Source organism: Tyto alba, unplaced genomic scaffold (assembly GCF_018691265.1).
Source record: "Tyto alba isolate M040663 unplaced genomic scaffold, T.alba_DEE_v4.0 Super-Scaffold_2, whole genome shotgun sequence".
NCBI lineage: Eukaryota > Metazoa > Chordata > Aves > Strigiformes > Tytonidae > Tyto > Tyto alba.
In genome coordinates this window covers 69632897-69704985 of record NW_024881282.1, presented here as the reverse complement: position 1 = coordinate 69704985, position 72089 = coordinate 69632897, and the positions used below count along the sequence as shown (strand labels likewise).

At 37.0% G+C, this 72089-nt stretch overlaps 1 protein-coding gene across 1 annotated transcript in view; it reads right to left on the bottom strand.

Annotated features, from left to right (window-relative positions):
- Positions 1-71957: 71957 nt before the first annotated feature.
- PIM3 (Pim-3 proto-oncogene, serine/threonine kinase) overlaps positions 71958-72089 on the bottom strand; it is a 5250-nt gene continuing 5118 nt past the window's right edge. The window contains exon 6 of the mRNA XM_042793198.1: positions 71958-72089. This exon is cut by the window's right edge and continues 1456 nt beyond it. The gene's annotated coding sequence lies outside the window, so the exon portion shown is untranslated.

Sequence of the window (72089 nt, the reverse complement as noted above, 5' to 3'; positions counted from 1 at the left end):
TTTAACAACGCAGGGTTCATACACCAAAGTCACAGAGCTATGTGTACGTATAACAAGCTCATTGTATTTTACTGTAAATGTATGTACTCAATTCCTACTTGATATCAAGTCAAGGAGAGACTTTACTGACCTTGAAACTTGAAGTGATGAGATCCAATACTGTGGCAGTTCGGAAGTGACTAAAAAAAAAGAAACAGCTACTCTAGCAGAGTCAGTTAGCAAATACTGGTATAAAAGGCTGAAGCCAAGACAGACCATTTCTGGAAAAGCAGATTTAGCAGTAGAGTAGGAAAAGCTTCATAGGGAGCTGAAAACTTTATAGCTAAGAAAGGGATTCTAAATAGAGAGCAGCCCAAAGAGGCATGTAGGATTTCTGCAGCTGCCTAATTCAGGGTCTCGGGGGTAGGAGAAGAGGAAATTTTGGGCCTGAATGCCTGGATGTAAATCTCCTCTATACTTTCATTTTTTTTGAAATCTTTGAGAGAGGAAAATGCCAAATGGGTCATAGAGAATGGACATTAGGTGACAGAGACAATTTCTAAACTGCACTATTAGCTGGACTTGAGTTTGACTCATTTTCTGAGCTGAGATGCTTGACTGTCTGTTCATAAGACATTTTAGCACCTAAGCTTCCCTGATTGGAGATTTAACGGCTAGTACCTGTCAGCAGAGGAATTCTCCTTTCTTTTCTCACCTTGAAGTCTACCTTAAATATGGTGGCTTATAATTGTGTAGGAAACAACACATATTCCCCGGGAGTATCTAATAATTTTTCAGACTTTGAAAAAAGTAGAAATTCATGTGTATCTTTTTTTTTTTTTTTTTTTCAAAGAAGGTTGAAGGCTAATATATGCACAGACTATGAAATGACAATCTAATTTTGCTGTAGTATCAAAGGCACATATCCAACAAACAAAGCTAAATGTTCACAGGCTTTATTTCTTAATGTTTTATCTATACAGGCCCTGAAGGACCCTTTGGAGAGGAAAACTGCTGCTAGTGAGAAATTTTTATCTGGGGAAAGTGGTGTCATTTCTTGGAGATGTAGACACCTAATCAAGGTTAAGAGTTCATGTGAATTCTGGGATATTTATTTAGAGTAGGATTAACTAAATGTCTGGCATAACAGTTTATCATACTGTGAGGCTAGTCCATTATTTGGCATTCAGTAGAAATATTTCAGAGTGTAAAACCAAAACTTACTCTGACTTTGCAGGAAATTCTTGGGCAAAACATGTTCAGAAGGAGATCTTTGTGTTGTGCTTGGGAAGGTCCCACAGTAACAAAGGAGTGGAAAGCCCTGAGGTGACAGATGAACATTAGTGGTTTGATACAGGACTTACCAATGCAGGAGACAGGAGTCCATATCTTCTTCCCTGTAACCCTTCAACAACACAAGTATGCAAATAGAAGAAATTATATTAAATTATTCTAACTGAAAGGTAAAGAATAGAAAGGCTAACTCCACCTGATTAGCATATGAAGTTGTCCCATTAGGTACTCTTCAGAGTTATAGACCACAATAATCCATGTGTGAAAGAGTATTGGGGACAAAAACATATACCAGGTATGACCATAAGTGAACAAACCACTGACAAACATTTTGTCAGATACCCCAGTTAGAGTGGGTTGTGTGCAAATTTATTCTAATTTTGCAAAAACAGTGACTTGAAGAATGGATCTTACATTTCTGTAAGGAGGTACCTGTAAATGTTAACAGATAAAAGAACCATTCTACATGTTGTTAGAATGTGGAAAAAAAATATTAAAATGCTCCACTAACCTTTGGTAAGCAAAAAAAAATGATAAATTAAATACGTGAGTTGAAGAGCTCTCCTTTGGGCTTCTAATAGAACTAAAAGGGATGGCTTTCAAGGGCTTGTGTCAAGAGGCTCCCTCACAATAATCACTTATATATGTATAGCAACTTTAAGTGAAATATATTTAATTGGGTGAAAAAATGAAAAAAAAAAATCAATAGTGTGAACAAGGTTAGGTCAATGGTAGTAACTCCTTTAAGCTTCCTAATCTCTTCTTCTTGAGAAGTTGTCAATATGAGCATCACAGTAAAGAAATTTTGTCAGTATAATCTTCAGCTGACACTGGGAAACATATCCTTACCAAGTTTAACGGGATCATCTTTTCACAAGTTTAAGAAGTGATGAAAATTTTGAGTTACTTGAGCAGCACTTACAAATTTTCAATTGTAATAAAAAATAACTGAGAAGAATACAAAGGTTGGAGCTGTTTTGCATGTGTAGATGAGACAATTACCTTCTACTTATGTTTTAACACTGAAATCACAAAAACAACTATGTCAAGTTTGATATTTTTAAACTTCCTTTTGAGTTTTAGTTATTTTTCTTATTGACCTTATATTTTTATATATGTTTGCTTAAACAAAATTTTAATACTTGTTTAATTAAGCTTTCATCCAGTTTAATTTTCTGTTTTCTGGAAATCTCATGGTATCTATCTGGATGACATATTTAAATACAGATATTAAAGCAAAAAATGAAAATAGTGTATCACTGTGATGTAGGAAGAAATGTTGAGGTTTAGCATAGTTTTGAATACCAGAGTGGCTGGGGATTAGTTAAGCCATAGTTCTAATGGACTTTGATTATTTCATGAGCAATTTATGTGCTCATATAACTTCTCTGAAAGAGATGCTTCCTGAACTGAGAACCAAGGAACAAATGAATGAGACGGGAAACAAATAAATAGATATTAAGAAACAAACTCTTATATGCGTTTAACAGAAATAAACTGCCAAAATACTGCATTAGTCAGTGAGGAAGAAGAATAAAGCAAGATGGAAAATAAATTACCTTTTTGTGGCAGTTTTTTTCTTCCACATATTCTGATGACAATTCAAAGCCAATGACAGATGCAATTCTAATTTGTCTCATGTTGTGCGTGAAAAGATTTTAATACCTCACTTCTGAAACCTATACTCTTATCTCAGCCTCTGGAGGGATTATAAACAAGAGGAATAAGGAAAGTTTTGGAAAGGATGCTCAAGGTTTAAGGGCTATGAGGATAATTAAGAGATCTTAATAGGTATCTTTTACCTCATGCAGAGGATGTTAACTTGTGGAATTGTATTACAGAAGTTAAAATATTTTCTTCACATAGAAATGAAATTTAGAAGCATTATGAAATACAGTAATGAAGTAAAAATGTCTTCATCATTTACTTAAGTTTAGATCAGTTACAAGCTTTCATTTTTAAGGGGTTGTCTCATAAGAGATCACACCCTGATTGAAATCTAAAAAGGGAAAGAAAAAGCTCAGTTAGACTACCAGAAGATCCCAAATTAATCTCTAACAAAGCAAGTGGTTCACCAAAGTCCAATCTGTACATCGGTTTGTTTTCAACTTAGAGTTCAAAAGAAATAGCAGCTCTGTGGTTAAGCAATGATTGAAGAGGTTAGTAATAGATCAAAGCAAAGGATAAGAGAGAGTTCGTGAGCATCTGGGAGGAAAAATGGATAACATTTTCCTTGGTCTGGTCTGAGAAAAAATGAGAATGTGGGGGAGAGAAGGGGGAGGAAAAATAAGATCAGACTTCTCAGGAGAAATATTTTTGCTCAGAATGAATGGTGAAAATTTCCAGAGAAAAACTTGAAAGATGTTGTTACTGTACATTATTCCTTCAAAATTCTTTCTGTAACTAATTCCTTATTTGAAACCTGTTACTTTGTTTCAAAATACATTACACAATTAAAATGCCCCAAAACTCCAAAACTACAAGCCAGACTTCCTCCTTAGTGCTCTGTTGTGTTGCACTATATTACAAAGAGATTTTTCCTCTGGGAATGAAAGCTTCTTCTGTATTATCCTTATAAAATTAGGTCTCTATTTATGTAACTTTCCTATGATTCAGGAATATATATTTCCCTTTTTTGTTAACAGTTGAAAGTATTTTTGCTCCTATTTTCAACATTTAAAGTCAAAAGACAAAATGTTCCTTGTAGTTTACCTTATAAATGGGTCTACAGTCTTATAATATTATTCACTATTAAACAATTTGTGCAAAGTATATTTCTTAAATTAGTTAAGTTGAATTTCAACAAGCAACTAATTGCTATATGTATCCCAAATCTTTACAAAACATCTTTAATTTGGGGATTAAGGAATATATTTATTTTTTGTACTACAGTAAACACTTCTGAAATATTAAAGTCTTAGCCTAATTCCATCATTCTGTTTTATCTAGCTGACTTTTATTTACATCCCCAGTTCTTTTGTTGATGGTGCTCCTGACCTGCACATGCTAATCATGTGCAACTTTCTTTGGAAGAAATTTGCCACCTCTGCTGTGTCTGCCAGTAGGACTGTTTGTGACTTCACAGGTGGAAAATACTGTTTCTCAAATTATTTACCTGTATATTACAAATTAAAATCAGACTTAAAGGCAATATTACATGTATGACTCCCAAAACATGAAGGAAAGTATTGTGTGTATCCTGTCAACAGGATACAGGCTCTTTAAAAAGGCAGATTCTATGGATAGAAGAGGGAATATAATGTAGATGCATAATTAATGAGAAGTCAACATTTTTCTCCCTATGGTCCAAAGGAATTTCTCAGGACATTTGATAAGGGTAATGGACAAGATGCCCACCATTTTTGTAGGAATATTATAATTTAGCATTTTCAGGGAATGAAGTACTTCTTTATAGGATGAGAGCTCTTAATCACTGAGCCACTGAATAAATTAAATCTTTTAATTTGTATCAGGTTTTTTTTTTTAAAAAAAAAAAAACAATATGTTCCTTCTATCATATTTTGTACGGAGCCCTGTTGCATGGTTACGAGTTAGGTCTTGGGACATAATCACTCACTGTGAACATATGCCCCCAGGATTGGCAGCAGTTGATCAGTGGATTTTCAAGGACACAATTTTGGATTTGGGCAGAATTTAAGTACTAATTTGAGGGATTTGGAAGCTTTCCCAAGATCAGAAACTGTGGTGTAGCAGCAAACAAAATCCAGTTGTCTTTTGTTGCAACCAATAAACACTAGGCTCTAAAAAAAACTATTAAATAATTTGGATGTTAAATCACTGTTTTCATGGAAAAAAAAAAAAAAAAAAAGGTTAAAGGGTGGGTTTTTCAAGCATTCAAGGATCTAGTCACCAAGTGGGTTTTTTGTATACTGATAAAATAGATGATATTCTGATTAAATATTTTAAGCTATTGAGGAAACTACTGTAAGGGGGAGGGTTACTACAGTCTCTGTAACAGGCTTATCAATGGCCTTTCATGGTTATAACTTAAAATTGCATTTTTCAACTAAATAGGTGAGGGGAGGGAATTCAGAAGAACAATTTCTTAAAGCCAGATTTGTGGTACAGAGTGACGAGAGTTATTATGCTTTTAGAATTCTATTTTCTGTCTATTTGCTAAGATAACAAAAAGCAAGAATTTAGTAAGTTTGGGAAGGTGGAAAGATTCTACTGAATGGATATTTGCAAAAATTGTGTTCAGTGAAAAGAAAGAGCTAGAGCAGGAGGTCCCTCTGACTTAGATTTCCTAAATCTTCATTCAAGTGCATGGTTATTGCAGAACAAACACAAATCCTACTGTGCCTTGTTATTTAGTCACATTTTAACCCAAGATTAAAAATGTGTATATTAGACATTACTTTGAAAATATTTTTTGAGAATGAAGACATGGCTTAAAAATATATGTAAATGTAAATGTTCTTCTGAAGGGCTGCAGTGATTGCTTTTCTTTTGATTTCAGGCTCAGATTCACTTTTCTTAGTAAATCACATTTCAATTACTTTTAAATTAATAAGAGAAAAGACCCTTATATTGAATTCAGTAAGGGGAAAGATAGATTGTTAGATTTTTAATAACAGGCAGTTATTCAGCAAAGCAGTTATACATGTGTAGATTGGAGTCATACTACTGTAAACTCTTTTCTAGAATACCTTTTATTATCTGTAAGGCTGTATAATCAGGCAGCTTGTCAGTCTGTCTAAAGGAGAGAATAATTGCATCTTCAGAAGTCTCATAGTGGAGACATTACATTTTGATTAAGAACAAATGTTCACTTTTCCCCCAGTGAAGGATCTTCAGATGTGAAAATGCTCAACTAACCTTAAAACATATTCCACAATTAAAGCAAATTTGAAGAAACTAAATAATCAAGCAGAGGCAGATTTGAAGTGTGCCTGATACTGTATGAGAGAGCAATACTACAGCTGTATTTAACAAAGTCTAGTTTAATGACAATTAGGGGACGAGCAGATTATTATACCTCCTTTTTCCTGTCATTTCTATATAACGGTTAGTCCTGTGATGATTTTATATTTTTAAAACAAATTCCTCATTGTGATAAGCACTGGAAAATATATTTTTAATGCTAACTGTCTGGAGTTTCAGTTTATCTGGAAGAACAAAGGGTTGACAAAATTTTCTCTACCCTTAAAGCGCTAAAAGCCAAGAGTTTTCACTGCTTTCATTTGTAAGAAGAGCTTGATTGAATTTACTTCTGTTTCACTTTTAAAACTTCCTGGCTTTTCATTCACAAATCACACATTTGTCTTCTCCCGGAAAAGCTTTGCTTTTGTTTTTGTGACCTACATTTGTAGGGCTCCTAATTAGCAGGCAGCACTGGGATCTGCTGCCCCTCAATAGCTCTACTGCTTTGGGATCCTTAGATAAACAGAAAACATGTTGTTGAAATCTCAGTGAAAGTTACTACTTACTATTGGCTGGCACCTTTTCATGAAGTGTGTAAAACAATAATGAATTATAACTGCAGATTTTCACATATATTGCATTCATGTCCTGGTCTGGCAGCTATTGAAGTTAATAAGAGAAGGATCAAGCATAGAGGTGAGGTGAGGCAAGGTAAGTTTTCATTGTCCTTAAAATAAAAATGTACCATCATTATGTTTGTCAAAACATTCTTCTCTGCGTTAGTGTTTGCAATCACTTCCTAAATGTTCTCTTTTTTTTTTTTTTTCCAGAATCTTTCCTTAGCCTCGGTAGATAAGCTGCTCATTATTTTTACCTTTGTGTTCAAATGATCATTCTGGCTTATGAGAATGTGGCACAACATCCTACGTTAATAATGTTAGACCACACAAGAACTAAGTCTTTTCTGTTCCAGTTGTCAAAGTAAATAGGAGTTTGGATGGAGTTGGAATGCAGCATTTGACTCTGCCTTTTGTATTAAAAAACTTGTTACATACTGTGGTGAATTGATATCAACTTCTGCATTCAAACACATCAAACAACCAACTCCTCCCATCACAGGATCTTGTTACTTGTTCGATGACATTTTTAGACTCCTGATATGCCTATCTGTCATGGTTTAAGCCTGGTCGGCAGCCAACCACCACACAGCCAGACTCTCTCCCTTCTCTTCCGGCAATAAGAAGGGAGAGAGAGCCAGGCTTCGGGTTCGAGATAGGACTGGGAGGGAGAAAACAATCACCCTTTATGGGCGCGAGCAAAAGGCAGACTCGTTAGGTGAAGAAAAAAAAGAACATACATTTATTGCAGACACTAACAACACGTAACAGAGCAGGACAGTGAGAAGCATTGCCACATCTTGAGAACATCTTCCCCCCATGCCTCCCTTCTTCCCAGGCTCAGCTCTGCTCCCGATATCTCTACCTCCTCCCCTCAGTGGCGCAGGGGCAGGGAATGGGGGGTGCAGTTAGTGCTGCCTCTTCTTCTATCTTCGGTGGGGGGAAGCTTCTGGAAGTTGTTCCCCCTGTTCCCTTGGAGTCCTCCTCTCACAGGAGATAGTCCTCCACAAAATTTCTCCGACATGAGTTCCTCCCACAGGCCGCAGCATTCCTTACACTGCTCCATTGTGGGTCCATTCGTGGTGATGGAATGACTGCTTTTACCCTCAGAATTTAGGCTAGAAAGACTCGTACCTGGAAATATGTACAATGTATCCCACAGTGATGTTTGTGCAATGTAAACCAGATACTTCACGCTAGAACCCCAAGGTCGGGAGGCAGGTATGGAGACACCTAACTTCTAAGTAACCTTCTGCCTAGAATATGAGATGCTATGTCTTTCCCTGTTCCAAGGTTAACTAATAGTGCAGCAGAATATTTGTTCTAGTAGCAAGACTACCTTGTTTCCAGAAACCATTTTCCTTAGGGCTTTTCTACTATACCCATTCTCCATCATCTGGCACAAGAGTGGAAGGAATGTGCTGTATGTCAGGTAGCCATTCTGCAGATACGCTGTTGTGCCTGAATTTTATGGGAAGCTATAGCATTCGATGCATAAGTGCTTTAGGAACAGAACTTTTTGCAACTACCAAATCCACTGTACATATACAAGACTGATCATCTGTGTCTATCTGTAACTCCTGATTCTCTTGCAGTAGCAACCATTCTGTATCTGAACAATAAATCTGGCATATCTATGAGCTGTGTGACATATTACACAGGGTCAGAAACAGAGAGGCTGCTGCATACAGCCCTCTCCCAAGACTGTGTGAAGAGGACTGTTTGCAGCCTGGATGCATGTACATATGCAGTGTCTCATCCAGTTGAAAAGGCTGCACAGTGGAGACTGAGGGGAACTGATGTTCATGCTGAGGAGCCTTTACAGTGCCAAGAGAGACTTGGCCTAGATATCACTCCCAGGGGCAAAAGAGGGAAATGGTCATCTTTTATTCAGTAGTCAGATGGTTTCAGTATGGGAGATAATGTTCCATCTTTATTTAAATGGATATTTAAGTGACTTCAACAAGGCAGTAAAGTTTCACTGGCAGAAAATTAAGTCTGTTCTCTTAAGAAGCAGTTTTCTTATTCAGGTAGGTGTATTAGTATGTAGGTACAAGTCTCCCAGTCTGTTCTGGTTTCTAATTCTGGGGCTGTTGGCTATAATAGGATGATTAGGTGAATATTGGCTTCTCCTGACTTGCATTCTTCAGTACATTAGATGTGTTTCTCCTCACATAGGAAAAGCACCCCCTAGCTTGGCTCTGGTTGAATTCGCTGCTCAGAGCTTTCAGACTTTAGACTTTTTGGTGCCCACTTTCTGGCAGAAACACAGGGTATGTTTATAAATCACAGTGGATTTAAAGATCTCCAAACTGATGTGTCTGTATAATGCAGTGTAGTGCCAGGCAGAAATATGAAACCCAAGCTCAGAGCAGCAGTGTAGTGTTACGGTGGCACTGCAGTATACTGGTACACCCTTCTAGAAGGAAAGACTGACTGGCTCAGAGTCAGCAATGCTAAATCCAGTAAACTGCTTCAGTTTCTTTAAGAGACTCAGTCACGACTTGCTTGGGACTTTTTGTGCCATATTTGATTTACGTAGGCATGTGCAGTCTTACAGTCACATAGGGCCCTTGGGCTTTACTGATACTCATCACAAGGCACTTTGCCAGTGCCAGAAAGGTTTTTTAGCAAATGCTGGTTGCTGAAAGAGAGCTATTCCTCCTGAACCTTGCTTGTTCTATCAACTCCTGCGGTGTATCTGTACAATGCACATGTTGGGTGTAATTTTGTTTCTGTGTCTGCAGAGCATCTAAGCTCTCACTGTAGTCAGTGGAGACCTAGTCAGTGGAGTGTGGGTAGATATGCAGCTGACCAGCTATAGATGTTTGTTTTAGGTGAGTTGATTTTGATCACCATGTAAGATTAATATGTCAACCTGCAAGTTGTCTCCTTGTGCCAATCCATCTTCTCAGAGCCGAAGTGACAGGTGTCACATAAGCAATCCAGATCTGTGGTTACAAGAATTTCCGCTGCACAGGAATTATGCCTTTATGTTGGCGGTTTACCCTGAAATTGTCCTTTACCCTGAAATCACCTTTCATTCAACCCACATTACAGCAAGAACAGGCTATACTTATCTGTGAAATCTGAAATAGCACTTGCAAAGGTTTAGAAAACTTGATGTGTAACAGAAATAAAATGATCTTTACTGAACTCTTTCCTTCTGTGTGTCCATCAGATGGATTATGGGTGCTCCAATTACCAGATCCCACTTCAGGGTCTTCTGTAAATGAATGTTAGCTTGTATTTTCCATCTTCTGTAGATTCACCTATAGATTTAACTCAAATTTCCTCTTTTCTTTTCCCATTAAATGTTATTGCTCCTTATTTATAGGAGACAAATATGAGCCTTTTTTTTTTGTATTCTGTTTATTGACAATTACCACCTCTTTACAAATCATAATGTCTCAGTAGAAAACCTAACAACCCAGTACCCCCTCCCATATAAGTCAGGTGGTTTGAAGATCTTTACTTCCTTCTTCACTTCCCTCCACCAAGAACATCAAACAATTCTCATGTGGCTTTTCCAAACCCTGAATGTTATTTTGACAACCACGCAAAATATAATGCATAAATGGAGTTCTTGGCATGAAGTCTATTAGTGATTCTTGACTGAGATTAGAGACAATAGGAAACAGCCACTCTGAAGTAATAACAGACTTGGCATGGCTCAACCCCCACCTTATGTTCTGTAGATGCTATGGCAAATTCTTAGATGTTCACTGCGGACTTTAGACCCTGGAGACCTCTAAGTGCATCCCAGAGGACGCAGCTGTGCATTTGTGTTTGCTGCCTGCCATTTCAGCAGTGAGACTGGGTGCCCAAGCACATTCAACAAGTTCTCTCTTCTGCATTAGAGTGAATTATGTTGGGTGAGAACAACTGCGGGTGCTGCTGAACTCCATGCATTGCTAATGTTTCTTTCCTCCCACCTTTTTTATGCCATAGTTCACACAACTGATTACCATGCAGTAAAAAAAATGCACCCTTTCACCCTTTTAAACTCTGAAAATAAAGTTGTTTTTTTCCTGTCATCAAGACACTAGTAGACACCTATAATTACACACTTGAATGCAATATTAACTGCAATAACAAGTGGGAAAGTAATGCTGAATTTTTTAAAAGACTCCTAAACTCAGCAATTTTCAGCTGAGTTGGAACTTGCGACTTGTTTTCTCCTGTTCCACATAAGCTCCTCAGTCAGGAGCTAGCCTTTATCTGCAATTGGACTCGGACAGTCCCTTTCCTAAATCACCTTCTGGGAACAATCAGATTCAATAAATGCTCCTGTTCCCTTCTGTACCCTGGTTCAGCTCACAGCATCTCCTTGACAGTGAATGGCAACTCTCCTATAACACTGACTGAATAATCAGAGAAAATGATCTCTATTTTACTTGCTCTTGTTTAAATAAAAAACACTTTTAATGTATTTGGAGGCAATTTTATTTCCCACTTGCTAAGAGAAATCTTGATAATAGCCTTTATTCGAGAGGTTTTCCATAAACCTAGAGATACGGAGATCTTAACTACAGAATAAGAGGCAACATATGTAAGACTGATATTACTACTGAGAAACCTACAATAGCTACTGAAACATACATGTTAATAAACATACTGAGTGTTTTTTTCTTTTTTTTTTTTTTTTTTTTTTTAGGTGAAAGAATTCTCAGTCATTCAGAAAACCTAAAATTAAAATCTGCTATTGCTTCATACATATAGCAGTGATAAAGTACACAGTAAAACTATCTTGACAGCAGTGGCAAGTGTATAATTTTTAAAATAGATACTTAGTAAAGAATCTGAGTCCATCTTGGGGTTAGCAAAAGCAGTCTTTAAGTGCTTTGTCTAAGAGTTTCATTTTACAGTTATGTAACTCAGAAATGGATCTCTGACTTGAATGCGCTGCTTTGGTTTTATATTTATTATATCTGTGTTAGTTGATCATTTTATCAACAAGATTCTTCATCAACCTTTAAAACATAAAGAACGTCCAGATTTCTTGTGCTGAAATTTCATGTTGAAAAAATGCTAATTTCTCCTTACACCATGTTGAATGAAGGTTGGTTTTGGTAAGAAGGATATATCTGCACTGTTGTTAAGTCTCTCACTTTCATCATGTATCTCATGGATCACATTTGATTAGCTAAAGATATACCTTCTGGAGCCATTTTACTGCACAAAGATAGCTGCTTCCTTTGTATTTTTGAATTTAATATCTAGCCCTCCCAGTTTAGGTAAAGACTTTCTCCAAAATTTTTAATGACAGATTCTAAGTTGAGTGAAGTTTCTGGGAGAGAGAGACTAGGAAGGTATCACCTGAGAGGGTACAAGGAGCAGAAAGGAAGGAACAGAGAGTTATAAGGTTTGCTGACTTACTTTCTTAGGTCCAGCTAGTATGGTCTTCACGCTTGTGAGCTCCATCCTTGACAGCTGATAAGGATGTGTATACTCATGTTCTGCTTTGCTTAATTCACATTAAATTGTGAAAACTTCCATGCATTTAGTAGAGTAGGCTCATAAACCTAGGTGGTTTACATTCAAGGTCAGCTTGTCTTTCATCCAAAATGGATATTTTTACACAATTAGATTTTCATAAGTGAATTTAAAATAGTGTTTAGATTGTTTTGGTTTATTTGGCTTCTAATACCGAATTAAATTTATTTGTGAAATGTAAATGGAATTGCCCTCTGTGGTTTATCTTATCACGTAAGGAAGCCTACCTATGTTTCTTTTGAGAGTTTAGTATTGTTAATAATATAAAATTACAATTTAGACTGTGTAAGTATTCTGACTGCAAGAAAACCAAAGAAAAGACAGATTTTTCCTTTGTCTCTTCTTGAATACTTGTTGTCTTACAAGAAGCCTGACAGTGACAATTACACTGTTCTGTGTATGAGGTGGTCAGCTCCCTGCCATACAGCAAATCTGGGCTGCCAAAGTAATGAAATGCATTTACAAACCACCATCAAATGACTGGAGGGTATCTATTTTTGTGACCAGCTATGTCACGGTGATGAGGTATATGCTTCACTGTTCTGAAGACAGATCTTTTGCTGTGCAGCCTGAATCTCTTGTGTGGTCTCTGCTGCAGGAGCCAGGCTGAAATGGATTTATGGTGATACCCATTTTAATGATGTGTGATGTCTTCTAAGCATGGAGAGGCAAAGCCTGAGTCATCAAGCCCTGGGAATACCTGTATGAAAGGGTTATTTGACCTACCATGACCAAAAGACTAGGCTTTAATGTACAATGTCTTCCAGGGTTAAGGCTATGATGAAATATATACCCTACAAAGAAGTTTTGCCAAAATGTGTGAAGCACTGTGTTTTCAAGCTGTCATATTAATTATTCTCTTCTATAAACAGGTTTTATTGTTTAACTTTGTGTATGGGACCAGATGCTCATCTGATGGTTAGATGATCTGGTCTGATTGACACCAGCTGTGAATCTGATCTGTAGTTTGTTCTGGAGCTGTACTGAGAAAGTCAGCTGGCTTTTGGTCTCTTTATCCCCTTATGTGCAGTCTTTGTTTCTACAGTGTTTTGGCTTTGTAAGAGAATGAGAAGGTTTCACCACCTAACAAAGAAGGCTTTGATTAGGACCTGGCTAACAGAGTCTAAAATTAATGTTCTCAACAATGATGCTTTGTTCTCTCAATCTTTTACTTCTTCAGATGGAAGAAAGTTAAATATAACCTGGATGGGGCTATTGTAAAGAACTACATGCCAACATTTGATTAACTGTATTTTTTGCTTGGTTTTCTGTGGAACATGATTTACGCAATCACTCTCTCTGGAAGTCTGCACCCAGCACCTCATCTAATTTCAACCCAGTCTGATAGGGGAAAAACATTTAGAGATAACTACCTTTTTATAAGTTTTGTTCAAACAGGTACTTGCGTAAAGGAAATGAGTCCTGAAAGTGTTTGGAGTGAACATAAGATCACTGAATAGTTCAGGCTGCACCAGAGCTCATGAAGTCAACAGTCTTGAATCCCTTCTCAGAGCAGGTCTAACCAAACCAACTTGTCTAGTTTAGTTTTGAATACACCCAGAGATGGAGATGTCATAATGTCTTTGCATGTTCTGTTCCTGTATTTGACCATTGCAATGGTTAAAAAACCTTAATCTTACTATGCAACTGAAATTTCCAGTACTCCAACCTGTGTCCTTTGCCTCTTGTCCAATGCTCTTCACCTCTGAGAACAGTCTGGCTCTGTCTTCTCCATACCATTTGACCAGATAGTTATAGAATCATAAAATTATTTAGGTTGAAAAAGACCCTTAAAATCATTGAGTCCAACTGTAAACCTAACACTGTGAAATCCACCACTACACCATCTCCCTAAGTGCCAAACCTACGCATCTTTTAAATACCTCCAGGGATGGTGACTCCACCACTTCCCTGAGCAGACTGTTCCAATCCTTGGCAAGCCTTTTGGTGAAAAAATTTTTCTTAATGTCCTATCTCAACCTCCCCTGGCACAACTTGATGTATTTCCTCTTGTCCTATCACTTGTTACTTTGGAGAAGAGACCAACACCTACCTCGCTACAACCTCCTTTCATCTAGTTGTAGAGAGAGATAAGGTCTCCCTTGAGCCTCTTTTTCTCCAGGATAAATGTATTGGGTTTGCATGGTAAGGTTTTCTTAGTTGGGGGGTTACAAGGGTGGCTTCTGTGAGGAGATTCTAGAAGCTCCCCCTATGTCTGATTGAGCTGATGCCAAATGCTGAGCCCATCAGCAATGATGGTAGTGCCTCTGTAAGAATATATTTAAAAATGGGGGAAAAAACTGCACAACACCAACAGCAGTCAGAAGAGAGGAGTGAGAATATGTGAGAGGAACAGCTCTGCAGACACCAAGGTCAGTGAAGAAGGAGGGGGAGGAGGTGCTCCTGGTGCCAGAGCAAAGATTTCCCTGCAGCCCATGGTGAGGACCATGGTGAGGCAGGCTGTCCCTCTGCAGCCCATAGAGGCCCACAGAGGAGCAGATATCCACCTGCAGCACCTGGAGGACCCCCTCTGTAGCAGGTAGATTCACCCAAAGGAGGCTGTGACCCCGTGAGAAGCCCATTATGCAGCAAGCTCCTGGAAGGACCTGTGGCCCTGTGGAGAGAGGAGCCCACGCTGGAGCAGGTTTGCTGTCAGGACTAGTGACCCTGTAGGGGACCCACATTGGAGCAATCTGTTCCTGAAGGACTGAACCCCGTGGAAAGGACCCACAGTGGAGCATGTAATGAAGAACTGTAGCCAGTGGGAAGGACTCATGTTGGAGAAGTTCCTGGAGGACTGTCTCCTGTAGGATGCACCCCACACTGGAGCAGGGGAAGAGCGTGAGGAGTCCTCTCCACTGAAGAGGAAGGAGCAGCAGAGACAACCTGTGATGAACTGACCACAACCCCCATTCCTTGTCCCCCTGAACCACGTGGGGGGAGGAGGCAGAGAAATTGGGAGTGAAGCTAAGGTGGGGCAGAAGGGGGGGAAGGTATTTTTAAGATTTGGTTTTACTTCTCGTTATCCTAATCTGATTTGATTGGTAATAAATTAGATTAATTTCCATGAGTCAAGTGTTTTGCCCAGGATGGTAATTGCTGAGTGATCTCTCCCTGTCCTTATCCTGACCCACAAGCCTTTCATTATATTTTCTCTCCCCTGTCCAGCTGAGGAGGGGGATTGATAGAGCAACTTTGGTAGGCACCTGCCAATGAGCCAGGGTCAACCCACCACACTAAACAATCCCACTTCTCTCAGATGCTCCTCATAAAACTTGTGCTTTGGACCCTTCACCAGTTTCTTTGCCATTCTTTGGATATTGCAGTGTGAATTCACATTTTTTCTTGTCTACAACTCAGTGTTAATACACACTGAGTAGAACTGGTTGAGAAATATAGTAGTTTACAAATACCATCTTTGATATAAATAGGTTTGGTTAACAGTCAGTGTTAAAAGTTTTAAATAGTACCAATAGATTCTTCAGATTTGTGTTCATGCATCCAGAAATTTGAACGAATTTTAACATAAATGCAAAACCATATATCTGTAAAATATTTTCTACTTGTTTATTTTCAAGAAGCTTCTGATCTGTAAATATTTGAAGATTATCAACTGACAAGTACCAGTCATGTACAGATGACTGAAATAAACAATTCACTAGTAATCAAATGTGTGACAGCTAAGTTGTATCTATTAATTGTTGCCAACTTCAAAAGGGTTCAGAACAGATTTTTGAACATATACATTCAAAAAACCAAAGGCAAAGAAAACCCCCCAGATTAAATACTCATCAGTGAGATTTTTTTTTTCTATTCTTCTGGTGCAATTGATAGTGGCTTTCTAAAAGTGTGGCATGCATTATCTTCTTTTTACCAAGCCTTCCAGATTAACATTCATCCTGGTCCTGGCATAATTTTCAGAACTGAGTGAAAAGCTTGAAATGGAGTGGTCACCAGGCTTAAATGGGCAAATAACACTTAGGAAATTAAGTGGTTGGTAAACTTGGCATCTGTGGTAAATTGTCTGGGAAAACCAGAGACAGATACTTTTACTAGTATAAATCCCAAGGTTCTTCATGGATTTTGGCTGAGTTTTCTTTGATTTCTGCTAGTACAATAGATAAGAATCTGAACCATGTATTTTAAACTCATACTTCAGAGAATGTTTAAAAATGGGCTAAATAAACATTTTCTCCTACTAAATAGAATTTATTTTCTTGTAGAAACAATCCTATCAATAATACAATACTTTTTACAAAAGATAAGAAAGGTGGAACAGGAAAGGGAAACAGGTCATTATTCACAATAAAAACATCTCTAGCATAAACAGCTTAGTGGGCTTTAATCTTCTGGTATCATTATATTGTAATATAAAACTGTTATTGCTGAAAAACAGCTGAACAAGTATGATGCAAGTAAGCTTTCCAATATATGTCTTCAGATAAGCACATGGAGGGGCAAAGGTAGTTTACCAGTAGCTCAAGAGACACTTCTTTGTTTAGTTTTGTGTTTATATTTTAGTGATGTTTGCAACAGAAACCAATGAATGCCTGCATTGGATATATTCCGTACTGTGCCCAAACACTGAAAACCCATTCTCCTTCATATGATATATGATATAGGGATGCTTAAATAATTACCTTTACAAAATAGTAGTTGTCATTTTTATTGCAGGTGATAATTTCATTTCACTGTTAATTCTCTGTTTTATTTACTACTGGCATTCTAGTTATTTGGCTGTGAATTTTCCTGAAATTCTGCATGAAGTTGAATTTAGACTCTTACAGTGGAATAGTAAGAGTTCAGCAGCATATGTGAAGTTTGCTTTGTTCCTAACTCAATATAATAGTTAATATAGTCAATATTAGAAGCATGCTGAATTCCACAAGTGAAGTACAAGGATCTGTGGTATTTACAAGTTGATATGTAATTTAGACAATTATTGCTACATGCTGTCACGTTTAGATGCTCCCCTATGTCTTACAAAATAAGGCTTCATAACAGCGTTATATTTCTCTGCCTTTGATTAACCAAACAAAAGGCAATGAATGAACAGCTAGTGTTTTATTTCATACCTCATCAGGATTTAGCTTGCTAAACCAGATTCTGCATTAACTTGAATTTCACTCAGCTGCCCTACTGAACGTAATGCAAATCGATATTCTCTGAGCTTTCTTTACCATGTTGCTAAGATTGTCTGTGAGAACGAAAAGCTCATAAAACATGTCATAATGAAGGGCCTAGAACCTGAAGTCTTCTGACCCTCAGTATTCATTTTACCTCTTCTACACTTTGCAAAGAGCATAATCACCAAGAAGTCTGCAGGTGCCTTTTCAATACCTACAATGTCTTTTTACATTGGAATTGGAAACAAATTTTAGCGACAAACCTGAAAATAACCTGAAAGCTTTTCTGTAAAACGTTTGTGTTATTTTTGAGTAGAAAGTGGAATTTAATTTCTATATCACAGAAATATAGGTTTTTAACTAATGCTTGGACAGATCCCACTCCTGTCCACTTAAAGGGCAATTTATCAAAGTCATGACCGTATGCTATTTAAAATCCAGCCAAACAAGGAGCTGGAGGCCTTTAGGAATGTATAGAGGTGAAATAAATTAGGAACTTGGTTAATATTTTACATTCTGTATAAGGACTAGTTCGAATTAGCTTTTTTTCTGTAATTCAGTGCGAAATAAAGAGCTGGGGATCGAGGGGAGAGAGTAGCAAGCTGAAGGTGAATATGCAGCTCCTTACCCCTAAAGTTTAGTAGCTTTGGGAAATTCTAGATTAGTTTCCTTCCATGGAAAACTTCTCCTACCAGTAATTTTGGAGATGGTATGGAATTTCACTGCCTCAAATTGGTCTGCAAGGTATAACCTAGTCAATTGTAACCATAGCATTCATGATCAAAGGTGGATTTTGTCGAAAAGAGGGAGCCTAAAGAGTGGGTTACCAGATCTTGTGCCTCACTAACTCAATAAAATACATTTTACAATGTCTTTTGTAAACAGCATTATTAAGACAATAAGTTTTTTTTCCTTCAGGATATCTTTAGAAAATTATTATAGACTTTCACTTCTCTGAGAATTAGAAATCTTTAATTTGAAACCTAAATATGGAATTGGATTAATTGTCTCCATTTCTTCTTATACAAATAGTTTGGCTTAGTATTTTTTTACCCACATAAAGTAAACCTGATAAGTGTATAGAAAGAAATCGTGTCAGCTCAGCCTTGTTTCATATGAAAATGCCAAAGGTTGGCTGCTCTTGTAAGAAAGGTTTTCCACTCTTATCATAAGGGGCACTTCTCAATACATCTTTCACTTTGAATTTATCTTTTCTGACTGGTGAGATTTTTATGCAGCACATCTCAAGATGGACAAGTTCTGATAATATCAGCAGTTCTTCTGAACTGTGCTTCAAATGCCTCAGCTTATGGACCCTGATGTCATCTGGTTTTAGTTACACAATGATAACAACTCCCCAGTAATTCTCTGATCAACTAATATACACAAGTGTATTTTTTTAACATTCATTTTCAAATTTTGAACTCATGGATCATAGCATAAATTGTGGGTAGTAGTGGAAAAAGTCCAAATTCAGCCTGCCACATAGCCAAATGATGCTAAACGTAGTTTCAAATAACCCTCCACAAACACCTACCTGAAGACTGAACTCAGGAGGACAACTGTCCTATCTTAGGTGTTTCAGCTAAGTGCCTAAAGTCAACTGGGATGAATCTACATTTAATTGTATAATATTCTTAAATGAAAAGTAATGAATCGTGTTTTATAATTACCAACACAAAAAGTTTTACAAAGGTGCAAACTTATATCAAATCCTTTGGTACTTAAATGCAGGTTTTCAGCAACTGATCTATTTATTTAAAACATTTTCATGTTTAATCAAAAATAAATGTTTAATTGATCCATTTCAAAAGATGGGGGCATCTGTGATAGGGGGAACTTTTTAATTGTATTTCAGCTTACCATCTAGTCTGCTGCACTCCTGGATTAATTTCCCAATGGGACTAAACATATTTATGAACAGATATTGTTCTCTTTCTCTTCTTGCTGTATTTTTATTCTGCATATCGTTTTCCTCTGGCTTTTTAAACATAATATCTGAAAGTAACAAATTACTAATATATTTTGAGTTCTGTCTAATGTTATAGAATTTTAAACTTCTCAGCTAAATCTCACTAAGATACACTAAATTAATTAGGCTGACAACTTATTCCATTATTTTATAATCTGGAAAAAAATATTTTTTTTTAATTCTTAGCAACATTTTGTATTAATCAATGTCCAATAGATGATGACATTTCAATACCTCTGAACTTTTTACAGGGTGATGCTGTTGAAAGAGACTGTGGACCGGGCTGATACTATTTTTCTTTCAAAGAAAGTGGAAAGTTACTTTTTAAGCATCTGAATTCTTACCAGGCAAGAAGAATTTGTATTGCTCTGCATAATGGAGTATGTACTTCATTTGTATTAGGAATGCAAGTATGAGTTGGTTATCATCCTTCAAGGAAGTATATCATCATGCCTAATACAATACTGACCTAAACAACTGTGTTTCTAGAGGGAAAAGTAAAGACAAATCCTAGGGTACTTGGAAAAAAGCTGTCCTTTTCACAGTCCCTGTGCCCTCCACACTCTCCTCTCTCTTAATATCAAACGGCTGCAGTGTTGTTACTGATTAAAAAGATGTATACGATTTTGTTTAAACATGTTGAAGATGGTGAAGACTTCGTAGGAAATCTTAGCCCCCTTGAAGCCAAGGGGATTTCTGACCTGGGCTGCAGCAGGTCACTTTTCAGAGTCAGCCTGCTGTTCTGCCTTCTCCTTGCTTCTTCCCTCACATCAACCTAATGACTAACATAACAAGGAAAGAGAGGAGGGTGCAAAGATATATTTGAAGTATTTTTTCAAATATTTCAAGGGGCATGGGAAGAAATGGCGAGAAGCCAGATTTCTTTTAAGAGAAAGTGCCTGAAGGGAAACTGGGAGCTACTGAAGAAACTGTCTGAAATACCTTTGCAGTTTCATATGTACTTTCAAAGGTAAAAATAAAAAAATATAGTTTAGAGAAAAGAGATCTGAATGTTGCTGGTCACTGATAAAGACAGTCTTCTGCACCAGATTTTAAAAATATTGTCATACTCAGCACCGTTCAATAACTCTAATTTGGCCATTAAATCCCTGTCACCTTTGCCCTTTCCTAATGATTGTGACAAAATGCTGTCTGCAATCAGCAAGACTCAATCGTTGTGGGAATAATTTGAATAAATAATCAAGTCTGAAGCTCATCCATCACCTTGACTGATTTCTCTATTCCCTGTTCACCTCTTCATGACATTTGGCAGGTCACTTGATATAAAATATGCAAACAGTGAACTGAAATAGCCCAAGTCTGCTGAAATATGCTGACTGAACCTGTCATCTTAAAGTAGCTATGCATCTTTGCATGGCAAGCACATAGATTTTCTGTAAGCTTATTTTCCTTGCCACCTTTACTTTGATGAGGATGGTATTTGTCCCCTTTATGTTCATAGAGCTTGTACTTACAAACCTACCTGATGTGAACATGGGGATTGCCTCTTCAATCTCTTGGATAGGTACTAAAAGATAAGAAAGGAAGAGTGAGCAGGAAGAAAGGCAGTGATAGAGAAATCAAAGGACTAAAGAAACCAAGTAAAGGAATGTGAGGTGTGAAATTAAACTGATAAAAAAAATATGTAGAGTTTATCTTCTGTTTAAATGAAAATAGTGTAGATATCTTTAATAGGGTTAAATAGGCCTAAAATTTAGTTATATTAAAGGTACCTTTAGATGGGAACATCTGAGTATTTCCAGGGCTATTTGGGCACTTACTGACACCCTGATATCCACCTGCCTCTCTGCCAGACTTACTGCCTTGGTTGAGTACCAGGCAGCAGCCGGCACACACCAGCTCCCCTGCAGCCGTCTGCTGCAGAGCTCAGCCTGGGATAAAGCCACAAAGCTAAACTGGAGTCAATTCAAAGTAGTATTCTGGGCTGCAAATGATGGTGTTGAGGTCTGAGCATATGTTCATTTCTGCCAGCTGTGCTATGTATGACAAAAGGCTCCTCTAGCAGAGAGGAAGGATATCAACAGGGAATAGCAACCTCCAAAACACTCAGAGTTCACCTGGAGGCTCCTTAAGACTAGTGTCTTAATAAAGGTAAAGTGATCTCCCTATAATGAATATCTCCCTAGGAGAACTGTGTGTAAACTGTTATTTGGGCTTTTTCACCCCCTTACTTAAACCATTCTCCTGTCTCCTCCTATTTTCATGGTCTTCATTTTCCTGTGCTATTATGTTTGTATGGATTTGTGTTTCTTACATGCCTATGAAAGAAAGAGAGGTTGAGTCAGGATGTGTTAGTATTTAATAAAGCTCAGTGTCAAATCACATTAAGAGATAGGGATTTTTCTGTCAGCTTCTGTAGGGAAACCTACATAATTAGAGGTAAATTTACCCTACTGTAGAATCAGGGATGATTCTTGGTCTGCACAGATGCTAGAACATATCACTGATTACCTGTGACATACCTGAGTGACCAAAGGTTAAGAATCAGTCTTACCTGTTCTCCACAAACAGTCCTGATTCCAGAATTTAGGGTTTAAAGTATGAAACCAGACTGGTTTGAGGAAGTACAAGGAATGGTTTACATTTCTGGGTATAACCCAAAACAACTTTTTCTTTAATATCACAGCCCAGAACTGACCATAATTGCTGATTTCTGTCTTTCCTATCTGGCTCTGTTTGTGATAGATGATTTGTGAACCAAATCATTTAAGCAAAGTAATTTCCAAATAGCCCCACTAAAGGAGAGGTGCTTGGAAAGTCTTTTTCAGTGGTCATTTCAGTTATCAACACAGACTCGGCTATGCCATTAAAGATAATACTTCTGGATCTGCATCTCCAATCACAGAGAGAGTGGTTACCTAGGTTTGTCTTGGCAATTGGGGTACCTTGAGCAGGTGTCAGCCCAGCTGCTCATTATTGTCTTCTTGTTATCACCTGTAAATCAAAGATACAATCAACAAACAAGATATTAAATATTTTCCAGCTGAAAAAAAGTATATATTCCCCCCACCCCTTCTTTTCCAGGATACTTTCAGCCAGTCAGATCCAGAACATCCTGTGGTTGCACAATCATCTGCACATAAAAGAGGAATTAATGGGAAAGATTTCTTAAACCAGCTAAAGAAGTACCATCTCTAAAAAAGTAACACAGACTGAGAAGTGGAATGAGCTACTCCATCAAATCTTGTGTTGCCATGGCTGTATTGTTACCAGGAGACACTACAGAGAGCTAATCTGCTTTGTCTGTGTCTAGATTATACTGCAGTATAAGCATGCACAATGTGTGAAGTTGTTTGTTAGGTCAACAAAGAAAGAATATATTCCACTTTTGAATTATGCTGGATAACAAATTTGAACAAACTTTCACTATATCAAAAAGATGCAACTACGTAAACCAGGAAAATTATTCAATAATTTTATACAAATATAACTCAATATAACATGATTTAAAGTAAACATGCTTTTAATCTTCAAGGTTTCCATCTCCAGGTATCTCATGATAAATTGTAATAAAACAATAATAAAAAAATAAGAAAAGATCTACTTCTTTTGGGAAGATGTGTTCATAAAAACAAACTAATAAGCTAGTGAGGTATGATGTATATCATGAAACAACTGATGCTCACCGGTGGAAAACTTCATAAAAATGACATATGCTTTTGTTTGACAAATATTTTATTGCATGTCTCACAGCTATTAAATAATTCCCAGTTTAATTTTTGTTGTGTCCTAAACAGTCAATAGTAAAGATTGTATTCCCTTGGTCTCTTATATTTTCATCTATACTCACAAAGAAAACTTCCAGTTTTTCTGTTGTTTCCATTTTCATTTTATATGCAGAACACAGTAACTTTTTACCCTGAGGCTCAGTTCATAGGATGTATGGTGACAAACATTCAAGCAATCAGATACATACCCTGCATATCTCACTGTCTCTTCCAGGCCAGATAACTAGAATGCGTTAGAATAAGGAAGCTCATTTTGGACAGTTAAGAGCTCATTTTTAATCTCTTTCCACTTGCCCACAATGTATGGTGAGCTCCTTAGACTGATAGATAGACTAAAGTCTTATCAATATCATCAGGAATTGTATGGTTTCCATTTAAAGGTACTAAAACATGAAGATTTACCCTAGCATGTCACAGGTGGATTAGTCAGATATCAGACTGAGGTATCAGGGAACCTTCCCTGTGACTGCAAAACACAAATTACCTGGAAGACCTGAAGAAGTTGTAAGCCTTGTCCTTAATACTACTTGACATTGCACTTCTTCTGAGGCACTCCTTTGCTGCATGGCAGGAGAATACTCCTTATGGCTAATACTGTAATATTTTGTGAGTTTTGTGCCAGATAACAGACAATCTTGTTGATGCGTCCCTGGTGCATTCAGATAGGACAGCCACACCTTCCTCTGGTCACTGTGTCATGACTGCTTTGAATTCAGAAGCCCCCAACTGGGAACCTGCGTGCCACTGCTTCGGTTCTGGACCCTGATCAGACAAGAGGCAAGAAATAGAAACACAGCTGCTTACTACAGGGTCATCCCAGGCATGTACAAAAGCATTCAGAGAACTTTCAGGTCAAATTAGTAGTACCCTTATTAGGGTAAGTGTCTGAGCAAGGACTTTATGTACTACAGTGTTGAATAGTGACTTCTGCTCTAACCATATTTTTCAACATATTAGATCAGCTGAAATGTATGTAACTAAACAGAAATAAAAGAAGTCTGCAGAATGCTTGATCCACTGATTCATGCATGGGAATGTTTCTCTTGATTTCAACAGAGATAAAATTAGATCCCAAGTAAGTAATTAAATATCATAAACCTTGGAAGCAACCTTTGTCTACATTGAATTATAAACTGGTAAAATGCAACTGGCAAGAAATTTATCCTTTTCTATTTAATCATTTAATCTTAATATACTTCTGTAACACCCGACCACCTTTCTTTAGTGTGATATGGTTAACCATCTATCAGATTGTGGGTTTATAGTTATTATTACTGGATTTATATATTACTATATCACTTCCTAGTATAACGCTAGACTAAAATAAGGCTGACATATGACAGCTTTGCAGTTAAATTAGGCAAAATATGTAATATGTCATTTATACTAAAGAATGGAGAACACCTGATACAGAAAAAAGTTAGTGTGTCAGAAATTCAGGATGAAGTCTGAACTGTCAGACTGATACACTAAATCAAAGTTGTGGTGTGGACATAGTGGCTGTAATCTAGTACTAGGATCCCGTACACCAGATTTACTGTATTGTTGACACCAAGCCTTATTGTCTTCCCTTGAGAGAAATGAATGTAGGAATGAAAGATTTTATTTTGTAAGGGGAGCAAAAAACTGTAATGGCAGGAAGCATCACAAGAGAAGTCAATAATATATTTTATAGTTCATTTGTTTGAAGTCTTTCAACATCAGCTTGTATTTCTGTCATCCTTCACTGCAATATATTTTAAAGCTCAGTCAGGTGCTTCTGGCTTGATATCAGTGTCTCTAAGTGCTTGCTTTCTTAGACTATAATGATACAGTCTTAAGAGAAACCGAAAAGAAGCATTGCTGTTGTCCTAGAAAACAGATGATGGTACATACTCATTGTTCACATATAATTTCAATTAAATAATTAATACTAACACTGTTTCTGCTGATACAGTGTTTCATTAGTCTGTAGCTCTCAATTTCTGTTACAAAACAACACAACCTTTGTCTTGCAGATAACAAAATTGAGAGTCAAAGAAGCTTAAATGACTTCTTTGGACCAACAAAGTGAGTCATCATTATTGCCAAGCAGGAAAGTAAGACCTTCCAAGTTTCCATAGTAGTACATAGTCTACTACAAAACATTAGTACTCTGGTCAGTATTGTATAATGTGTTACAATGCCTCATTTGGTCTCTGTTATCCTTTCCAATACACTGCACCTGAGTCACACTGCAAGGATCTTTCAGTTATGTCTTCAACAGATTTGTGTAGTAAAGTGCAGAAGTGAACTTTTTCCATCCAACTGACAAACCAAATAATCAATGTAATGAATCTGTCCAACCTGGTACTCACCGATGTTAAAGTAATGTGCATCTTCCCTGCATTTCAATATACAGGTTGCAGCTAAATATAAAATTTTAAGGTTGGTTTCTGGGAAATGGGAAAACCGAAAGCAATACCACTTACAAATTTACTTTCACTGGGGAGATTAGGAAGTTTAAATGTAACACCTGTTTCCTAAGAATAGCATAAAAACTGCCACGCTATTGTGTTTCTTATGCTTGCTAGTGTCAGTTTAGCTTTTTCTCAGAAAACAGCTGTCTTGGCACCTTGATCGAATTCTGGTGCAAAACAGAACACATACCATTTGCTTCATGATGGAATCACCTGGTGTTAGCTCCATACGGGTGAAAGAGAGAGACCAAAGAGGAACTGCAGGACTCATATTAACAAAAAAAAACAACCCGTCCTCAAAAAAAAAAAATCAAAACAAAAAACAAACAACCAAGAGCTTTCTTGCCTATCTTATATAATTTGTCATAGGCTGAAAACTACTTAGTCAAATGTCCTTTTCGTTCTAGCAAGGTGAAGATCTATTCTTCAAACCATTTGGAAGCCAGCACACCAGATGGAAGGTTAAAGAATGAATACTCAAGTGAACACATCAGTTTTACTGACCAAATTTTAGTCTTACCAGTATAGCACAGCAATTTGTGTGACCCCCAATCAGTTGTTTTCACTCTTTTTATTTGTAATTCAGGATATTTCAGAGCTCAGTTTTACAAATTAAGCCCTTTAAATAGTTAGAGCACAATAAAGGTATCAGCAAACTGCATGATGAAGGTGGTAGTCATGTCTAGGGACAATGAGAAGCATGAAATTTTGCATATATCTGTCGTATGGATACTAAAGTATTGTACAAACTGTATCCGGAAATAAATACTTGTTATGATGGGTTCCTTTAGTTCTTTTTTTGTATGAGTTATGAAAAATAAACATCCTAGTATCAGAAGAGATAGGTGGTATTTTCTGAAATAAATAAATAAAGTTGTATTACAGAAGGCATTAACAACCCCTCTGAAGCAAAATTAAAGAGATCTTCATCCACTGTAGATATGCAGTTTTAGCATGTCCGTCCTGGGATTTCTCTTAAAGGTTCACATAAAAGTGGGAAAGCATGAAAAAATTAAAATTGCAGAAAATAAAGTGATATTTGCTGGTTACGGATCAATTTTGTATGTAGGAAAGGATCCAATAGATCATAAGATATATTCATTGTCAGCAAATTTTCAGTGAAATTTCTGCTATCCTAAATTAATTAGTTGTTAAAAGCTACTGCTGATAGGATTGTCAGCAAGAGGAAATTACTTTACCTTTGTCCAGAATTCAAATTGTTACAAATAGAAAGTACTATAACCTTGAAGACTGAGATATGTTTCTTAAATCAGCAACAAAAGTTATCAGAAGTTGACTTTGCACAACCTTTTAATAGAGTTTTGCATCTGAAGTTAGTGTCTCAGGTGTATGTGTCATGGAGATAGCAGCACCTTGGCTCTGATTATTAACAAAGTAAGGAATTTAAGCTATTCAGAAATAGGTTCTACTAAAGTGTCTAAAGACTGGAGAGTGCAATCACATATATATAGGCATTTCAGTTATTTTAAAAGAATCAGTACAAAACCTGAAAACTTTAAGTTTTGACAATAAAACATCCTTATTTATTTAAGAATAAAAAAAGAATATTGAAAATGAAAACTGGTGCTAAACAAACTGCACAAACTGTATTTTATACAACATTCAAATTAAATTTTACATCAAGTACTACTAAACTCAGAGGGACTCATGTTCATATATCTGAGAAAAACATTTTTCCCAGATGCCTCTTCATTTTGTCCAGTAGTACACCATTATTCTCAAAATGAAATAATTAAAAATTAATAATATATCATGTATTATGTAAAACATAATATTATGTGAAGAATCATTTTAACTGTAATTTATCAATATATAACAATGCAGGACTAAAATGTATGACCCTAAAATAATGTTATATGTCTATATAAAGACATGTAATATATATAGATACATATTCACTGAAATTTCTGGTCTGTAATTCCCTGTCAATGTCAATGCAAACTGCCCATACTTACCCCAGTACATGGTCTGTTTTTTGCATTCTGTTCTTTTATAGAAACTTGTAACATAAAGGAACTTCTCTGCATCTCTTGTCATGAAGAGCAATGTTCATTTTCCCCCCTGATTTGTTTTGGCTCTCAGCCTCACTTCAGATGTACTCTCATGAAGACAAAGATGTGCAAAGGACTTTCAGAGGTCATCTAGTCCAAGGTGGGATCTACGAAACCTACGTCACTGCTGACATTCATAGAAAATAAGGACAATTGCACATCCTCAGTGCACAATCTACTACAACACTTAGATGTCCCTGAGATTGAGAAGTTTCTTCCCAAGGGCTGTATTAGATTAGTGTTGCTGCAAACCCATTACCTCTCTACACTGGACAAGGAGAACAAATTATTTCCTTTTTCTTTTCAACATCCATTCATATTTGAAGATTATTATCGTATCTCCCCTCAGTCTTCTCTTTATTCTGAGCAACTCTGTTTCCTTCAGTGTTTCCTGGCAGACCATACCTTGTAGGGAACCTTGCTGCTCAGCTCTGAACTTGCTACAAATCCATCTCAATTGCCTCAGACCAGCTATATTAATCCAACCAGTCCTAGACAATCCCAGACAATCTTTCCACAGGGTGGAAAGACTAATCCATGATTTACAGTCTGCAATCCTGTTTGTAAATCCCAGTATGAAATCTGAGTTTTCACAATAGCATACTATTACTGATTTGTGTTCAGTTTATGATCCACTAGCAGGCATCTTTCCTTAAAGAATCAGCAATACACCAGCTGTTCTCTGTATGTTATTTTGCAGTTAATAATTCTATCAATTCAGAACCTCATACTAATGCATATAGAATTGAGTAGCTGAAGATAGCAAATATTTTTGGATGCAGGAGACCACCCAAAGATCCTAGTTCAAAAAATACATCCTTCCAGTTAGGCTGTAGATTAATGGCAACCATAGCTGTGGTTTTCTAATATTTTTTGTCACCAGTCTATAGAATTTTCCTCCAAACCTGATTTCCCTAACTTGCTAATAAAAATGTCACATGAGAACCAAAAGCTACATTAGAGTCAAGCTATATTACATCTCCTGCCTTCCTTCTGTCCACAAAATCTGTTACCTTATCCTAGAAGAAAGTTAGATTGATTTGACACAATTTGCTCTTGATAAATCCCTATTGGCTGTTGTTCATCTCCCTTGTTATCTTCAAGGTGCTTACAGACAGTTTATTTGCCCCAGTGTTTTACCAGGAACTTAAATTGAGCAGGCTGGTCTGTAATTCTCTGTTTCTGTCTTTTTCCTGTTCTATCTCCTCTTTCTCTGTCTCTTTCCCTCTACTCCCTCATTGCCTCCCTAATCATTAAACTATTTACCCTTTCTAGTATTCTGAGAACTCATCCCTTTCCCTGAGTTCCCAAAAAGAACAGTTAACAACTCGGTTTTCTAAGAGGGTTTATATGAATATATGTAGCCTCTTCAAAACAACTCATACCAGGATGTAAGGACTCAGGGCTACTTTAATATTTAATCTACCTCCACACCCCAACTGCCTCAGTTAACTTCATATGAAGGTTCATTTGCATTGAGATGTCAAACCATTAATTGAAGTAGCCAAAGATGCTTTATCTTTTTCTGCTATTCCTGCTGCAAGGACAGTGACCTGGAACAGAAGATGGAACTGACAAGCAGAGGGGTTGTTTTACTGCCATGCTCATCTGAGTTCAGTGATATGAGCCCTAAGTATCATTAAACCACTGCTGCACATTCAAAATCTTACTGCAGCAAATGCTTCAATTAAATGGAACAACACAAGACAATTCTTGCCCTTCTGGTGGCATCTGTGACTAGGGTTTCCTCCCACTTAGTAGTGAATCAGCTGTCCACTGGATTTTCCACACATTAATAATGTATTTACAGATGTTTTCTTTTTCCTCTTTGTGTTTTTTTTTTTTTTTTGTTTTGTTTTTTTTTTTTTCTGATTGTACCTTATTTCATGGTTTGGCTTTTCTAATTTTGTACATATATACTTACACTGTTCTTTTATCCTTGTCCCTGATATACTGACCTAGTTTCCAATTTATTCACACTTCCTTTTTGTGTTTGAGGTTAATGAAGAGCAGAAGATTTAGCCAAGCTGATCTCTTGCATAAGAATAGTTTGTGATTGTGATCTTAATAGTGTTTCTGTGTGAAACTGCCAAATTTCCTTTTTTCTTTAGCCTTGTTTCTCAGGAGAACTAACCTAATAATTCTCTGTGGGCAGAGCTTTTATCGGAAGCTTTTAGCTCCATTTATTCTCCATTACTTGTATTTAAAACAGTCTGTCCTGCCTCAGATGAGACAAGTGGGACAATCTGTCTAAATAAAAACAGTCAGGATCAAGTCCATGAATAAAATTCAGCTGTTGTCTGTGAAATAATTTTTCAACATAAGTTTGTTCAGATAGGATCTAATTTTAAAATGTTCAAATATATTCCAAAAGTAAAATAAGAAATTTTGACTCATGATGGCTGGACTTCTCAGTTTCATAAGATGAATGTATAAATCTCAGCTTTCCCTATCAGCAAATTTGAAAAAGTCTGTGTTACAAGAAAGAATGTGAAAAGCTGCCCCGTTGCAGAAAACAACTAATACAAATCTGTAATTTGTGTTCTATGTGAAGAAACACCTCTACATTTTATTCTCCCTGAAATGTATTAATTTCTTTGGGCTTTTGTGCCTTTACAAAAGCTGCAAGTCTCTGAAGGAGATCACTTTTTAACATTAAATCTCATTATGCGTCATGTAGTCTTCTTTGATATAGGATGTAATTTCAAACATCCATGTACAGAATCATAGCTTGCAACAGTCAGCACTGCCACTTAGAAGTTATTATCATGGGTTTTACATTTTGTAACCTTATTTTAGTCTTTGAAGTCTCTCTAGGAAAGTCAGTCATATATCTCAATGAAAAGTTGAAACAATAACAATTTTCTGAAAGAATTATATAGATAATTTCAGTATTTTTAATAACATTGATTACTTAATTGCATTTCAAGTCCTAATAGAAGAATTTCCAGTTTAAGGTAACAGGCTAATAGATTACCCATAGCAATGTGTAACTAATGTTTTTTACCGTTGTGAAACACTTCTCTGGACCCATCCAATCTATCCTGAGAAGATAAAACAGAAAAAAAAATAATCTACTGCTCAGATACAGTCAAGGCTCACAGAGTCACTCACAGAAGTGACTTCAACAGAAGGTTGTATAGCATTTCCTTGTACACAGACGAAGACCTAATTTATTAATCCATCAGCTTTATTAGCTGTTATACTAGGTTACAAATAATTATTTTATTAAAATAAATCCGATTTTCTTTGGTCTGAATTTAGCTCACAATCAAAATATTGCAAGTATGAACATTCATGGATGTTCTTGCAATATTTTTCTAGTGAGATCAAGCCTTGAACACTCAAGATGGAAGTGTGGAGCATGAAGTATTTGACAAAACTATTATGGGTTAACACTCAAATTAATAAAAAGTACATGTTACAAAGATACTTATATATGAGAGATATATGAGAGATACTTATATATGAGAGATCTTAACACTTCAAGTGAGTATGTACTTCTAAAAGTTGCACACATGTAAATAATAATCAGATATCTACTTTTTGTGAAGTTTTTAATTTCTCTTGACCTGTAAAACAAACTACTGACTAAGGCAAATCTAAGGCCAGTATTTTCTTCAAGGGGTAATAAATCTCTGTGCTCACTGAAACATAGTCAATTAAATGTAAAACCTATCTTAATGTAAAGGTAACATGGCTATCACAGGTCCTGGAAAATAAAGCTATTTCATGAGGAGTTTTTTCCCTTTCAATTGTACTGGCTGTTTTACAGATGAGGAACAAATAATTGTAAAGAAGAGAAAAAACATGGAGAATTTCATTAATGTAGCACTAATGGACTTGCACAATTGTATCTTAAATAATCATTTATAAAATGTCAGACTCATCCTCTATAATGGCAAACTAGCCACAGCCCTGTTATTTATGAAATTTGACTAAGGAAAAAGCTCTGACTTTATATGTGTAATCAAGACCTAGTTTAGTTAGCTCCAGTCTCTTTCTCTTGCTCCACTCAGTCAGCTTTCGAGGTTCCAAAATAAGCAATGGTTTATCTTTAGTGTCCTGCTAAAAACTGCAGCAGTTCAGAAGCAGATCAGTGAGCTGCTTGACATCAAGGCTGCTGGAGCGGAGCGTACCACTCACTGTAGAAACATCCTGGGATGTCTGAAACTATACTGCAAAAGTGTGGTGGCCTGAAGTTGTAAGGAAATTGCTGTTGTGTTATTTTGTCTGCCTTCAGACATGGATTTTATTTTCATAAGACATTTTTCACTCATATGTGTGGGCTTTTAATGAAATTCCTGTGCCCTGATTTTGCTGGTATTCAAGGGGTTTCCGGGTTACTTCTGCAGCTTCTGAACTTGCATCAGAGTTGAAGTTCCTTGTCTGAGCTATTACTGACTTTACCTTGAGTTATTGTGATGTACATCCATGCAGACAATAAGTAGCTTTGGTCCCATGAACTCTGTGACAAACACAGAAATATCTTAAATGTTCCCAAACTCTGTATTTAGTTAGTTGCTCTTTATGGATACATGTTGGCTGAGAAAGGATGACGCTTTACATTTTTTGTGGCAGCAAAATGAGAAAATGTATTTCTATTTCCATCACGTGGAGGAACTAGTTTCACTTGCTTGCTTGGTGAGACTGAGTGCAGTCTCTAAAATGACTAAGAATATCTTCAAAGGAGTGATGCTGTGATGCTAGCAACAAACTAAACCAACATAATTTTCTGTCTTTGAAGTAACAAAATTCTCCTGAGAGTAACACCAGCAACAGATTAAATACTTGGGAGGGAAGCTGGAATTCAGTGAGTGTAAGCCATGCTTAATGGGAACTACTGTTTAATGAAATCAGTGGGACCATGGTTTTGAGAAAGCTGAAGCAGTAGAGATGACATAAAGATATTTTCAGATTCAATTCTGACTGTCTGCGTTAGGACTTTGCAGATTCTGGGCAGTTTGTGCTGGAGTAGCAATCCAGAACGCTTAGAAATGTACAACATCTACGCTTTCCTGGGAAAGTTGTGTGCCTAAGTAACGTGGTTATCACAATAGCCTCTTCTGGGGAGTACAGTCAAGATGGTTTTAGCTTGTCTTGATAAACACCCACAACGTATTTGAAAATCTACAGTAACACATTTGGATGGGCAATAAATGAAGAGCTGAAAAGATCATAAGGGACACTGATCCGTAGAGGTATACCAGGTGAAATATTAGGACCCCCTGACCATGGTAGATTCACTAGGTGAAGTTCAGAGTATTAATTGTTGAATACATTGCTGGGAGCAGGGCGTACGCCTTCTCTGCCTTGATACCCAGCACCAGTAGCTGCAAAGCTGAGTATGTGTCTTGGTCTCACAGCCTACCTCCTTATGCAGGTGTTGTATTTTCCTCTGAAGAGCCAGAGAAGTCCAGCCCTGGTCTTGATATAGATCCCATAAAGTTAATTTACTGTTCAATTAAGAAGTTAAAAATACCAACTGTCTTCCAAAAATCTTCAGTAGTCATCTATTAATTCTGTAGGACAGCTACCTATTTTCATTTGTCTAAGAAAAAAACCCTAAACACATAAAAAATTGCTATGCTAGTTTCTGGCAGTTTATGTATGACTCACTAAGCACAGTTAAAGTCCTTTTTCAAACAGATGAACACTTACTGTACATGCAATTTTTAATATGTTCACAAAGGTGTTTAAATCTGCAAACATGAATACCCAGATTAAGCCCTTAAAGATTTAGAATGGGACTATTTCACTCAAATTCAGATTTTCAAGACTTCAACATGTAACAGAGTTGTAGACTTTCTACTAAATAATACAGACAGTCATCTTTGGATGATGCCCTGCTCATCCAATCCTATTATAAGTGCCTAAAATAATTTAAATTAATTACCTTCTGAAGACATTTCTATTTACTGACTATACAGAGACCTTAAGCAGTAACATAACACCATCAAACTACGTGTTGTCTTCAGTAAGAAAACTGGCTTAAGAAGTCCCTGTCCATCACTGTCCATTCCAGCCATGTGTTTATGTTCATGTGAAATTACCAGAGCCATACAAAGAAAACTGCTCTAGGCCAGACACAACTGTTCAGTGGGTGAAGGAAGGCATTTCTAACCCTCTTTTCTAGAAATATTATAGCTCCAATAACAAATACACCAGCAATACAGAGACAGAGCTAGAGAAGGAGTAAGATCACCTTAAGTCAGATCCACAGTCCATTTTAACTAACTCACTTATTTGTTAAGATGACTCTTTTGGTTGTCTAAAATTCGATGAAATTCACATTACTGAGTGTATAGTGCATATAAATTAATAACCTTCTAAAAATTCGCTTCTGTTTTTAAACTAAAGATTATGAAGTTAGTAACATTTGAAAAACTATTAGCAAATCCATTTGGGTTTTTTTCTTCCTTGATACCTATTATTTTCATGACTTTTCACATAGGTTGCTGCAGGAACTTCACAACTTTGTAAGATAAAAACTAATATATTCATCAGGACCAAAAAAAATGTATAGCAGAAGATTTTCAGTTACAGCCTTCCTTGGGAGAAGTGCACAGGGTTCAGAGTGCAATAATTTTTATTGGATTAGCAAATAAATTTTAAAACAAAAGCTTTTTAGGACTGACAATTGAAACAGGAACTGCAGAAGTCTGTAAAGTTATAATTGGTTTGTCAAATTAAATCAGATAGTAAAATATTGGGTGTCACAACCTCCTCTATAGACTGGCTATTAAACAGCCATTTTTTATGGGATTCATCTTCTGATGAGATGAGATTAATCTCACCAAAATTTAAATATCTACTTTGTAGCATTCTACATCTGATGTAGTCTCCCTAATGTCCCTTCATATCAGTGATAAAAAAGGCAATTTAGAATTCAATTCCTTTGATTTCTTTTGGTTGCCTACTTTGACACGAGATGAATAACACCCAAGAAGAACATGTTTTTCTCCACAGATTATTGAAAAAGCTGTGGGGAAAAAAAGGTCTGATATTTATGCCTACATTGGGGAGCTCTGAATTTGTGTAAGTTCATTTGCATGGTCCACAGAACATAATTTTCATACACCTTATTTATTTCAGTTACTGGAATCACTCATCAGGTGAATAATGGTTTCTTTGAAGGTAAATGGTTTATCTGAAATAAAAGGGTATAATGGCATGGAAAGGTTTTGACTGAGTTTGGTTTTGCATTTCAAGAAAATCTTCTAAGAGCATTTAAAATATTTCTACTCCTATATAAAATTAATTGAAAGAATTATCTTTAAACAAAAGTGTATGTATTTTTTCTCCAGACTATGATGTTTGCATAAGATGAACAGGCTCTGCATGTGGGGGAAATAACTCTACAAGAGCAGTTTTGGAGTTTCAGAATGTAATGAGAGTTACAAGAAGCCACAGTCGTGGGGTAATATCTTTTATTAGATCACAGAATCACAGAATCATAGAATGGTTTGGATTGGAAGAGACCTTAAATACCATCTAGTTCCACCCCCACTGCCATGGGCAGGGACACCTTCCACCAGACCAGGTTGCTCAAAGCCCCGTCCAACCTGGCCTTGAACACTTCCAGGGAGGGGGCAGACACAGCTGCTCTGGGCAGCCTGTGCCAGTGTCTCACCACCCTCACAGGAAATAATTTCTTCCTTATATCTAATCTAAATATACCCTCTTTCAGTTTAAAACTGTTACCTCTCGTTCATTCCCTACACTCTCTAAAAAAGAGCCCCTTCCCACCTTTCCTCTAGGCCCCCTTTAAGTACTGGAAGGCCGCTATAAGGTCTCCCTGGAGCCTTCTCTTCTGCAGTCTGAACAACCCCAGGTCCCTCAGCCTGTCCTCATAGTGGAGGTGCAGCAGACCTCTGATCATCTTCATGGCCCTAATCATCTAATATAGCTGGAAAGAGAAAACAAGTTTCCATCACATCACCTTGTCATATGCCTGTCTTCTTTTTTGTTCCCGTTGTGTCATCTCTGTTAGATAACAACACCTCTAGTAAGAGCTGGAGTCACTGAGTATGTGAAGGACACCTTTTAGTTGCTTACACAGGGAAGAATATTATGATCACAGACCTTGGTCTGGGAAGAACTTTTATTGTTGTGAACATTATTTAAGGTACTCCTTCAGTTATACATCTGGAGTTTTTGTATATTTATTAGGTGAGTTTTGTGTGCCTTTTATTTCTCACATTAAGCAGGTGTCTCTTCTAGCTTTGGAGTAATATAAATTAGTGATTTAACAAACAGAACTAGGATGTCAGACTCACATAGATTTAAAAACTTCGTCATACCATATGCTTTCATACACCTTGTGGCTCCCTCAGACAGTTTAAGTATGTATCCTTTTGATATAAATGCCTATACATCTTGGCAAAGTGCTCTAGGAATTTTACAGAACCACACTGAGAAAGTAACATCTACCCTCAGAAAATAAGAAAGTAGCTGGAATGGGCTATCAGAAGAAAGAACTGTGTTTAGAGTTTCTTCATATTGATCAAAGGACGTTGAATTTCATTTGTATGCTTTCATGTATGTTTAATTCAGTTTCTTCACAAAAGAAAAATCCTGAGGTGGTTTTCCACTGAAACCAATGGGATTTGGCTGCTCCTTTGCTGCACAAATCAGCACTGAACAAATTAGTGCTGCACAGAGTTTAGTAGTTCCAGAATCAGTCCATGGATTTTGGCCCCTTGTGGATAATCACAGAATGATGTGTCTCGTTCCTGCAACTCCCAGTGACCTGATAGGGTTCTGGTCTTCAGATTATCTCATTAAAAATCTGCCTGATGGCTGCTTCAGCTCTTCAGTCACCACATATTTGTTCCTGTGTGCCAGCTTTTCCTATCATGCTCAGATTCATCTTGGTGGTTAAGCCGTTCCTCCACCTAGTGACCTGACTCCACCATTCAGACTTGCGAGGAAAACTCACAGGAGAGCTCCCTGAGCCAGTAGTAATTCTTGATGAAGACCATCTTCATGGTGGTTATTACCTTTTTGCTCATAACTTTGAAATTCTAGCTGAATCAGGATATTAACTTGAATGTGGTTCTGCCTCTTTTGCTAAGCTTCAGTATTTTCAGGACTGGTACATTGTTGTTCACATGAGGTTTTAACTGACCCTTGCTAATATTGGTGTGTGGAAACAAGTCCTGTAGAACTTGTGGCTCTGGATCCACAGAGTCAGGTCATTCCTACGTACACATATGTCACTGATCTTGTAGAACACGTGACAAAATTGTTACAGAAGAACAATGAGATCACCGGCATTTGAGCAACATTTGTGATATACATGAGAAACTTTTTTTTTTTTTTTTAAGTTTTTGAGGATACCTGGAGTCCCATCCACACATTTATCAAATTTTGTGTAATCACAAAGGCCTAGTAATCATCCAGAAATAGTTGCTTCAAATGTGATCATCTATATAAGTTATAACAAACCCACCATTGTATGTTTTGTGGCCATCATTTTTTTCTCAAAAGGTTTTTCTTCATCAGTACCCTCTTCCATTTAACAAAGATGAGTCATTTATTAAATTAATATCTTAACCTTGTCTGCTAATAACTTGTATTAATAATTGCCATCTTTAGGTCCCATTCAACACTGAAACTAAAAGTACATTCTTCTAATTGCCAAACTAATTTTTACCATTCGCCATTTGTAGTGATATAGTGGTTAAAAACTTCATTCACTGGTTGAGTGCTTATTGTGCTGGTCATTCTAAACAGAGCAAAATAACCAGCTTTTACAACTCAACTCTGTAACTCAGTTTGGAAATAATTCAGCTTAACTGTATGACATGCATGTTTCTGTCAAAAGGTGACTGTTGTACCTTTCCTTCATATGTATTTTATGTCTCAAAGTGTACTTTTTCTTGAGCACAACGTAGAAAATCTTGAATTTTCTAGGACTCACATTAAAAAATAAGATATTAACATTCACAGCAAAGAAAAAACAGTTCTTTTTTTGCCCGTTATCCAATTAACCAGAAGAAAGTCTAAAACAAGGCCGATCTTCTTCTATGTCTACAGAGATGCAATAGAACATACCTTTTCATTCGAGTGCATACAACATGAGTAAAACCTTCTAATGATTGCTTCAAGATCTCTAATCATGGTCAAGAAAATATCTGGGATACTTTGTTATTCTTTTTACATTGAATCCCAAAGTCTATTAATAGAATTCACTTCCAGTAGCATGAAGCAGAAATCTGTAAAATCACTTTTCCAATATCAGTGACTTCTCTAATTAACATCTAGTAACAATAAAAGGAGTTGCCACAGCAAAGCTAGCAGGTATTCCTCAATCCTTGAGTGTAGTGATCCACAGATGGTAAGAGTGACTGGAAGTTTCACAGCCAGCTTGAAAGAGAGGGAATGACTGAAGAACACTTCAGATACACTTAGCCATTTAGTAGTTATCAGGACAAAGTAAATATGTATTATCTACTTACCTGGAGAAGGGGAGAGAAAAAGTGTGCTATGAACATTTGTTTATTTTATATATAAAGTTTAGATTACGAATATACAAAAAATGAAACAACATTTGTAAGAAAGGCTACATTAAAAAAAAATTTCTTTATATTAAAAAATTACATCACTATTGAAGAAAAATAAACAAATAGGGTAGAAAAGCATAGGCTTCTCACACATTTCTGAGTCTCAAAGTAATATTTCCACAGTAAAAACATAATTCAGAAGAAATATAGGGGAGGGTTCTCATGAAGCTTAAGTTAAGCTGAGTAGTATGAGAAATGTCTGGCAACTTTCATTAGGAAAGACAATTCATTCTTTTTTGTGGGGCACATAAAATCTTTCTACAAAATAACTCATTTAATATGAAAACAAAAACCAAGCTGTCAGTCTTGCAACAAAATTTTGGACCAGGAATATTTAGTCTCTCTTAAACAAGAAAACAAATTAAGTGTTTCATAAAACTAAATATCATAGCAGTAATGAAAATATGTGTTTTTCTCTGCAGATCAAATCATGATGCAAAATGAAAATAATTAGCTGCATTTATTAAATAGAATAAAAACTTCAGGTTACTCAATCTAGTGATTACCATTTTAAAAAGAATCATGTATCCAAATATACTCAGCTGTTTGTTTTGGAAATATGATTTATGATTCAAAGAACATTCTGCTCTTGTTCACCAGTGGAAATTTTTCTCTGTGTCTGTAGCTTGAAGGAGCCATAATGTGGTGATATTTACCACAGTTAGCTTTTTACTATATTTCCTATACTTAGAGTGGAAATTATGGTAAATTTTTTTATGAGTGATAAACACACTCAGACTGCTCCCACTGTTTCTTCCTATATCTGACTTTCTAGGCTTACGATACAGGCATAGAAAAGAGTGACATGAAGAGACTGCTATGGTAGCAGAAGCTATTCTTAGATAGTCAGCACTATCTGCAGAAACCAACTGATTCACTTTGATTGCCACTCAGCAGGACTGAAGGTAGAAGTCATATGTAAATAGATGCGCTAGAAATGGATGCCTGTATTCATTAATCTTTCATTAGACTCAATTTCTAAATTACCCAGAGGTTTTACAAGGACTTTTCAAACTCTAATTTGGCCCCTGGCCTTTAAACAAAATGAAAGCTATTGATTGATGTTCTGGCCAGGATGCAAATTAGCCCATCAGTTCCTGAATCAGGCTTTATTGGTTTAGATGCACTTTCTTATATCTGAACAGGAAAGCTACTTGGAAATTAAAATTTTTATAAAGCTTCATAGTAAGGCTAATGTTGTGCTAAATTAACTAATTAAACCTAGTAAAAGCAAAGACTTACTCTATTATTTCCAGATATTTACAAAAAAATGATTTACTGTCCCTTAAAATAAGAAAAAAACACAACACAGTTTTTAAAGACAGGAAAATACATTTTCCTAATTAAAATTTAAAATATTTCTTCTCTATGTTCTCTAACCTTGAAAAGCCCAGATTTCTGGATGTAACAGAACTTACATTCATATTCCATATGAAATGATACATACTCCTAAATACTGCTATGACCTTTAAGAGGAGAATGTGCCTTCAGATTTGGAGCAGTAGGTTTATTATTTAGACATATTCTGTGGTGAAGTGTTATGAGGATTTTTTTCTTTTTAGGAGGACTTTGTGTTCCTCTGTCTTTGCTCTATTTTAATAACCTAGCAGTAAAAAGGCCCTGAGAAATAGGCCTGGATTCCCAGTCCCTCTCAGTATGAGAAGGTCTTACTCTCTTTTTCTACGTACTACCCAGCCATCAGTCTCCAGGATGATCTCATTAGCAAAACAACTGCAGTGGAGAGAGGAGTGTAAAAGAAAGCAAGCAAAAGAGAATTTTAGCTCCCACTAAAAGAAGGAAGGTCAAGTTACCAGACATTTTTTTGACATTGGATAAAAACTGTCAGGAATGGTCATAAACACAGAGATGACAACTTTCTACGGCTTTTGTCTCATCTGAATATCCTGGATACCAGAGGAGAACTAGGCAGCCCCCGGGTTGGTGAACTTTCTAACACAGTGACTCTCAGGTCCCTGGCTGCACAAACACTCATCCAGGGAAGGAATGATAGACTTAAAAGAACCAAAGGTCATCCCTGAAGAGCTGTGAGATTCAGTAACCTTGAATTCAGACCTCCACACCTTGAAGGAATATTCTAATACCTAAAATAACAGTAGTAATCAGGACCATAATCACATTTTCAGACATCTTCAGTGACTTACTGCAGGGATTATTTTCCATAAACTGGATACAACACTACTCATTTGCCCAGAGCTAGCATGTGAGGACAACTACAGATATCACTCTCTGGTATTTTAGGCCAATCATGGAGACACTTTGTGAGGTTAGGAGTCAATAAAAACAGAAACTGGGTTGTTATCAGGGATATGGATAGTTTCCAAATTTTTGCTATAGACAAATATTTGTTATAAAACACTGACATTACTTAAATAGGTCTTGGACCAGATTTAAGTTCTTGTGATTATGAAAACTCATTACTGTACAACTACTTAATGTGGTCGCACGTAAACTTCATAGATGCCCCTGTGTGTGACTCTGAGTTTTGCAAGGCACGTAAAAAATGGATAAATGCATCTTTTCTTGACATGACTGAAAAACTCAGAACCTATTTCAAAGCTCGATCTTATCAGGACTTTCAAAATATGGTGATGCTTCCTTAGTACAGAACAGTTCAACTGGGCTACAGGGAAGCTGCAGGTCATCTCATCCCTCCTGCTGAAGCTGTGTCAATAAGCTTTAAGAAAGCAAGAGAAGTAATGCCCTACCTACTGGAGAGTGCAAGAGAGAGCATGACTTTGGAAGGGAGAAAATCTTCTGCAGGGAGAAAGCATTTACTGCTAGTACGTGCTGTAGGTACTGCCTATGTTACACCCAGTGATTTGCTGACATGACATACTGGAATAGCTTGGTTCTTGTCAGAATTAACAACACTGGGCAAAGACATGTCTTTCAGCTCCCATCAGTGTTACCATTAAGTCCTGTGAGAGCATAATAAATCCATGAAGAAAAAAAAGGCATTGAATACAACAGCAAAAGGTATAAGCCAGACGTTATTTGCACTCTGATTTTCTCTTTCTTTTAACTAGAATTTGTTGCGTAAAAAGTAGTCATATCTTACCTGACAAAAAAAAAAAAAAAAAGTCATTGACCTCATTTGCTCAAAGACAAAATTGAGGGGATTCATAATGAACATTGTTAAGCCACAGACATACCATTAGGTCAACTCTTGGCAGGTCAAACTATTAGGCATCTGTGAAAGTTTAACACAATCCCTGAAAGTAATATACCTCTGGTCCAATAATGCATATTTACCCCTGCCTGAAGTACATTTTCACATGCTTACCTTAGAGCAGACACACTCACACTTGCAGTTGACACCATTCAGCTTACTCCAGCTTGGAACCCAAGTCTTTCTTCTGTCCTGTGTTGAGGACAGGTACTGATCATTTATGAGTCATAGATAAGCTAATAAGTGAAATTTTCTTATAATTCTTCTTAAAGAAGGGAGAATAATATGAATTTGAGGAAAGGACCAGTAGGTACTATATGCAATTCAACACGGGTAAATGCAAATCCCCATTCCTGTGAAGAGAGAGCCCCTTGCAATGATACAGGATGCCGAGTGGTGACTGGGAAGCAGCCCTGAAAAAAACAGTCCTAGAGACCCTGGTGGGAAATGAGATAAGCATGAGAAATCAGTGCCCTGGCAGAAAAAAAGCCAACAGCCTCCCAGGTTATCTTAACAGGAACAGAGCCAGTACACTGAAGAAAAGGATTGTCATTCTACTCTGCACTCTCTAGACCACAGTTAGAGTATTATGTCCAGTTTTGGGTCCCCTTGTACAAGACACTGATAAACTGGATTCATGATCAGTGGAAAGCAATGAAGATGATGTGGTGCTGCAGCACTTGTCCTGTGAAGAGAGGCTGAAGGAATTGGGCTTGTCCAGACAGGAAAAGAGATGGCTTTGTGCAGAACAAACAGCTGAACTAACAGAAGGCCACCAGAAATACAGTGTAAGACATATCAGGCTGTGGCAGGAAAACAAGAGACAGTGGACATAAATTGAAGCAAGAGCTGTTCAGAGTGGGTATAGCTTTTTTCCCTATGAGGACAGTCCAGCATTGGAAGAAGTTTCCCAGAGAGGCTGTGCAGTCCCTCTCCAGCCTTTCAGGTGTTGAAGACAGACTAGATAAAACCCTGAACCCTCTAGGTTTGACTTAAAGCTGACTCTGCTTTGAGCAGGGTTAGACTAATGACTTCCTGAGGTCCTGTCCAACCTGACCTATCCTATGATCCTAAAATGGGGGAGAGGAGGATAGGAAAAGAAAATTGATCTTAGAAGTGGGTTTTCTTTGTTATAAATGTAGAAAGTACAACCTTGCCTCCAATAATTATAGCACAAGCTGGTGTACTGACCATCCCAAGGCCTGTGGGAGTGTCAGACATTATCCACAATAATAGTTTTGTACAATAACACAGATCTTGGAACATTTAAAGCTGATAAAGGGAGGGAAGAAGAAGTGAAAGGGAATGAGAGACATTAAAAATTTTTATCTAAGAAAAAGAAGTTAGTAAATTCTAATTATAATTTAATGGAAAAATGTTACCAATAACTTGTTACGCTATCTGTGTTAGTAAGGATTTGATGTGTATCTGATTGATTACTTGGCTTTCTGGTAAGCAAATATACAACACTGCCCATAGAAGAGTCTATTCTGACCAGTTTTAGTCAGCTTTCATCAGAAGTGATAATATATTTGCCACAGTAGACTCTAGAAACACCATATGATGACCTTCATATATAAATGGTCTATTTATCATTTGGAAGACAACCCCAAATCAGACCATGGAATAGGGAGCAACATTTATTGTACCTAATGTAGTAGCTTACTCACCCCAGATTACTTTGGGTCAATGTTTTTATGTTTTTGTCTGAAAATTAAAATGTTTTATTTTTCAGATGTTACTTGTTAAAAATAAAGTTAACTGAAACAAGTCAGTGTTTTAGAACTGAGTTTATTGAAACTTCATTTTTACACTGAAAAACAACCTGATTGAAAATTTCAAGCTCTTCTTTTAAACACCTGCTTCAGGGTTCAGGTCCTTCAAAAGCTTCAGGAATGGGGTACCTTACATGTAGGCAACAAAAACTTAAGTCTCAGTGAATAGCTTTTTTTTTATATTTTTTTTTTATCTATGCACATTTAGTTCAGTTAAAACCAGTATTTTCAAAAGCAACAAAGAAGAAAGGAAGATGTTGTTGATTCAGTGCTTCAAATGGATTTTGGCTTGAAATTACTGAGAAAACAGTAGAGTTGGAGTAATATTAGATTAGAATAACTATTCCTACTGCAATTCCAAAAGTCATACTTAGAATTACTGTAATTTAGTAAAGTCAAACATGCACTAAAGGAATGCATGGGAACACAAAATACAATAACAGTTGGTAATATACTCCTGGTGATATTAAGGTGCTCCTAATTTTTTATTTTTAATTGCTGAAAATAAAGGAGTTTACAAGGAACAAAGAAAAGCTGAAGTTTGTGATATGTTATAAATACCATTGGACTTAGAGAAATCTATTTCTGTATATTAAAATGTCTAAGTGCAAAATATCCTCATGACATGAAGCATGGAGTTTTTTTCCTAGATGCATCTGCTATCCAGGGCTTAGATGTCAATACTTTTGAACTTGGTAGGCTCTTATTTAACAGACAGCTTACCTAAAGTCAGATGGATTTGCAAGTTTTTGCCACCTGAAATTACGGGTTTTTTAGGTTGAAAAAAAGTTCTGCTGAGAAATTAAAAACATCTGAGTGGTGGTATGAGTCTGACCTCCTGTAAATTCTAATGTGATCCAAACTGCTGCCATGAACTTTGGAGAAGGAAAAAAAGTCTACCCTAAACAGACATACACAGTGCTTATGCAATTATTTCCTTATTGTTTAACCCTCAGGTCTTACTACAATAGAAAATCACAGCTATAGAAACTGACTGTTGCTCATCATAGACATCAAATTTTCTCAGAGAGGGTGGCAGAACTTGATGGAATTGGTCCCTGCCTTGTACCTGTCCTGTGGATAGCTTTGGTTTGCAAAACTGTCAAGCTGGCATCCCTCCACAGTACTCAAAATTCATTTTGGCTCCTGGGTGTGTTTTTCTGTTAATCAGCTGCCAATCCATTGTATAACTCTTTCCAGCCTATTTTATATAAAAGTTTCCAGTCTAGCAAAACAGGACTCTATAGGCTATTTCCAGACTTGCTGTCTCAGTTGTGTTGGCAGGATCCCAAGCTGTGGACACTGAGTGGCAGAAAGCCTGCTCACGAAATGGAGGTGGAGGCAAGAGGATGGGAAGACTGAAGTGAGGTAGCTATTACCACTGTAGAAGAAAGAGCTAAATTCAAAGGAGTTGGCATAACCTTGAAAATGGGTAGGATCATGTGGCAACAGGATGGAGCAAAAGAGTTTGGGATAATCAGTAGCCAAGGAAGGAGTTTTCAAGGTACTAGTCCACCCTTCCTTCCCAGCACAGTCCAAGGGGGACGGTGGTAATGCCACCATCTCACAGTCCTGGAGGCTAATCCTTCCTTGGCAGTCATTTCCAGAGCCACGAGCAAAAGGGAGCAAAGAGGCCACTGCATCCAGTGCTGGACATTTTAGCAATCTGTTGAATAGATTAGGTAAAATGCCTGTGCAGAATACAGTGCAGAGACTGAAGCTGTAAATTCTTGCTTGAGTTCTCTTAAATAACTCTATATAACAGTCTGTTACAGCTCTGTAAGAATGGCCATCCCAAAAGGTACAGGGTGGCAGACAGCTGCCTTTCACTCTTACATCTTCTGGACTTTCTATTATTAACAGGTTATCATGGGGTTTTGTTTGTTTGCTTAAAGTTTTATCTGTCTAAAGGAAACTGATCCCTCTCCAGAATCAGAGCACACACTCACATACATCTGCACATGCATGTGTGCATCTATTCCTTGGGAATAGAAACTGCATTGACTGCATATGCCACAGAACATAAAACTTGGATGATAAATTAGACAAAATTATATTCTGAATGTGTTTTAAAGGTGTAAATGTTAATACAATAAGACTTTGATTATTTTTCATGTTCACATAATAAAGTATTTGTTTCAAAATTTCTGCAAAAAAAAAAAATCACTTTAAAGCAAGGATAGATGCAAAATTTCACTCTTTAAACAATGTGCTTAAGGTATGTGTAGTGTATGTCAGACAAGGGTAGATGCAGAAGGATCATATTAGGAAGCCCAACTCTGCCTTAGTATACTACATGCTCTTTGCAAGTGGCACGCTTTCCACTCTGAAATTTCAATGAGCTTCAAGATTTCTAAAGAGATCTCTGTCCAGTTTTAGCAGACTTATATTTAAATACATATTAGGACCTTGTTTTGTGGGGAGATCTTTGCATATTATCTTGTAGTTACCAGTTTTGATTTTTCTTTTGATTAATTAAATCAAAAACGACAAACTACATATTATGCTTAAAGCAGAAGCATGGTATTCAATACTGTAAAAAGGAAAAGTTGCACAGGCTAAAAAACTTTTCTAAGTGAGGGAAAAAGAAACCTCTTACAATTACATTGCATTTGTAATGTGACAGCTGTATTCTCAGAGATAGTAAATATCACTACTAGGACAGCCTTTTGACCACAGTTGGACAAACTAACAAGTTCAACAGAATTCAAACTCTTTTTTCAACTCACACTGAATATCCATGATTCTATATTTAGCAAATGTTTTAAATGATATTTTATCTACAAATTATTTTGAAGAAGTTTTTGTTTTTATTGTAGGATTTTTTCCCCAGGGTAAAAATATATGCCCTCTTCATTTATCTAAACATCTTGTGGATATTAGTCTCTGAGGTGTTTTTGCCATTCCGTTGCCTGACAATCCAAGCAGAAGTTCTACTCAGCTAATGAAAAATGGGGTCAATTTCCACTGATGAATCTTCCATGTTAGATACAGTTTATTCTTGACATCCAGGGGAAAAGAAAAATACTACCTAGCAGTCAGCTTTTATTTTGCCTTGATAATACAACCAATTTCCTCCCTAGGTATTTGTAACTTCTTGCCATTAGGTGCATATACTTTGATTTGCTTCATCCTTTTTTTTTGATATTGTAAGTAAACATACTGACATTTATATTCAGAATATTTCTTGGAGTAAAAACTTCTCCCAGGAAATATGGAAATTTGTTAATATTATCTGTACACAAAAACCAAGCTATAATAACTTGAGATGTGCACCTAAATGCTACCACTAAACTAATGTAAAATAAAGAAGCCATAATATGAAAACAGAAAATACAACTTCAGGGCTTCTACTGCTAAAGTGAAATCATGTTAGCCAAATGACACAGAATGCTGATATGGAATAAATTGTCCTGGCTGTTCAAATTTGTCTTAAAGTGCTGACAGATTATTGTTGTACTAACAAGCTTTGTGCTGCATCAGGTATCATTTGTCCGTGACACTTCAGCTCTGTACTGGCTTAGATTTTGTGAACATAAAATGTAAAGCCTACACAAGCTACAGTGTTCTCAATAGTTCAAATCCATATTGTTGAGCAATCCTACACTTAAACTGGGTGTAAGTTTAATTAAACTGAAAGCTACTCTGTTTAAGACATTTTTTCCACTTAATGATTAGCACTGGTGTAATGAAAGCCATTTAACAAAACTGATATCTTTATAGAAATATAGTTTATGTATAGCTCATTCTAAATAGACAGTGTGTCTACCTCCTTCTGTATACTCTAGATAGCAGTGTAGTGTCTGTTTCATTTGACTGATCCTAACACAGCTGGTTATCATCTGCCACACCTGGGTAAATCTCAGAAGCAGTTGCTGTGCTCAGTGAGACAGAGATGTCAACTGGAAAGTAATCTTTTGACTTGTGACTGAATTGGAACAAAATATAAAACTTTGGAGTGAAATTTTTTTTTTCTTTTTCAGAATAGTCATAAACAAATTTACAATCTTTAATTTTATTATTTTTAATTATTTTAAAATTATTCTAAAACTAATTCATCAGCATTCTGTTGTGAATATCAGTATTCCTGTTCCACAATTTCTATGTTGTTGGTTATTGACACAACTCACATGCTAATGTCTCTTTCCTGATGGACTGATCAGTATAATCAAGCATGAAAAATCAAAGTGTAGAAATGACTAGAAATAATAATTACGTTTCAGCAAACATTTTAACTTAAATTTATCTTTCTTTTTTTCAAATATGTCATGTTAGAAAGCTTGATCCCTTGAATGTTTTTTTCAAATGACCATGAAAGGATGGTAACACAGCTGAAGTGACATTTTCCTGACTCAGTACTCACAGGATACAGAGTAGAACACTCACAGAAGAGATGATGATGCTGTGGATGACTAACAACAAAACACATTTCATTGTCTTCTCAAAAGCTGTATGCTCATTTTGACACCAGCAAGACAAGAGAGTCCCCTTTACGGTGGGCTAAATTCAAAGGACAGAAATGTGCCTTATAAATTCACATTAGCTAGGGAAGAAAGTTGTTATTTCAACAATATAAAAGAAATATATTAATACATCTCCACTTATAGGACAGGCTGTATTAGACATGAGGGCACGTCTACAATTTATAAAGCACCCCTAAAAGTGATGACACATTGAGGTGAAGGCAAAACCATGTCATATGGCAGACAACAGTTTACTAGCTTCATTGCAGCTACAGGGTGTGCAATACTCCTGTATTGCAGTTTTTTTCAATATGAAAACAGGTACCATCTCACCAGTTGCTCCCACCTGGAAGTCTAATATACCTAGAACCTTGTGGTTTTGTACTTTACCCAATGGATACACCCCAGGTGAGGCAGGCTCAAGGAAGACTAAGTGCTGACTTAGATAGTGCTTGTCATAAGTTGTATATCTCTTGAAGATGCTACTCAGAAACTTGCTCACTTACTTTTTGTCACCTCTATCAAAAAGTTTACAATTTGGATATTTTATGTCTTGCGTTATGTTCTGAATACTTTTACATGGTATTATTTCATAAAAAAGTTGTAGTGGGTATGTTGATATACTACCGTGTATTGCTTGATTAAATTCTGGAACTGAATCTAATTTGCAGCTCTGTATCACTATTGAAAATATTTTCTGTTCATTCTCATTTGTACTCTGAGTATGTGGTTATACGGGTTTCCTGTGCTTTTGGTAAGTACTGTATAAATGTTAGAGCTGCTTCATTTCCTGCTCAACTGTAAGACTGGGAACTACAGACACAAAATATAAAAGTCTTATTCTGTAGTGGCACCAAGGATCTTGGGCTTGAAAACTTTGTTCTTCACTCTTTTTAAAAGAGAATATGCATTTTTTTGTAAAGAACATACGAGGATTTTCAAAAGTAAGTAGGACCAGAGCACAACTAAACTGTGTTTCTTTTACTTCAGTATTACAACCTGTTGTCATGAATTTAAATCTCTGCTGGACATTCAAGACTACAAAGAATGTAGAGCTTCACATCTCACTGGTTTTGACTTGGAGTGAAGCTCAGTATTAATTGAGGACTCTTGTTGTGATCCTTCACACAGGGAAAAGAAAAAAATGTGGCAGTTCAGTCAGAGACGGATGGATCAAAACAGCAATAAATATAGAAAGTACAGAAAATACAGAAAATACAGGAAAAAAGATTAATCTGCTGCCTCAATAAAGAAACATGCTTACTTCTTTCTGTGCTTATTGGAAAAAAAAAATAATTTGACTTACAAATATTTTTATTATTTTAGGCCATGGGTGATTTGTAAAATATACAGAATTTGTGGCATCTGAGATACTGACATAGGCTCTCCAGAGTATTAATTTCTGGCATTAGAAATAAGTCTCATTATGTACTATTTATGCTGTTTTATGCAATGACCAGCATAGACCATTGTCTCCAAGTGTATAATGGAATACATGACCCTGAGGTTTAAGAGCTGATTACTAAGTAGTAACTTTTTTCATTACGGCATGAGGGAGATTTGGGGTAGCTGATTGTACTTGCTAGACGGACATTGGGAAAATCCGGGAAGCATGAGTCCAGATGTCATTAGCAGACCAAACAGTAGATATTGAAGCTATATGAATAATCTTTCTCTCCTCAGGTCACTTTGGGATGTCTGAGCTTGACCATAGAAAAGAGGATGGCAAATAAATCTGATCTGTTAGCAGTTTATAGTCAGTCTATTTAGATTTGGAAAAATCTATAGATGGATCTGGTTTTTGAGGGTTCATTGTCATAAAGAATATTTCAGACCATACTACCCACAGGTCATAGAATCATACAGTGGTTTGTGCTGGAAGAGACCTTAAGGATCATCTAGTTCCAACCCCCCTGCCATGGGCAGGGACACCTTCCACTAGCCCAGGGTGCTCCAAGCCCTGTCCAACCTGGCCTTGAACACTTCCAGGGGGTGGGCAGCCACAGCTTCTCTGGGCAACCTGTGCCAGTGTCTCACCACCCTCACAGAAAATTATTTCTTCCTTATATCTAATCTAAATATACCCTCTTTCAGTTTAAAACTGTTACTTCTCATTCTGTCCCTATACTCACTCTCCAATAAGAAGTCCCTTCCCACCTTTTCTGTTGGCTTCCTTTAAGTACTGGAAGGCTGCTACAAGGTCTCCCTGGAGCCTTCTCTTCTGCAGTCTGAACAATCCCAGCTCCCTCAGCCTGTCCTCATAGCGGAGGTGCTGCAGACCCCTGATCATCTTCATGGTGCTCCTCTGGACCTGATCCAACAGGTCTATGTCCTTCTCATGCTGGGGGCCCCAGAGCTGGATGCTGTACTCCAGGTGGGGTCTCATGAGAACAGAGTAGAGGGGAAGAATACCCTACCTTGACATGCTGGCCACACTTCTGTTGATGCAGCCCAGGACACAGTTGGCTTTCTGGGCTGCAAGCGCACATTGCTGGCTAATAATCAGTTTTGCATCCACTGACACCCCCAAGTCCTTCCCCTCAGGGCTACTCTCAATCCACTCATTGCCTAGTGTGTATGTGTGCTTGGGATTGCCTTGACCCATGTGCAGGTCCTTGCAATTGGCCTTGTTGAACTTCATGAGTGTTTGCATGGGCCCACCTCTCAACCTGTCAAGATCCCTCTAAATGACATCCCTTCCCTCTAGTGTGTTGACCACACCACACAGTTTGGTGTCGCCAATAAACTTGCTGAGGGTGCACTCAATTCCACTGTCCACATTGACAACAAAGATACTAAACAATGCTGGTCCCAATACTGACCCCTGAGGGACACCACTCATCACTGCTCTCCACTTGGACATTGAGCCATTTACTGCAACACTTTAAGTGCAACATCCAGCCAGTTCCTTATCCACCAAGTGCTCCATTCATCAGATCTATATCTCTTCAATTTAGATACGAAGATGTTGTGTGGGATGGTGTCAAATGCTTTGCACAAGTCCAGGTAGATGACGTCTATTGCTCTTCCCTTATCCACCAATGCTGTAACCCCATCATAGAAGGCCATCAGATTTGTAAGGCACAATTTGCCCTTAGTGAAGCCATGTTGGCTGTCTCCAATGACCTTATTTTTCATGTGCCCTGGCATAGTTTCCTGGAGGATCTGCTCCATGATCTTTCCAGACACAGAGGTGAGACTGACTGGTCTGTAGTTCCCCAGGTCTTCCTTTTCTCCCTTTTTAAAAATAGAGGTTATGTTATCCCTTTTCCAGTCAGTGGGAACTTCACCGGACTGCCACAACTTCTCAAAAATGAGGAATAGTGGTTTAGCCACTTCATCTGCCATTTCCCTCAGGACCCATGGATGCATCTCATCAGGTCCCATGGACTTGATACCTTCAGGCTCCTTAGATGGTCTCAGATGTGATTTTCTCCCACAGTGGGCAGTTCTTCATTCTTCCAGTCCCTGTCTTTGCCTTATGCATCTTAAGTGATGTGACTGGAGCACCTGCAATTGAAGACTGAAGCAAAAAAGTTGTTGAGTACCTCAGCCTTCTTCCTGTCCTGGGTAAACAGGCCTCCTGTATCCTTCCAGAAAGGGCCCACATTTTCCCTGGTCTTCCTTTTACCACCGATGTACCTATAGAAGCTTCTCTTGTTGCCCTTGACGTCCCTGGCCAAACTTAGTTCTATCAGGGCTTTGTCCTTCCTAAACTGATCCTTGGCTGCTTGGACAGTTTCTCTGTATTCTTCCTGGGTTATCTGGGATCACACAATTCATAAGTCATTGCTGGCTTTGTATGAATAGGATGGCCTGGCACTTATAGGACTATCCACTTATATCAGGGCTTTTCAGAGCATACATGTTCCCATACTCTGCTTGTAGACTTGTGAAGTAAAACATCAGTAATGAAAGATTTTTTTTCCTGCAATTCTGCATGCTTTGCATACTCTTAGGGCCTCTTAACCTCCTTCAGCTGTAGCTCACCAGGTCAAATGTACAACTCGAATATTCTACAGCTCCTCTGTGGATGCAGAAAGGGAAATACATGCATTTCCAGCTTTTTCCTATGCAGCTAAATAGCTTACTATTCTTATCGGGATCTGATGAGCTGCTCATTCTTTAAGGCTCATGAAGCCAACTGAAAGAAGTTATCCATCTACCAGCTGAACAGCTGCAATATGGTGCTGGAATGTGTATCTGGCTGGTGGTAATCTAACTAGAAACCTCTGTGTCACTTATCAAAAATACACACTTTTTCAGCCTTATCATATGGTTCTTGTTAGATAGTGTTTGCAAGAGCCCATTGCTGATGTGTATGAGTATCAAGTGACTAAAGATGTTACTAAGACAGTAAGCCTCATTTGGATAACAAGGTCATGAGGGACATTGTGAAAAGCTCACTTAAATCTCAGGTGGAGAAATCTCACCTGCACATTTTCTATCTGCCTGCTCTGCCTGAACACAGTCCAGAGCACCTACCCTTTCCCTAAAAATGTATACAGGGGTCCAGATCAAAGTGGTTTACTTCTGAGAAAGAGATTTGTGCTTGCTGAAATCCTAAAAGGACAGAAATTAAGAACACCTTCCAAACTTGATGCTCTTGAAATCACCATCTAAAGTTCATATTTACAGAAGTGGCAGAAGTAAAGGATATGTGTGAGGCTAAGGCCTTGGATTTTGTCCCAGTGATAATTAGGTTGCTAACAAAAGCTGCTTACAGAATCTGTTGAAGCTATTACATTAGATAAAATGATATGGATGAACATAAATGGACAAGAATCTGTGTGGCTTATAGAAGCCTGAGACCTGGACCAAAGAGGAACAGAAACAAATTACTAGCAAATAGGATCAGGTAATGAAAATAGAGATTTTATCATATGGCAGAAATCAACAGTTTAATCTTTGAGCAGTCACATTGTAAGCAAATAAAAACACACAGCCTTTAAATAGCATCACTTGTTATCTCTTTCCTTCTAGCCTATTAATTTACCCAGACACAGCAGAAGTGGGCAAACCTTTCACATCAGTAAAAACCCAAACTTCAGGATTTAGAAGACTGAGCTGACCCTGACCTCAATGAAGATGTGAAGTAGTTTCTGACAGATCTGAATTGCTTTCATATGGTGAAAGTAGAGGATAGTACAATGTTCCTCCTGTTGGTATGTGAAGTAGGAGAGCTGGAAGTCTGTGTCCATATGGATAATGAGATTCAACTCCTCATCAACATATTGGTCACATTATGCTTTACACAGCTGTAAGAATCTAATCTTAAACAATCCAGGTTCTGGTTATAGCTACCTACCTTCATTCAATATAAAGCTATTTTCAGCTGGAAAAAAAAAAAAAAAAAAAAAAAAAAAAAAAAAAAAAAGAGCTGCAGTGGTTTGTGGACTGTTCCTAGCTTTGCATATTTAATTTTTTGTTATACTGGGGTCAAAAAAGTCGTCACAAAAATGGTTGGAAGACCAAATAGTGATTAGAGAGATGGGAGTGTTCAAGAACTTGACATTCCTAAGAAAATCAAGTGTAGCACCTTAGATGTTGTTGTCCATTTATAGGTCAAACACCCATCACCCATACATAGGGGTAGCCATAGTTCCTGGAAAAACCCTAACTATTCAGTAGAACAGCATGCAAGCCTTGTGAGAATACTGATAAGAGGGAATATGAAAATTAGGCACAAAGGTGTTAATGAGGGGACTAAATGTTACTGTACAAGTAGACAGAAGCAAATATACCAGAAGTAACTAACTGATTTCATCTTCTTGTTACATTGGGTCAAGGTGACAAATTTATGGCAGCTGCATGGTCTGTGTCAAGTACCAGTGACTATTTTTGGATCATTTTATTTGGAAAAAGTTATTCTTGTGATAACCAAGTAACAGACTACATTTAGAACTATTGATCACATTTTGGACAAATAGTTTCAATTAAATCTTTTGTTGCTATATATAATGAAAAGGCAAGTAAGCAGTAATACTAAGCTGTGGGCATTGTTGTTCAACAACATCTGAAAAAAAAAAGGAACATTAGTGGCTTTGACTGAAGCTAAATGTCACTAATAGACCGAGTTTTGTTTCTAAAGATAGTAACAATCCTCTCATAAGGAAGATTTTATTGCAATTATAAAATAAATAGCCCAAAACAACAGATTTTTTAAATTTTGACCTTTTTTTTTTTTTTTTTTAATCACAGGTGTCCATGCAAATGGAATAAGAAGCAAAAGTAACATAATTCTGCAATTCTTTAATGCTCAAATTTTAGTCTGTTATTTGGACATTTTTTCTGCTCTACCTACTGGCTATATCAGGTCTGAAACTTCAGCGCTTTTGTTGACAAAAGCTTTGCATATACTAGCACTTCAACATACACTTCAATATACTCTCATCTATAGGTCTGACTAAAAGATAATTACAGTTATTAAGTCTGGCTATGAAATTCCAGTGCAAACAAGTTTATATTTGTTATTTTGGATGCAGACACAAAACCATACAAGGGCTGGGTAACATTTTATTTCTACTTTTGACTGACAGTTAAGAAGGTGTCCTTCATTTTCATTTCAACTTTCTTTTTCTGCACAGTCCCTAGTTACCCAGGGAAGCTACTCAGACTACAGAAAAGTAGTTGTCTTCTCCCTTCATAAAGAAATATCACAGAGGGAACAGGAGATTCCTTTACATCATAGAGTTCCTTCATTATATGAAGCTTCATCCAGGCCTGAAGATGCAGTAAGAACATAGTGAGCACCATGATTGATGAGACTCTCACAAGTAGCTCATTGAAAAAAAGTAGGTATTTATAATGATATTTTGAGAAACATCATAACATCAGTTTCTTACAGAAAACAATAATCTATAATCAAGAAGAAAATAATCTATAGTTTCCATCAAACATTGTCCTTCAGGAAAAAAGAAGATTAAGGTGGTTCAGATAAACATAGTGGAAGATGTCATCAGGTTTGGAAAGATCACATAATGAACCATGATGATGTTATGGGGGAAGAGAAAGTTACGGTATATTTCCTAACTTAATTAGAGTAAAAGTTACCTCTATATTACCTTGGAGACACATTTCAAAGCGGTATGTTTCTCTACCCACTGATCTTCAAGACGTTAGAAATAAGAAATGTTTGTTTTCCTAGTGAGTATGTCAAGGAAACTGGTGCATGAAATGTGGTGGTTTGTTGTGGCAATCACTTTGAAGGCTGGAGTACTTCAGACCGTTAGTCATCACAACCCTGTGAGTACATGATACTTGACAGCTTTACTCAAGAATAAGGTTTATACCTGGGAATTGCAAGGAAGGAATTATCTTTTTCCTGAAGTCTGTCTAAAACCAAAAGTGGAATGAAATAGTTAAAACATTTTCCACTTTCTCCTTTGATGAAAACATGTAGATATATCATATGTATTGTAGTATATTGTATTTTTATGCTGGTTATTAGATTATTTTATTTTGACTTATGTTATACTTTTGTTTATTCTGAATCTGTTAAAAATGGGAATAAAACCCTTGAAGAATCCTCCTATGGACTTTTTGTACATATTAAGTAAGAGGCAAAGACAGGCTTATTTTTAACAATCACTTGCAAATCACTGTTAACAGCATTTATTATTTTTTAATTTTTATTTTTTTATTTTAAACTTTTTCATTTCAGTTGCTCTTATGATAGCCATTGTTATATGTGCATCCAGCAAAATATGTGCTAATAGAAGCCATAAATTCTTGCCTTAATGCAGACATGTGGCAAAGCAAACAGAACACTGTCTTCACTACTGCCTGATAAATGCTGCCATAATGTTGCTATTTATTCTCAAAAAGTAGTTTGCCTCCTGTATGATTTTCCTTTTCCACTTGTGGGCCACTTGTGGGTTTCATGGAACATCACAATTTTGGCCTTCCAAGGACTTTGACAGTGACCTTCATCTAGGAAAATGAAATGAGGAACTGATATTTCTCACATTAAAAAATATAATAAGCTTTCTTGGGTCATTTTAATGTGCCTTATAAAGGAACAGTTGACAATACAAATGCATGTTTCGTGTTTTATAGTTCACCTTTATATAACGTCTCTTGCTAAAGTGAAGTGTAATTAAGCTGGGCTCAGGCAAAATCTTTGCTAAAGGTCAGACTATCTGGGCTGGCACCACTGGTCATTGGTGTTTACATCACAAAATTATGGGGCCAAATGAGGAAACATGCAGGCATGAGGAAACGTATATAATTAACGTGCCTTTTTAATATGCACACATAGAAAAGACGTTGTTTTAGAAAGGTCATCTCTGTTCCTCTGAAACATTTGTCTTACACACATAAAAGATGTCTAGTATTAAGTTTGCCAAGTCTTAACTTTGAGAGTGTAAGTAATGAGTAGGTTAGATAGCTAACCTACTCATATGTTGTGGTTTTTTTTTTTTTTTCAAATGCTTTTTTTCTTCTAAAAATTCTCATTTGGATTCTGCTTCCATCTCTTAATAGTAATTCTGCTGTTACATAAATAAAAATAAAGTGTTTGGACTTAATTGTATCTCATATTCACTGCTGAAATGATCAGGGTATGTTTTAAATAAAGAGTTTTACACAAGAAGAATGGCATGTGATTTAATTTATCTTTTAAAATATTATTTGTTGTTTCTGGTATAAATCTCAATTTACTCTAGGGCAGAATTATGGATTATTCAAAGTGCATCTTGTCTTGCTGAAAAACCTAAATTAACACTGGCAAAAGCAATTCTGTATAAACATACTAACAGCAAAATACATTATTAATTATTTTTTTATTGTGACACTTCTCTTCAGGAAAAAAACTCCTCACACACCTAAGATTCTGGGAATTCATATATTTTTAATTGACTTGCAGATCAAAACATGACTAGATTTAGCTGTTGAAGTCTTATTTAGTGCCAGGTGCTTACGCACTGTCCCTGTCTAGACAAAGCTCTTGCGGGGATATGGGAGTCACCTCCCTAAAGAGCTGCGTGTGGCAATGCTGCTGCTGCTCAGGAGCCCTGACCTTGCTTCCTTTCTAAATGCTCTGCGGTCTCTCAGCCTAATTGTACTGGAAGTAGTGAAACTGATGTGTTCCATGTGACATGTGCAGGGAACTAATTGAATTTTTTTAATGAAATTTCTGTAAGTGCTGAGCAGATATGCAGGGGTTTATTTTCTTCCTTTCTTTTTAACATTTAATAGCGTGTAATCATTGGTCATTTTTCCTGGCTTTAATTATCTGATGATCAAGTTCCACTGTGGCTATTTGGCTAATGGCTAAAAAGTCTAAAATAAATGTGTGACCTTGACATTCAGAGATCTACCGCAAATGCAGGTGAAAGGGCTGGAAGAATATATCCCCACCTTTTTTTTTTTTTTTTTTAATACAGAGAAGATTTCTATTGTCTGAGAGTCAGAAAGAGATGACATCTTTCCTTTCCAGATATCTACAATAACTTTAAGTACATAAAGGCAGCAACAGTAGCAAGTCTTACAGTATTAAGAAGAGGCCATAGGACATTGGTTTTTTAATACATTTTAGCTAAAATTGTGGCATGTGGCTTTTGAAATGAGGAAGAAAAGTAGGCCAACACGTTATACGTATGATTCAACAAGACAAAACTAAAGCTTTGAATGAATGCTTTTATAATAGAAATAGGAAAAATAACCTGTATAAAATCATTAATATAAATTTAAGTACTTAAAATAATGGCAATTATTATAATTTGGCAATGCTAGTATTAGGATTGCCGCAATCAGTGTGGAACCAATGACAGGCACTGATGTTATTGCTTTTTCTAATGGCACAACAGTTCCAAGATGTATAGATAGTATTCCTGTAAATGAGCTTTCAGGCTCTCCAAACACATAGTTTCTCTGTGCTTGCTCTTTGCCAGCAGCAGGGGCACATCCTGAGATATAAGTATGCATCAGATTTAATCACCAAACATTTAAAAATCATCACTTCTCGATGGTGTCTGACCAATTTTACAGACAAGCTAGCAACTACCTGTGGCACTTCAACCACTCTGCAATTTCAAGTAGCCACAGTGGTAAAAATACTCATTTGTGTGCCTTTAGCAGTGAAACTGCCTGGTGGTGGTCAGTAGGAAATCAGTCCCAGGGCAGACAAAGAATGGTTTGGTCCTAGATTATAGAAAAGTTTTCTGAACTTTCTGTTATGAGCTCCTATCTCTAGGAGAAAGTAAGAGCACACCCTCCTCGGCCTTGTTCAGTGGCCTGGAGCAGATTTTTTTTTTTTTTTTTTTTGGCACTGATTAGAGCATTCATCCATAAAGCTGTTCCTGAACCAACTGATCAATCAGCCACCCTAGACAGTGGAATTGCTACTAAAAGAAGATAACTAAATAACATTAGTTTAATGAGAATCTAAATAATGAACCAGTACCACATATTTATTGAGTTACTTGGGAAAACATGACTTTCTTGCTTTTGTAACACTTAGGTAGGATGGTAGGCTATGAAGTTGTCACTAACTGAGATCACTCAAGTCATGTCAGTGTGATGAAAAGGGGAGAAATGGTGAGAGTATCTTGTTGAAATCAGCCCCTCCACTGATAGTATTATGCTTTTTGGCAAATACCATAACTGCTTGCCAACTGTTTAAATACAGTCAAAAAATACAGTTTAAACACTCAAATTATTTTGAAAAAATAAAAAGGAACTAAATGTGGATTTATTTGTTGGGGGCAGGCAGTAGAGGAAAACAGACAGGGGCTGAGAGAGAAATAATATTTGGGTAGAGTTGTCCTAAATTTTCCCAAGCAGGTAGAGGAGTTAATGATTGAAAGAGATGAGGTAGGACAAGGGGAGGGTAGCGTGGAAAAAGGGAAACTGGGACATACCTTCAAGGCCAAATGTATGCTAAAAATGAAATGGGATGTGTGTGTGTATCTGTCCTCCCTCATGAAAACAAGAGCAATAAGGGTCCCTGACTCTCCAGCTGTTTCTTGGACTCTACACACTTCCCCAAGGGAACTGGGATCAGACTTATTGTGTCCCTTTTCTCTTATTGGAAACAAGATCTGATGGATCCCTTTGCCACTAAGGGCATCCAAAGTCCTCTCCCTTCTCCCTGTCTGACCTCAGAGGGTTCAGTGGCTCTCACCTTCAGGCAGAGGCAGGTGGGGAACTGGGGGAGAAGGGGAAGGGAGGTCTGCACCTTTCCACTGCCCCTTGAATGTTCTTTGGGGTTGGGAGCTGAGGTTATAGTGACTGGGGTCTCCGGTACACTAAAATTGCCCAAGTCCTTCTCTCTCTTACCATAGTAATGACATCTATGGTGTCATTCTATACAATAAGATGTAAACAATATGATTGGTATATGATGTAAACAACCACCAAGCCTCACTGTGTTAGTTGCTAACAATAGGCCTGAGGGAATCACAGATTGTAAACTCCTGACCCCAGGCAGGGAGTATGAGGAACCACCAAGGTGAATGGAGCCGTTTACACCTCTCAGACCTGCATTGTTTTCTTCCAGTACTCATCTCTAAGGGGTGTTTTCATTCCTGAGGAATTCCTGCTGAGATTGGAGCAGTTAACACCTACTGGAGAAGTTCTCTTTAAGTGTTGATTTCTTCCAGACCGGCTAAATGCTCTGCAGTAATACATAAGTACTTTGATTGCCTTAAAATAGGTATGACTCCTCACTGTGCTGGAGAGAAGAGTGAGTTACTGAAATCTCCTCCCTTTATTTTCAGGAGTTGGAGCCTTGCTTATCTTAACAGCCGGGAAAGTCTCAAGATCCAACGAAGTAAATGAAATCTACGTTAACAAAATCATTTACCATTGTGAACTCAAGATAAAGAGACCTTTTACTAATCTTTGGCTTTAACAGTTTAACGGGTAGTGAATCCTTTTGAGGAAAAAATTACGTCTTTGTTGTTAGTGTTGTTAAGGACCAAGCACTTCTTTTCCATTTGTCTTCACGTTTGCTCCTGAACAGGAGCTTACTGAATCAATGATATGCTAATAAGTCATATTTCATTAATATCACAAGGAAAAAAAAAAAAATCGAGGGACTTCATCTAATCTCCCTGAAACCTGTCTAATCTAGGACAAACTGTCCTCGGTCTCCAAGTCTAGACAGGACTTTAGATAGTGACTTTATGTGATATTAGTGCTTAAAATCTTTACAGTACTGATCCCAAATGTGCGATGAAAGGCCTTTTCCAATACATCATTTTTATGCATTGTCACGCCATCAATATTCCTCACCCTGTGTTCACTACTTGATCACCCGTAACATGAGATCATATAATTCTCACTCACCTTCTGAGCTTTTCTGCTGTTGGTCAATCTTTATTTTATTTTGGAATACAATGGGAGCCAGATAAATATTCTTTCTTTCTGAATGTCACAGGGCAGAAAGTTTCCAGTCAAATCTCAGGTCTCCCCCAGACCCAACCGCCCATGACGCTAGCACAGTTAAGGCAGATCCATACCTTTGCCTTTGGCTTCTGCATCTAGCCACTTGGTATTTTTCTAACAGTTCATTTCATAGGCCTTCCAAAGTCCTCTGGAGATAGTCCAGGGCAGATCTGGGAAGACTCTTGCTCTGATGTGCTGGTGCTGTATACAACAGTCATTCCCACATCCTCTGGACTTAATTGATTCCAAGCTAAAGGGATGTAATTACCTGTCTCCAGCTCACAGATTTTTCTGAAAGCCAAGTTGGCTTTCAGTATGTTAACTCTTCCCTTGATGACAGCATTAATTTCTAAAGTTAAGTGAGACTCAAGATTAGATCCTCTCTTTCTCCAGCTTGGTAACACAACTTCTGGCAAAGTGAAGACATATTGGTAACAGGCAGGGACAATAGCAATGAGTAAGGAGTTGGGAGGGGGAACTTGACAATGTGGTATGGCTTGATTTTCTTTTTGAGAAGTGCAGATAAAGGAGAAAAGAACACAGAATCCATGTGCCTGGAAAGCAGTGGTTTTTAGAAGATATTTGCATGGATAATCAACTCTTAGTTCCAATAAGAACATGTAGGCTTTATAGGCATGCATATATGTGGTAGACTAGATATTTTGCTACATAAGATACAAACAAGATACAAAAAGCTAGAAACATTGTTACATAGTGAAACATCTCCAGTAGTTCTATTTTGCCAGGGCATTCTGTTATGTAGCTTGAAACAAAGGCCCACCTTATACACCTACTTTTATCACCGTTTTCTGTTTCTGTGTGTCTTCTGTTCTGGCAGACCAACTGTAGCTTGTACAGTTTCCTGTTAGAAGTGATATGGCTGTTGACTAGATTTTTTTTTTTTTTGGTTGATGAAGGGTAGATGAGATCAGCTACCAACTGTGACTAAGTCTCATAGCTGTTAAGGGATAAAAATAGAGTAATGTGTACATGCCTAACATAAAAACAGTATCTGTGTATGTGGCAAAGGTGGATTGGTTCCAGTGTCTGCTCTTGTCCAAGGTTATCCTATGTTATAAGCTGATGTAGATGGTTATTGAACAGATTGGGGTCATCTAGCAATGCCAATCCCTCTGTTCACCTAGCAATGTCAGAAGAAGGGGGCAGTTGCCTCTAAAAGCCACTTACATATTAATCCACTCAACTGTTTTCTGCTTGTACATCTGGGAATGAGGCAGGATCAGACTCTAGCCATGACCTCAAATAATCCTCCTTCTGTAGTGACACTCTTGCATAATACAGAAGAATATGTGGTGTAAGGGTCATATGTCACAGCAGTACAGGGCGTCACAAGTGCCATGATTGTGTCAGGGAGTTTTTAAACAAGTGTGACTGGCATGAAGCCTCACACATGTTTATCATATGGTCTTGTAAGAGACAGATTTGGGAAGCCCTAGGCAAGGTTATTCCCAGATGTTAAGGTCACCGTCACACAACAATGATGTCCCTGTGAGGTGCTCCAACAGACAGTCATCACATTTGACCATTAGATTATCAGAGTGGATGTTGTAACAACATAGTGTTGAGTTTGAAAGGAAATTATTTTCATATCTGAGCCAAGAAAAATTTTCCTGTAACAGCAGGAAGATTCAACTTCGATGCCTACAAACTATTGCAAGTTAATAATGGCTAAGCAGAGGGCCAGTGGAAATAGATGGTATTTGTTTAAAAAAATATATTTGTCCCTTTCCCCTTACACTTTGCCTGCCTTTTGTCTTCCTGGACTGCAAGTGTTTAAGAGCAAAGCTGCGCTTATTGCATAGGATCAGTCATATTACTTACTTTATCAATGGTTGTTAATGATAAATAGTAATAATATAAAAAAATAGTGCTTTTTTACTCACATCTACATCTGTCTCCTGGTGAAGTACTGCACTTGTTACTGCTGCATCTGATCATATGTTCATGGTGCAATCCCTTTAATGTCATCACAGCAGCAATATACCTGGGACGTGAAAGCTGTTAGCAAATCCCTGGTGTCAGGGCTGGAGGCAAGAGGCAGAAACCTATAAAGCCAAGAGATACACCAAACTAAAGGACATGGTGTAAAAATGGCAAAGAGAGTGGTGAAGGGTCAAGAAATCCACACATCCAAAGGTGAACCCTGGGCCAAGGAACAGACAGAGGCAGAGCAAAACCTGGAAAGCTAGATATTAGCAGGATCCTACAACACACAACAAACAACGGACGTAGTGATGAGATTCCATTACTGCTGATAGGTCTAGAAAGCCAGCTCTTAATCTTGGCTTTGGCCAAATGGCTGACTGCAGCTCAGTTGTCTTGTTGGATACAGGCAACATCTATTACACTCTGGCAAGAACTTTGGGCCCATATGACATTCTGCCCGGACAAAACTAATGAGATACACACCTCTTACATGTTCCTACATAATAATGATGCAGCAGGACACTGATATATGTAAGGAGCAGTTGAAAACAGACAGTGTTTTGCAAGTCTCTGCATCTCACTGTAATAATAAACAGTAATCAGTCAATGTAATTTTTCTTCATTTTTCCTTCTGACTCTAGTGAAATGTTACACCAGAGCAATCTGATTTCATTAGCTTTAAACAAGCTGCTGTAGTCACTTCCATATAAATGGAAAATATACACAAAATCAAATTTTTTTATGAGTATCATAATAAAGATTCAAGCAGGAATGATTGTACACAATTCTAGTGCCCATATCATTAACAAGACTAGACTACCACAATGAATCCCCAAAATCTGTGAAGGAATTTTTTTCCCCTCACTATTCTTCACTTTCTAGTTTTAAGTCCATTCAATTTCATTAGTATTCTTTCACTGTGTTGTCAGTCTGTATTATGGTGGGGTTTTGGAAGGCCTTCAATAAAAGAATACTTGACTGTGCTACAACCCTCACCCTTTTGTACCTCCGTTCAGATCCCAACAGAATGAATTTCTAAATGCCTGCATGTTGAAGGAAACATGAATTCTTAATGAATCTTAGGATTCAAGTCTAAACAGATGACAGTACTTTCCAATCTGCTACGGAAACAATATGTTTTAATTAAGTATAAGGTTTAATAAAATTTTCACTCCTTGTACAAAAATGAATGGTGATTAACAGACGGCTGACAAGCCAACTAATAATTTCTGATTAAATGCTTTTGTTTAGTGTTTTCAGTCACTCTCTACAGGGAATTAATTACTGAAAATGAAAAAAATGAAGGTTCATGCCAGTTAATATCCCTGAGAAAGTGGAAGGTAATCAACTGTATAAATTACAGTGGCATATGCAGGCCAGCTTGTGGTCAAAATTTGTACAACATAATCGGACCAGTTTTTAAATTGGTTGGATTGAGAAGTGTGTGTGTGGGAAATCTGTCTCAAGTAGCTACTCCATAGTTTCAAGTAAGCAGTGAGGAGCTGAGTTCAGAACAAGATGTCATCATGACTCTTCATCAGTTTATGATTTTTTCAAAATTATATATGCTTATTTACAGTGGGCCCACTATTATTGTATGTTCAAAGCATACTTTTACATGATTCCTTCATGCTGTAAATTACTCTTTAAATAAGCAAACCAGCTTCTAAGGGCAAATCTACATAGAGATATGCACAAGGAGAACTATCCACCAATGATTTAATGTGAGGGATGTGAGTAGACAAGCAGGGAGTGCTATCACCCTGCTCCAAGGAGCTGCTTGCTGCAGTAGGCACTCACCTACTCACCCAGATCAAGGTTTCATTGAGCCTTGCTGAAGCCATTTCAGCTTAATAACAGGTACTCCAATAAGTGTCCTCAAACAGGCCTTGGATAAAACTAATAAAAAAGGAGAAGATGAACCACATTTTATTACCCATTGTCCTCAAAGAAGTGCTAGTTTGAAAATTTACCTGGGAAAGTCTACTTTGCAGTAAATTTAAGTAGGCAATCCCTTAGCTGAAGTCTGCAAATCTGGACTTTTTGCTCCTCTGAGCTGATTGCCAATTAACTTGAGTTACTTAACAGCTTTGTAAGTGTTAATCTAGATATTTCATGACCAATTGAATGCAAATGTTTGTGGTTTCCTTCAGGTCTAAAACAATTGGCAATCAATTAACTTAAATTTTTGGAGCTGTAAGTACAGTACTCTAGAACAAACACATGCCCTCTGTGCAAAGTGAAGGCTAATCTTTTCCTGCAGAAAATCAGTACCAAGCCATGTGATGTCTTATCACTGTGTTATTTGAAGCATCTTCTGTTCCAGTTTGTCTTCAATGTCACATAAGCTTTCTACTGGCCATCTGCAAGAGGTGAGAGAGAACTTCATGCACACCTCTGATAATCTTGTGTTTGTCCAGGTGTTCTTTAAGACTTATGAATATTTTCTTGATAATCACCATTTACGGTTAATTGTCAGTGAGCTTCAGCTGAATTAACCTATTCATTGCAAAAGATTTGCTATAGAAGTCAGAAATACTAGTAAATTATATAGTCATATATATGAACTTGTGTCATTCAAAATTTCCATTAAAGAGATTAAAAGTTTTTCAGTGGAACTGAAAAATCAGTCAGAAAGAGCAAATGATTTCATGTATTTTACAGTCACTACCCATAGACAAAGGTAAGAAAATGTAATTAAATAATTAATTAATCCATGATGGAGATCTAAATTTCTGTTCGCTTTTTAAGCTCTTCTCTGGTAGATTTCACTGCAAGCTAGAACAGCAAAAGTCTAAGAAATACGGATTAGAATAACATGCAGAGATTTATTTCCTAGAGTTCTGGTTTTATTTCGTATTTTATATTAGACAACTTATAATAATAATTATAATTCTTTATATAATAAGTGTAAGTATAATAAACATATTTATTCATTTTTAGAGTTCTCAGAATTAAAAGGAAGTTTCTTAATAAGTTGGCTAAATGTTCAGTGCTGTCAACTATATTACTTTGCTCTGGAATTAAGAAAGCTTTTCTACAATGTGGCAGTAAGAAATAGGCAAAGGCTTGCTATCATATGTATATTCACAATCAGCTAATGAAGTTTCTAAAGTGCTGTGAAAGCTATGTGGGTGAGAAAGACCATCGGTATTAGTGCAGTTTTTGCTGTTGTGGGTGTTATGTTTTAAAATAATATTAATTAATAAGAACATAACTTAGTCGAGAATATGAAAGCATGTATTATATATTCTGCAAGCTTGACTCACATCTTTGCCTCATCACCCATATCAGTAGGAGTTTGTCACAGATCATAAAAGAAGTCAGATCGTGCCCTTGCTTTGTGACATGAAAAGTCTGTTCAGCAGAGGAAGAGGAAAAGAGAGGTATCAATTATTATCAACACTGTTATGAACACTTGCTCACACTAGCAGGCAGTTACATGGGAAAAAAAGATTTCTAGTGAGTAACTGTTCTTTGTGGTATTAACAAAAATACCACCGAGTCCTCAGGTTTTGAGACAATTTTTATGTTTTACTTTCAAGTTACCTTGCCCTTGCTTTCCAAATAACTCATTTGTTATCTTACAGAGAGATGCAGCTCTGACTTCTGAAAGAGAGAAGTGCTCCCTTTCTCTTCTCTCTACCTTGCAGTGCAGGGTTTTCTTTACAACTTCAGCCTTTCTTATTAATTTTCTCTCTAGAGCAGCCCTTATTTTGTCACTAAAGCTAAGAGATAATCCTGTAGTCATACACAAGCAACATTTCCCTTGAAATGATTGGAGCTTTTGCTCAAGAACTGTGGAATTGGGTCCTATGCCACCAAGAGCACTTTGGCTAGTTGTCAGGGAAATTATGATACTTGTCTGTTAGAGCTACTTGAGCTGATCACCACAACAAACACTACACTGGGGAACGGTGTATCTTTAAAATGCACTAAAAATTCATAGTTTACATAGGGACTCGCTAAGATTTCCAAACTCAATTGCTGAAGTTTTCCTCTAAGTATATTGGAATACTGTACATCAAATTATGAGTCTTGGTAGAAATACCCTAGAGATGACAAGGGAGCTCATGCCTGCTGAAGTGACTCAAAATGACATAGAAATAGGGAAATCATAGAACCTGAGATAAAATAATAAATGCAATTATGATCCCTCAACTCATTTGTGTTACTTTTTCTCACTGCAACTTTTTTTTTTTCTTCATGCATAGCTGTAAATTGCCATTATTTATTAGCTATTCTGAAATGCTTCATGTATTTTCTCATTTGCAAATGTATCTGTGAAGCTGGTTAAAAAGTAGGACGTACTGTTGAGATGTGTGAACATATTAATGAATTAAATTCTGAGCTTTGTAAGATTCCAATTGATCCAAGTTCTTCCACTTCATCAGGAGCTGAGCTATTCTGTGCCTTTCAAGCAAGTGCTCAGCACCTGCTTAGAAAAAAAGCTGCCTAAAATAATTTGCATGCAAGGTTAAAAATAGCAGGATTTTTCAACATTCCTTGAAAATTCTTTGTTGCAGAAGTTATAAAATAGAAACAAGGGAATCTGATGGTACAGACTAGGGAAAATTAAGTTTGTTCTTACACGTATCCTTTTTTCAGCAGTAACATCTCTTTCTCCGACACTCCAGTCCCAAGATGTTTGGCATATTCCATCACTTATGCTGAGTCATTATGAGAGAGAGATCAGTTTATTGATTTGACTATCAGTGAACAAGCCAAAGAAAGGGATGGTGTACGGGAGGACTGGTTTAGCCAATGCTGGCTTTGGGAAAAGGTCAGTAACCCCACAACCTCACCATCATCAGAAAGTCTGTCACTACTCCTATAGATTAGGTCAAATCTGCATTAAAAAGTATTTTGCTTGTAGCAAAAGGGGCACTCACAATAAATTTTATATTGGTTCCAGAAGCAGAATGAATGCTGTGGACTGAAATGTCTTTTTGTTAACTCATGAGCATTAAGCTGTTGAAAACCAAAGTTTTTTAAAATGAGCTGTAACTTCTAGATGATTTAGGAAAAATGCTTTTTTCTAAAAATGATTATTTGATGTACTCCACAGTCAGTTTACTCTGGTGTCCAGCTATACTTACAGATATAAAGCTCTTCCTTACCCCAATTTAATCTGCTTTACTGTGGATTAAATTTGTTATCTATTTACCTCTGATTGGACAATAGGTTACCTCTGAAAAGTGAGATTTGTTATGCTTTTCTATGCTGATGTAAATCTGTATATTATAAGGCTTTTGTTATTACCTAGGCATTTAGGAAAAAAAAAAACTTCAAACAAAACAACAAAAAACAAACAAACAAAAAACCCCCCAACCAACCAAATAAAAAAAAAAAATCAGATGGGGTCTGAACATGGGAGCATTCTCCTCCAATTAATGGACATGTCCCCATGGGATGATCTTGAAAGAGGCTGTTCCTTTTTGATGATGCTATTGGGTTTGGAAACTTTTGGCAGAAATAAAATCATCTGGGGATTCCCCACTCCAAACTTTTAGAGCATAGGCTTGTTAACGTATTTATATATTTTGACTGGAATAGACTGGTATTTGATGTTTATGTTTACCTGTCCTAAAACATGAGAAGCAGAAAAGTGGAGAGGCAAATTTCAACCCTGAAACCAGACCATTCATAATTAACAAGACAGGTGTTGCAAGCGAAACTTTTTTATATAAACAATACAGCATTTTTTTAGTAGAACATATATACAAAAAAATTCCAACTTGTTATTACACAAACAATCATTCACAAAGTGATAAAAGATTTTTTCAGAATTCTGCACAGAATGGAACAAAATGCCCTGCAGTTTTCAGTATAATTTTCTGTAAAATTTAATTACTCCTGATTAGAGAATTAAAGTGATTGCTGAGTCATAAATAAAAACTAAAGCAGCATATTGATCCACAAGATGCTCTGTTGCCTATGACTTAATTGTAATTTCAAGGTTTAACACAGACTTACCTGAGAAAGAATGCAAGTTAAAGTACATGTCTCACTAATTCTCTTACTGGACTAGTATAAGCAGCTTTTTACATAATGGTTTGTGTAGTCAATTAGCAGAGTATTAGCTATAACAGATAACATTCTTACTAAAACCATATTAATTAGAGCTTAAACACAGCTAATCTGAGACCTATATTGAATTTATATTATTATGCAAGCATAATGCTTCCGTAGGCAAGTAATTTCCTTCATGACATTTTTAAGGAAAAGGAAATCTTAGCATCTGAGATATCAATATGCAGATTTTAACAAGTATTCGGAAACCACATAATGTTTTATAAAACTTGAGCGTGCCAGGCCATGTTACAAATAATAGTAAGACTATGAGCAGCAAAGGACACAAACAATTGAATAACTTCTAAATTTATTGGAACAGAAGGAGTGGGATTTTGAGCAAAGAAAATCTCTGCAAGAATTTCATGTACTTATGCTACTGCTCCTCATTTTGCCTTGAGTTAAACACTAGTTCAGGGGTTCTCTAGTGTAACTTCTCTTCATCAAAAATAAAGACTGGTGTGTCCCTATGCACTTTTTTTTTATTGATCGACATGAATCCACCAATTTTGAGACAAACATTTTCTGAAATTAATTAGGAATCCTGTCTAAATACAGATTTAAGTTTATTTCTAGTTGCATGGGTTTGTGGCCTCCATGTCACTGTGTTCAGCAGTTTTGCAATATCACCAAAGCTTAATATGTCTCCGGTGTATCAGCTACCTGAAGGAACCCCTTACACAAAAACATATAAAATTTTTAAAACATAGATAACCATGAAACTAAGCAATTGAAAATTTGCCAGCATAACAAACTTCAGTACAACATCAGAAAAAACTGTGTATTTCAATGCAAATAAAATACCATCATTCTGACTTCTGTTACCAACAGTAGCATCACTGCTGTTAGTAGAAAAAATCCACAAATAATAAGCTGATAGGGCCACAATGTTCTGTTATGTTATCTAGTTACACTGCTGAGAATTATTGCCCATATGTATGCCAGGGGACAAGTGCTTCTCATCGTGACTGAAATGAAGTGGAAGAATGAGGGCTAATATGCTTGTAAATGCTCATGTCAGGAGTCAGGTAAGTGACTGGGGGCTCACTAGACGGTTACCTCTAACTTCAGATGCAGAGCTGATGATCTTTTGAATTCATACTCCCCTCTCCCACTTTTATTGAAAAGCTATTTTCATATTTGTAGCATACTATTTTTTTTTCCCCCTTCTTTTTGTGATGGTAGCCTTTCAAACATGGTGGGATATTTAAGGACTAGCCACACTCTTCTATATCTAAAAATATCCATCAGCAGTGTTTTAAAATCTCTCTTCCCAATTATATGCATCACTATTTTCAGAACATATACTTTAATTTCACCAACAGAGGTCAGTAAACCACTGAAAGAGAACCGTAAGTGTTTGGTTAGAACATACCCTCGTCAATCTTTCTAACATTCTTTTGATAGTTTTATTCAAAGGGCTCCTGTTTGGCCACTTCAGTAAACATAAGATCAGTTAAATACAAGAAAGAAAAAAAAAGAAAAGAAGCGAGTGCATGCTTATGCACATAGGATAATGAGTTTTATTAGGGATATGAATTGCACAAAATACTACATTGTTAAAGATCTTTCAGCATTAGAATATATTTGAAGTGCCTGTTATGAAGCCAGTAGCATACATATATGCATAGATATGGTCGCTGCTAAATCAACGTCAAGGTTAAAAGAGTAGTATTTTGAATGATCTGCTGAATTCTACTTTTCAAGCTTTGTGCTGCTGAAAAGCAAACTAGTGTGGAGAGAGTATGAAGAGGAAGATCCCAGAGAAGTAACATTTAATGATACTAAAATACCAGATAGAAACACAGGAGAAACCAAGAGCTGTCACCGACTTGCTCATTTTGGCAGTAACACTCAGCTAATGGAACTATATTAACACATCATTTTCCAACTTTCAACTGTAATGAGAAGCTATTTTTACAAATCATTACTTTTGGTATATGGTGTTTCAGCCACGTGGCTTCTATTAGTGTACAGGGGAGTTTCACAACTAGAGCTGCCTGTGCAGTACTGAAAGTGCACCTTTTATGTTGCGCTAATCCCAGAGGGGAGTCAGCACTCGTGCCTGTGTCCTTTTGACCTTTATCCCTTTAATGCATTTTGCCTCAGTAGCAAAAGGTGAAAACCTAGTTTTTATGTTTCAAAACAGACCGCTTCAACAGCAATTCTCTATGAAGCTAAGGAAAGTAACATACGCTCCTGTGGAAACGTTGTAAGTCCCTAGTTCAGCAATCAACAATAGCTTTACAAAGGTATTTTTAGAAACGCTTTTCTGGTAGCCCTTTGAAGCTCACCCATACAGCCTCGCTACCACCCCTCTCAACAGCTGCGAGCATGCGAAGCCACTGGAGTGGAAGATGTTAATTATCAGCAGCTACTGGAATTTCTCCAGGGACCACTTGTGGTTAGAAATGTGCTTCCCTAAAGAACTGCACTAGGCGCTGGGATCATCTCTCCTGCAGCTTATCTGAATCCCTCCTCTTAAGCAAGAGAGATAATCAATTAAAACTCCCAATCTTCACTTTTAAGAGTTCTTCTCCTAGGACATGATTGTGTCATTTTCCTAAGCAATCTTAACTGTAAAATCTTCTATTTCTGTGAATAGATTCCAACAGTAAGGATTTTCATCTATATAGGAGTTTCCCAGTGACTAGGTTTAGCATACATAGATTTTGATTAAAAATTGGAGAAACAAGTCTAAAATGAAAAAGGAACAAAACCAGAAAACATGGAAAACAGACAAATTGATGGACACAACTGTGTGCTTGGGTTTTTTTGGTTTGTGTTTTGTTTTTTTTTTTTTTTTTTTTTTTTTTTTTAACTTACAAGAGTCATTTGAACTTCCTTCTTATGGCCAAGAAAAAGCTACACACCTTCCCCCCCATGTCATCAGAAAACTGCACACACAAAAATGGTCTTTCCCCTTCTGCTTTACCTCCTGCTATTCAGTGGCATTTTGAGTCTAAACTAGTTAGCATCAGTAGCTTGATGTGATGTCAGCAAGTGAGATATTCCCCACAGGGAACCAAAATAATAGATGAGCTGGCAGAAAGATCCCCAGAAAGGGAAATAATATAAAACCAACAGCCTAAGCCTAGTCATTACAGCAACTACTACAAAGTGCCTTTAATGACTGAACATATCCTTAAAAATACCTTGTAAATCTCTGTGGTAGTTACACCTAGTAATCGCTACCACCCCCACAAAAAGACCAAGCCAGGTCAGTCTCTACCTGCAGAGAAACTAGGATGAACTCCGTAATCTGCAGGTCTTGGCTCCTAACATGCTGAGCTGAGTGCTGAGGGTATTTCTCTTGCCCTTTGCTATGGATGAGAATGGCACGTGTTCCCCAGTACTTCATAAGGTGACACACCAGTCTTTTTTTAATAATTTAAGGGAGTTGAAGAAAAACAGTCGCCCCGCTCTCCAAGAATGCTGTCCCTTTCCTGTAAGGGCACAGGAAATCCTCATCCACCCCCAGGAGGAAAGGGTGAGCAGGAGGAAGGAAACTGAATGTAATGGAAAACAAACATGTCAACTGCGAAAACAGTAACCACCAGTGACTACAGAAGTCCTGCCTTGTTCTACTTAAAGACAATGAGTAGAGTGGTATTTCAGTTAGTCAGTGTTTACAGAGCTAAAGCCCCCACAATTACTAGCAAATTCCCTTCTATGTAGGCCATTAGTGCTATTGTATGATACACCTCCAGTTCAACATCAAATACAGTGATCAAGAAGTAGATACACTCAAGATGAGGGATTGTTTAATTTTTCCAAAATGGTCACTGCTTAATGGCATAGACCTCTTAACTCTGGGTCAGCTACTATAGGCCTTTACAAGCTAAAGAATTTAACAGCATACGTGTTCCCCATCTGGCATCAAGAGTAACGGTGAAGATAAAAGTGAACACACAAACACAGAACTGTTATATACAAAAAAAGTTTAATTGAAATACCTGTATAAAAAATATGATCTCCATACATTTCACACTGTTAAACAGAAGAAAAAAAATCCAAATCCAAGCTGCATAAATGCAACCAGATCACAGAAACACAGC